Source organism: Oncorhynchus keta, chromosome 26 (genome assembly GCF_023373465.1).
Source record: "Oncorhynchus keta strain PuntledgeMale-10-30-2019 chromosome 26, Oket_V2, whole genome shotgun sequence".
Taxonomy (NCBI): Eukaryota; Metazoa; Chordata; class Actinopteri; order Salmoniformes; family Salmonidae; genus Oncorhynchus; species Oncorhynchus keta.
This window is the reverse complement of record NC_068446.1, coordinates 34,962,618-35,034,706: the sequence shown is the minus strand read 5'-3', so window position 1 is coordinate 35,034,706 and position 72,089 is coordinate 34,962,618. Positions and strand designations below refer to the sequence as shown.

The window sequence follows — 72,089 nt, the reverse complement described above, 5'->3', positions numbered from 1 at the left end:
GATTTTTGAATGACTACCTCATCTCTATACCCCACACATACAGATAATTGTAAGGTCCTTCAGTTGAGCAGTGAATTTCAAACACAGATTCAATGACAAAGACCAAGGATATTTTCCAATGCCTCGCAAAGAAGGACACCTATTGGTAGATGGGTAAACTGAAATAAACAGCAGACACTGAATATCCCTTTGAGCATGGTGAAGTTATTCATTACACTTTGGATGGTGTATCAATACACCCAGTCACTATAAAAATACAGGTGTCCTTCCAAACTCAGTTTCTGGACAGAAAGGAAACCGCTCAGGGATTTCACCATGAGACCAATGGTGACTTTACAACCTCTAAAGGATCCGCCCCCTTTTTTAAATTTTCGCCTAAAATGACATACCCAATTGGGTAACTGGCTGTAGCTCAGTACCTGAAGCAAGGAGATGCATATTCTTGATACCATTTGAAAGGAAACACTGAAGTTTGTGTAAATGTTAAATTAATGCAGGGGAATATAACACATTAGATCTGGTAAAAGGTAATACAAAGAAAAAAACATGCGTTTTTTTTGTTCAAATATTTGTACCATCATGTTTTAAATGCAAGAGAAAGTTCATAATGTATTATTCCAGCCTGGGCGCAATTTAGATTTTGGCCACAAGATGGCTGGACTGTATGTGCAAAGTTTTAGACTGATCCAATGTACCATTGCATTTTGGTTCAAAATGTTGTATCAAGACTGCCCAAACGTGCCAAATTGGTATATTAATACATTTTCAAGTTGATAACTGTGCACTTTCCTCAAACAATATCATGGTATTATTTCACTGTAATAGCTACTGTAAATTGGACAGTGCAGTTAGATTAACAAGAATTTAAGCTTTCTGCAAATATGTCCTGGGAAGTTTTCTTGTTACTTAACAACCTCATGCTAATCATTAACCTACATTAGCTCAACTGTCTTCTGGGGGACCCATCGATCCTGTAGAGGTTTTAAAAAATTGCAGCGTTTAATGACTCTGTTATGAGAAAACTGAGGATGGATCAACAACATTGTAGTTACTCCACAATAATAGCCTAAATGACACAGTGAAAAGGAAGCCTGTACAGAATAATAATATTCCAAAACATTCCTCCTGTTTGCAACAAGCCACTAAAGAAAAGTGATGCAATACAAAGTGTTATGTTTGGGCAAATCCAATACAACACCTCACTGAGTACCATGCTCCATTTTCAAGCCTAGTGGTGGCTGCATCATGTTATGGGTATGCTTGTCATTGGCAAGACATAGTGTTTTATTTTTCATAATTATTTTCACACGTTAGAATTTTTCTTCAACAATGAAAGAGTATTTTGAGTAGATCGTTGACCAGAAAATTACAATGACATCCATTTTAATACCACTTTGTAACACAACAAAAAGTGTAAAAGGTCAAGGGGTTTGAATACTTTCTCAAGGCACTGTACCTCTTCAGTGTAATTCAGTTTATTTTTTCATCCCTTACTGAATGGTCTTCCCTTCTCTCATTTCCTTGCCTGCTCTCTCAAGGACCTCAAGTGGGCTAGACAGCTGCTTGTATACACAGGGCATGAGGATGTCTGCTCTGTAACAAAAATGCACAATGTTGAGTTCATATGCATGACACATTGTAAAAATACTTTGCATACAACAGACAAAATGTAATCATCATTTGTATGGGTTACGGTGACCATTGGCTCAACTCACCCCAATGCAAACATTTTGACCATATTAGCCCACACAGCTTCAAGAATGCCCTTTACATTTACATTTAAGTCATTTAGCAGACGCTCTTATCCAGAGCGACTTACAAATATTGTAGCTCACAGAGTTTTATAAATCTGTTGGGGTCTATCTACTTTGGTTGAGATACAAGCATCATGAAACCTATAACAATGGAAATGTGTTTTTTGGACCTAACTTGTTTGCCACTTTTCCATGTGGTTTCTTCCTTCACAGACTCCATGAAATAATGACCTCTTCTTAAATATTTGGCCACATTATTCATTTTGTGTATGGTTTCCTAGAAACAAGGGGTGGCTCAACTAACCCCTCTCTCCCCTACAGTTTACGTCTGTTTGTGTGGAGAAGCCCCATGCTTCAGCAGAGTCTTCACATTCTCCGCCAGACCGGCTTTGGCTGCCAGAGTCAGTACTTAATGTCCGACAAACCGTTATGCTGCATGGGTGCCGTCCTGACCTGCAAATGTCTACTGACATCAGATTGATATAGAGCCAGACAGAGGAGCATGTCAAATCTGGATGGCATCCAGTATATCCAGGCTACCAAGCAGAACAGTTATTTTAAAGTATGTAACAAACTGCAAATGGCACAAACCAACATGAAATAACAAAAATATAGTAACTTGTTGATACTACAAGGTCTCCTGAGTGGTGCAGCGGTCTAAGGCACTGCATCTCAGTGCTAGAGGTGTCACTACAGACCCTGGTTCAATTCCAGGCTGTATCACAACCAGCCATGATTCCCATAGGACTCCCAAGCACAATTGGCCCAATGTTGTCCGGATTAGGGTTTGGCAATTGTAAGCAGTCATTGTAAATAAGAATTTGTTCTTAACCGACTTGCTTAGTTAAATAAAAGGTGAAATAGAAAGAGTTTTTGTACTTACTGCATTTAAATCCATTGGAGCGACCTGGTGCCAGTGTGTAACCATGAGACAACCATCATGAAATTCAATTTCAAGATAAATACCAAGAAAACATACTGAATAAAAATATATAAAACGCCACATGCAATATTTTCTAAGATTTTACTGAGTTACAGTTAATTTAAGGAAATCAGTCAATGGAAGTAAAATCATTAGGCCCTAATGTATGGATTTCAAATGACTGGGAATACAGATATGCATCTGTCGGTCACAGATATGTTTCCTATTTTGTTGCCTTACAACATGGAATTAAAATATATTTTTGGGGGAGTTTGCATCATTTGATTTATACAACATGCCTACCACTTTGAAGATGCTAAATATTTTTTTATTGTGAAACAAGCAAGAAATATAATTTTAAAAAATGAAAACTTGAGCATGCATAACTATTCACCCCCCCCCAAAGTCAATACTTTGTAGAGCAAGGTGTTCCATATAGGGGTGAATACATATGTATCCACCACTTTTCCAGTTTCAGATCTTTTTTTTTTAAACAAGTTATTTTTTTCACTTCACCAATTTGGACTATTTTGTATATGTCCATTACATGAAATCCAAATAAAAATCTATTTAAATTACAGGTTGTAATTCAGCAAAATAGGAAAAATGTCAAGGTGGATGAATACTTTTGTAAGGCACTGTACCTTAAAAATAAAAGGTAAGGGTGTGGATCAGAAACCAGTCAGTATCTTGTGTGATCTCATGCAGCGCTACACATCTCCTTCACATGGAGTTGATCAGGCTGGTGCTTGTGGCCTGTGGAATGTTGTCCCGCTCCTCTTCAATGGCTGTGCGAAGTTTCTGGATATTGGAACACGCTGTCATACACATCAATCCAGAGCATCCCAAACATGCTCAATGAATATATATAAACATTGACAATGTAAACATACACACAGAGGAACCAGTTATTTTGAAGGATTTTCTTTTGAGGTTTTAAAATACAGAAGTGCCCAGTTTCTCCAGCAGATGTAACTAAGTAAACATCACTGATATTAACAACTATATATAGATAGAATTAGAGTAGCAGAGAGAGAATAATTCTCGGCTACATTATGTAATGGATTTTAATACCACTAGCTAGATGGGAAAGTCTAAAGTATCAACCCCCGTTGACTAAGGACAGGCCTATGGAGTGGTGTTCATTCGGAATGTGAAACAAACTTACGCTGACAAAGAAATACTTCTCCCAGATCTCCGTCAAAGCTAAATACCTCCAGGATGTGGACTTGCAGCCGGCCGCCCACGGCAACCTGCTGGTCGCCACGGCGATGACCAGGTCCCTGACCATCCCACAAGCCCTTATCCTCCCCCTGCCTCTCTCCCCTCTTCCTCCCTCTGCCTGTCTATCCCTCACTCTCCGGTATGTCAAATAAAAATAGTAGTTTTTGATCATTATTGAACTGGTTTGGCTTATCCAACTTCGAAATGGATGTTCAATGTAATTTTAGAATTGATTATATCAAATCATAAAGATACTATAAACTACAATCTGAATGGATGTTTGTGTGCAAAAATAAATGATACTATAAGATCTTGACTCATGATCATAGGAACCTGGTACAAGGATCCTGCACGCTACAAACCCACTAAGGTCGATGCCTGCACGGAAATCTAATTAGCAAAATACAAAAATCAGTTTAAGCTACAGTACCAGTCAAATGTTTGGACACCTACTCATTCCAAGGTTTTTCTTCATTTTGACATTGTAGAATAATAATGAAGACATCAAAACTATGAAATAACACATATGGAATCATGTAGTAACCAAAAAAAGTGTTAAAATCAAAATATATTTTATATTTGAGATTCTTCAAAGTTGCCAACCTATGCCTTGATGACAGCGTTGCACACTCTCAACCAGCTTCATGAGGTAGTCACCTGGAATGCATTTCAATTAACAGGTGTGCCTTGATAAAAGTTGTGCAATTTCTTTTAGCCAATCAGTTGTGTTGTGACAAGGTAGGGGTGGTATACAGAAGATAGCCCTATTTGGTAAAAGACCAAGTCCATATTATGGCAAGAACAGCTCAAATAAGCAAATAGAAACGACAGTCCATCATTACTTTCAGACATATAGGTAAGTCAATGCAGAACATTAAGACCTTTGAAAGTTTCTTCAAGTGCAGACGCAAAAATCATCAAGAGCTATGATGAAGCTGGCTCTCATGAGAACAGCTAAAGGAAAGGAAGACCCAGAGTTACCTCTGCTGCAGAGGATAATTTCATTCGAATTTACAGCCTCAGAAATTGCAGCCCAAATTAATAAACTCTGCAACAAAAAAAGAAATGTCCTCTCACTGTCGACTGCGTGCATTTTCAGCAAACAACATGTAAATATTTGTATTAACATAACAAGATTCAACAACTGAGACAAACTGAACAAGTTCCACAGACATGTGCAATTGAATGTGTCCCTGAACAAAGGGGGGTCAAAATCAAAAGTAACAGTCAATATCTGGTGTGGCCACCAGCTGCATTAAGTACTGCAGTGCATCTCCTCCTCGTGGACTGCACCAGATTTGCCAGTTCTTGCTGTGAGATGTTACCCCAAACTCCACCAAGGCACCTACAAGTTCCCAGACATTTCTGGGGGGGTGGCCCTAGCCCTCACCCTCCGAGCCAACAGGTCCCAGACATGCTCAATGGGATTGAGATCCGGGCTCATCGCTGGCCATGGCAGAACTCTGACATTCCTGTCTTGCAGGAAATCACGCACAGAACGAGCAGTATGGCTGGTGGCATTGTCATGCTGGAGGGTCAAGTCAAGATGAGCCTGCAAGAAGGGAACCACATGAGGGAGGGGGATGTCTTCCCTGTAACCCACAGTGTTGAGATTGCCTGCAATGACAACAAGCGCAGTCCGATGATGCTTTGACACACCGCCCCAGACCATGACGGACCCTCCACCTCAATCCCGCTCCAGAGTACAGGCCTCAGTGTAACATTCATTCCTTCGACAATAAACGCAAATCCGACCAGCACCCCTGGTGAGACAAAACCGAGACTCATCAGTGAAGAGCAGTTTTTGGCAGTCCTGTCCGGTCTAGCGATGGTGGGTTTGTGCCCATAGGCGACGTTGTTGCCGGTGATGTCTGGTGAGGACCTACCTTACAACAGGCCTACAAGCCCTCAGTCCAGCCTCTCTCAGCCTATTGTGGACAGTCTGAGCACTGACGGAGGGATTGTGCGTTCCTGGTGTAACTCGGCAGTTGTTGTTGCCATCCTGTACCTGTCCCACAGGTGTGATGTTTGGATGCACCGATCCTGTGCAGATGTTACACTTGGTCTGCCACTGCAAGGACGATCAGCTGTCTGTCCTGTAGTGCTGTCTTAGGCGTCTCAGTACGGACATTGCAATTTATTGCCCTGGCCACAAATACAGTCCTCATGTCTTCTTGCAGCATGCCGAAGGTACGTTCACGCAGATGAGCAGGGAGCCTGGGCATCTATCTTTGTGTTTTTCAGTCAGTAGAAAGGCCTCTTTAGTGTCCTAAGTTTTCATAACTGTGACCTTGATTGCCTACTGTCTGTAAGCTGTTCGTGTCTTAACGATGTTCCACAGGTGCATGTTCATTAATTGTTTATGGTTAATTGAACAAGCATGGGAAACAGTATTTAAAACCTTTACAAAAATATTTAATATATTTGATTTAATTTGTTTAACACTTTTTTGGTACTACATGATTCCCTATGTGTTACGTGAGCAGACCAAGTAATTTGGTGTTACTCTAAAGCAGAAAGGTAGAATAAACGAGTCAGGAGTAGGTTTGCTTAATTGAACAAAGTTCTCTATTGAGGGATTTCTTTCAACTCAAACACTCCAACACAATCAATGATGATCTCCCAGGAAAACAAATCTTTACACAAAAAATGAACACAGAACGAGTATCTTTAAACTATAACATAAATCACAGATTTGTCACCGTCTTAATGGTTCGTTCGTGGATAGCTCCTCTCTCGTGGTGGCCATCCCTCCAGAGGTAGTTTGTCTTCTTCTTCTTCACCTTCCAAAATTCCCCTTTGGAGGAGCAGACACTATTTTCTTTCTTTTTCACCCCTCACTGCCGGTTCCCTCCTCTCTCACCCCTCACTGCCGGTTCCCTCCTCTCTCACCTCTCACCCCTCACCTCTCACCCCTCACCCCTCACTGGCAGTTCCCTCCTCTCTCTTGTAGGGGAAAGAGAATAGGTAATTAGTGCCGTCAGCTGTGCTTTATTGCCTCTGATCACCTTGACTCACATGCCTGGCTGGGCTACTATCCGTGGGCACAGCCTGCCCTCTGGTGGTCCTTCCACAGTTATTTCATAGTTTTGATCTATTCATTATTATTCTACAATGAAGAAAATAGTCAAAATAAAGAAAAACCCTTAAAAATGATTAGGTGTGTCCAAACTTTTGACTGGCACTATATATACGGAGACTGTTAAGTGTAAAAAATAAGGGGTTATTTATACAGTGGGGAGAACAAGTATTTGATACACTGCCGATTTTGCAGGTTTTCCTACTTACAAAGCATGTAGAGGTCTGTAATTCTTTTTTTTCAACTGTGAGAGACAGAATCTAAAACAAAAATCCAGAAAATCACATTGTATGATTTTTAAGTAATTCCTTTGCATTTTATTGCATGACATAAGTATTTGATCACCTACCAACCAGTAAGAATTCCGGCTCTCACAGACCTCTTTGTTTTTCTTTAAGAATCCCTCCTGTTCTCCACTCATTACCTGTATTAACTGCACCTGTTTGAACTCGTTACCAATTATTAGAAAATGGAAGAAGTTCAAGATGACGGTCAATCACCCTCGGTCTGGGGCTCCATGCAAGATCTCACCTCGTGGGGCATCGATGATCATGAGGAAGGTGAGGGATCACCCAGAACTACTCGGCAGGACCTGGTCAATGACCTGAAGAGAGCTGGGACCACAGTCTCAAAGAAAACCATTATTAACACACTATGCCGTCATGGATTAAAATCCTGCAGCGCACGCAAGGTCCCCCTGCTCAAGCCAGCGCATGTCCAGGCCCGTCTGAAGTTTGCCAATGACCATCTGGATGATCCAGAGGAGGAATGGGAGGTCATGTGGTCTGTTGAGACAGAAATATAGTTTTTTGGTCTGAACTCCACTCGCCGTGTTAGGAGGAAGAAGAAGAATGAGTACAACCCCAAGAACTTATCACAACTGTGAAGCATGGAGGTGGAAACATCATTCTTTGGGGATGCTTTTCTGTAAAGGGGACAGGACGACTGCACCGTATTGAGGGGAGGATGGATGGGGCCATGTATCGTGAGATCTTGACCAACCTCCTTCCCTCAGTAAGAGCATTGAAGATGGGTTGTGGCTGGGTCTTCCAGCATGACAATGACCCGAATCACACAGCCAGGGCAATTAAGGAGTGGCTCCGTAAGAAGCATCTGAAGGTCCTGGAGTGGCCTAGCCAGTCTCCAGACTTGAACCCAATAAAAAATCTTTGGAGGGAGCTGAAAGTCTTTATTGCCCAGCGACAGCCCCGAAACCTGAAGGATCTGGAGAAGGTCTGTATGGAGGAGTGGGCCAAAATCCCTGCTGCAGTGTGTGCAAACCTGGTCAAGAACTACAGGAAACATATGATCTCTGTAATTGTAAACCAAGGTTTCTGTACCAAATATTAAGTTCTGCTTTTCTGATGTATCAAATACGTATGTCATGCAATAAAATGAAAATGAATGACTTAAAAAATCATACAATGTGATTTTCTGGATTTTTTTGATTCCGTCTCTCACAGTTGAAGTGTACCAATGATAAAAAATTACAGACCTCTACATGCTTTGTAAGTAGGAAAACCTGCAAAATCAGCAGTGTATCAAATTCTCACCACTGTATGTTTAAAAAAAGAAAAGGGGGATTCTGATCTTTCTTAGAGACACTTCAAAACAAACTTACTTTTGATATTTTTTGTGGATTATCTCTTGTTTTATTTAGTTAATCTGTTATTCAATATGTTTTATATGGACTAATAGCAGTAATGTTTTATACTTCAAGGTCTTACAATTGAAAATGAAATAGCTAAATGATCTTTGGTATGACCTTCTTAAAACAAGTCTATATAGTAGAATCCATGAATACACAAATATTTAAAGGAGCATTCATGCTACTAGCACTGACAGTGTCCCCTGACTCCACCCCCTGTATCTATACTGCAATAGGCTATGTGCCAGGGGGCTAGGGTCAGTCTTTACGTATTTGTAGGCATATGTCCTATCTGGTGTAATTCTCATGTCTTATCTAGTGTCCTGTGTGATCTTAGGTATGCTCCCTCGAATTCCCCATCTCTCTCTCTCTCCGCACCCAGAGGACCTGAGCCCTTTGTCATGTCTTTGGCATCATTAAACTGAAGACTTATTTTTATCAAATAAATGATCTGTTATTATTATTATTACGTGATTAAACTAACTTAATCATGTAAATGTAATTAACTAGGGAGTCAGGGCACCAAGGAAAATATTCAGATTACAAAGTTATAATTTTCCTAATATATTATAATTTTAATATCTGATCAATTCGTCTTCTAATTAATGAATTATTCTTTACCTCACGTTAGTCTAATTCCAAACGTCGTAAATTGTTGGTTATCTGCATGAGTCATATGGTTACAAGGAAATGATAGGGGAATGTGCCCTAGTGGGCTAAACCGGCATGGCGGCTTGTTAGACAAAGGGACTGAGAAGGGCGAGAAAGACAAAAGAGTCACTACACAGTTGATAATTATAACAATTGAAATGCTACTCCTTTGCACCCAAAATGCTCACATATTCAGGAATAATTGCAATCAATATATATATATATATATATTCACACTCAGTGTGTCGTCGTGATCTCTGTTGGATAGTTTGTTTCTGTTGGAGAGTTTGTCCACCCCCTCTCTCTCTTCAGTAGTTAGAATGGATAGTTCAGAGTCCCATTCAGAAATGCGGTTGTTGGTCCTCGCATTCACGGGTACATAATTTCTAGCTGCAGACTAGTAATTAGTATCGAAGATTTGTTCTTATTCTGTCAGTATTGATAGTCTCAGAGTGGAATGGTGGTATGGTTAAAATATTCAGCAATCTACTCAAACCTTAACTCCCTCTGTGATGAGGTACTGGTCTCCTCTCAAACCTTAGCCCTCTCGTAATTGAGGTAAGCTTGGTCTGAAGATGATTCTCCAGGTGGGGGTTATATTTGGAAGAGCAGAAAAAGGCTGTCCCATGACGCCAGATCAATGTCTGTGCTCATGGGGCGGGCCAATGATTTAGCTAACTTTAAAGGGAATTGGGTTCCCTTTCATTAACCTCTTCAACCTATGGGGGCGCTATGTCATTATTGGATAAAAAAACGTGCCCGTTTTAAGCGCAATATTTTGTCACGAAAAGATGCTCGACTATGCATATAATGGGCAGCTTTGGAAAGAAAACACTCTGACGTTTTCAAAACTGCAAAGATATTATCTGTGAGTGCCCCAGAACTGATGCTACAGGCGAAACCAAGATGAAAACTCAAACAGGAAATTAGCTGAATTTCTGAAGCTCTGTTTTACTATCGTCTCCTTATATGGCTGTGAATGTGCCGTGAACGAGCTTATGCTCTCTGCCGTTCGTCCAAGATGTCTGCGGAATTGTGACGTATTTGTAGGCATATCATTGGAAGATTGGCCATAAGAGACTACATTTGCCAGGTGTCTGCCCGGTGTCCTTTGTCTAAATTGGTGCGCAATTCTCAGTGGCACTCATTTTACCATGCGATACAGAGGGAGAAGCACACTTCCAGGAACGATACATCATTGAAGAGATATGTAGAAAAACACCTTGAGGATTGATTCTAAACAACATTTGCCATGTTTCAGTCGATATTATGGAGTTATTTTGGAAAAAGTTCGGCGTTTTTATAACTGAATTTTCGTTTTTTTTTGGTAGCCAAACATGACGCAGAAAACGGACCGATTTCTCCTGCACAAATAATCTTTCAGGAAAACTGAACATTTGCTATCTAACTGAGAGTCTCCTCATTGAAAACATCTGAAGTACTTCAAAGGTAAATGATTTATTGAATGTTTTTGCTGGTTTTTGTGAAAATGTTGCCTGGTGATGCTAACGCTAAATACTAATGCTAAATGCTAACGCTAAATGCTAACGCTAAATGCTAAATGCTAGTTTTGCTATGGTAGAGAAGCATATTTTTTTAAATCTGAGATGACAGTGTTGTTAACAAAAGGCTAAGCATGAGAGCTAGCATATTGATTTCATTTCATTTGCGATTTTCATGAATAGTTAACGTTGCGTTATGGTAATGGTCTTGAGGCTGTAGTCATGATCCCGGATCCGGGTTGGCTCGACGCAAGAAGTTAAACAGCTTAAAATCACATTACATAATTTCACAAATAGTTTCATCTTTACTCATTCATTTTATACAACAATTAGATGCAAGCCTCATAACTGAGACTCTTGTATAAGCAGAGTTATGGTAATGTGGCTGTATTGTCTCTCATGAGTTTCACAAACACTAAACGAAATGGACCGGTCATAGCTGGTTTCTTCCCCAACCGTGTACACCTTCTCCAAAACATGTACATTGTTCAGTTCTCAAGTTCTATGCTAGAGAAGAGGTTATTTTGTTCTCCTGTGAAACATTTTCCCTCTATATACCGTCTGGACATGAGGAAGAAAGTCTCCTCCAGGAATTTACGACCTGAGATAACAGCAGCCTGGGTGTAGGCGAGAGAGAGAGAGAGAGAGGGGAAAGGCACGCTATACCCAAAGAGGGCCATGTCATGACACCTTTTATTTATTGATTGATTTGCTGACACCTACTTTATTGAGGGAAAATGTACTTGCTAAGACTGTGATATGAAGTTGTCTCACCCAGCTACACTACATGACCAAAAGTATGTGGACATCTGCTAGTTGAACATCTCATTCCAAAATCATGGGCAATAATACAGAGTTGGTCCCCCCTTTGCAGCTATAACAGCCTCTGCTCTTCTGGGAAGGCTTTCCACTAGATGTTGGAAAATTGCTGCATTGCTTCCATTCAGCCACAAGAGCATTAGTGAGGTCGGGCACTGATGTTGGCGTTACAATTCATCCCAAAATTGTTTGATGGAGTTGAGGTCAGGGCTCTGTGAAGGCCAGTCAAGCTCTACCACACATTTACATTTACATTTAAGTCATTTAGCAGACGCTCTTATCCAGACCAATCCCGACAAACCATTTCTGTATGGACCTCACTTTGTGCACGGGGGCATTGTCATGCTGAAACAGGAAAGGGCCTTCCCCAAACTGTTGCCACAAAGTTAGAGGCACAGAATCGCCTAGAATGTCATTGTAAGTTCTAGAGTTAAAATGTCCCTTCACTGGAACTAAGGGGCCTAGCCCGAACCATGTAAAACAGCCCCAGGCCATTATTCATCCTCCACCAAACTTTACAGTTGGCACTATGCAATGGGGCATGTTGTGTTCTCCTGGGATCCATCAGACAGCCAAATGGTGAAGTGGGATTCATCACTCCAGTGAATGCATTTCCACTGCTCCAGAGTCAACAATATTTACGCTCTACACGCTTCAGCACTCGGCAGTCCCGTTCTTCGAGCTTGTGTGGCCTACCACTTCGCGGCTGAGCCGTTATTGCTCCTAGACGTTTCCATTTCAAATTAACAGCACTTACAGTTGACCAGGATACCTTTAGCAGGTCAGAAATTTGACTAACTGACTTGTTGGAATCCTATGACGGTGCCACGTTGAAAGTCACTGAGATGTTCAGTAAGGCCATTCTACTGCCAATGTTTGTCTATGGGGATTGCATGGCTGTGTGCACGATTTTATACACCTGTCAGCAACGGGTGTGGCTGAAATAACTGAATCCACTCATTTGAATGGGTGTTAACATACTGTTGTGTATATATAGTGTCTAAAGATAAATGCAATAATTGTAATTCGCTCTGGATAAGAGCGCCTGCTAAATGACTAAAATGTTATTTATTTCATCATATTGAACTTCCACACCTTTCTGTTCTTGTTGGTCTGTTCATATAGTCAGCCATAAATCAATTATCTAAGTTATTAACTGTCAGGAGGCATAGATAGGGTCATTCTCTGTTCTTTGTACTTTGTATGGTCAATGCCTACTAGGCTAGTCTGATCCTATGCTTGCGAGATCAGGATTGGCTTGCGAGATCAGGATTGGCTTGCGAGATCAGGTTTGGCTTATGCAACTTCAAAATGGATGTACAATTTCATGATTTAATTTATTATATTAAATCATATGAAAGATACTGTAAAATAGAATCTGAATGGATATTTGTGTAAAGATTCCCCCCTCCCCCCGGGTGTGTCCACCTCTGAATGCTTGGCTATGAAAAGCCAACTGACATTTAGTCCTGAGGTGCTAACCTGTTGCACTCTCTCGAACCACTGTGATATTCTTTTGACCCTACTGGTCATCTACTGTATGAACAGATGAACATCTTGAAGAACGAGTTGCCCTTAAAAGGCCATGTACTCTAATAATCTCCACCCGGCAGAGCCAGAAGACCATTTGCCACCCCTCAGAGCACGGTTCCTCTCTAGGTTCTTTCCTAGGTTCCTGCCTTTCTAAGGAGTTTTCCTAGCTTCTGCATCTGCATTGCTCTCTGGGGTTTAAGGCTGGTTCTGTATAAGCACTTTGTGACAACTGCTGATGTAAAAAGGACTTTAGAAATCTATTAGATTGATTTATTTGCTAATAACTACTTTATTGAGGGAAAATGTACTTGCTATGATTGTGATATGTGGTTGTCTTACCCAGCTATCTTAAGATAAATGCAATATTTGTATTTCGCTCTGGATAAGAACGCCCGTAAAATGACTAAAATGTTAATTATTACATCACACCTTTACGGTCTTGTCTGTCTTATAAATTATTGAGCCATAATTCTTATCAATTATCTAAGTTATTAACTGTCAGGTGGCATAGGGTCATTCTCTGTGCTTTGTACTGTATGATCAAAGACTATTATGTTAGCCTGATCCACATGTAAGTTTGAGAGACCAGGTGGTTCGTACGGAGTTTAAGGACTACAATAGCTATAAGCAATATACTATTTTAAAATGCTACATTTGGCTCTTTTTTCATTACAGTGATGTGCAATTGTATTAATCCTCCCAGCTTGGTTGGCTTGACTTCCACTTCTGCATAAAATCACATCTCCTTCCAACAGTTCATGTTACCTTGAAAGCCTTGTGCAAAATACAAGTCAATTTACTCAGCTATGGTCAGTTTTTAAACATATTAACCACTATATCCTTGAATGTTGATCCCCATTTCACCACATGTAAATAGGTGATTGGTCATTGAGTTACTGATGTACAAGACTCACTCACTCAGTTACTTAGGTATACCCCTCTTTGTCCTTCGCAGGTCATGAGTCACAGCATAAACACATTACCTTAACACATGGTGACACACCTTTAACTCTGTTGGGCGAGGGAACATCACCTCCAAAGCCAAATTTGTCATTGAGGTGTGATGAAAGATGAACAAGAGGTGAAGAAAGTGTCATTTCCTGCTAGACCTGTTTGTTGACCTATCAAGGCTGCACATATTTAATACAAAGATGAACTCTTGAATAATAATTTCAGGATTATTTCAACCCTAAATGGAAATTTAAAAGGATTCCAATTAGTGTGGAATGGACAGAAAAATACCCCTAGGATGAAAGATGAACATGTCAGAGATGTAGTAACTAAGAGAAAGTGGTCGTTCCCTCTCTTCAGATCCTTTTGAGAGTTTTCCAAATATGCATTGAAACAAAATTATTTGAGAAAAAGTGAATTATGTTGGTTTCCAGGGTTATCCTTTAATTCAAGGACACCGCAAAAGCCAAACACGGATACAAACGACAACCCTTCCCACACAATAACACAAACCGACTCATTTCTCAAAAGTAGATCGGTATCTAATGCTATGCATCATTAGCCAGTGTACAAGCCTGGGGATTAAAGGTTATAAATGTGGAGTGAGGTTACTATTTAACAGCCCACTAAGGAACTAGCTACAGATGAAGCTGGTGTTAAAGAGATAGGAATGTTTTATCGTGTCTGTTTCTGTGACAACAGCACAGGGAAAGGAGTCAAGAGTTCAAAAGAACCCAAGCTGCTTCCTCAGGCCTCTTCAAAGGTGAAATTTAACAGGTGATAATTATCAGTAAAAAAAAATGTGTTTTGTTATGCAGAGACATGCACATCAAGTCAGCAGACACCTGGAAAACATTGAAATGACATCAGGTCTATACATATACACAGAGGTCTCAATGAGAATGCTCATTATCTCAAGAAAGGAAAAAGATTATGCCCTCAGCACGGTCTAGAATCTAGATGCTGCTTCAAGCTATTATTTGCTTCAGATCAGTGTGTCTTAATATTGACTATTTTGAACACAAGGACCTCAAATGGGAATATCTATAACAGTCCATTCCCTATAATTTCCTGAATGTTCATCCGAATCAATATGTGTTTAATATTTTCTAAAGCTTCCAACAATAATTTCACAGGGCCAAATCCTTAATTGATATACACAACTTAGACTTCTGAGTAAAGCATATGAGGATGTGATTTATTGACATTTGAACGAAAAGTTACACGTAGAGGAGGTAGCATTTCACCCACAGTAATAAATGGTTCATCAGTGGAGCAGGCACAGTATGGTGTTTACAATCACACATATATAAATATCACCGTTTTCAGAGATAACACATACAATGCCTTCAGAAAGTATTCACACCCCTGGACTTTTTCCACATTTTGCTCTTACAATGTGGGATTAAAATGGATTTGTCCTTTTTGTCAACAATCTATGTATAAGAAATACTCTAATGTCAAAGTGGAAGACAAATTCTAACATTAGTAAAAAATGTATTTATATTTTTTTGTTGTTGTACTTTTACCCCCACTTTCTTGATATTCAAATTGGTAGTTACAGTCTTGTCCCGTCGCTGCAATTCCCCTACGGCGTCAGGAGAGGTGAAGGTCGAGAGCCATGCGTCCTCTGAAACATTGCTTCTTGACACACGGCTCACTTAACCCCGAAACCAACCGCACCAATGTATCGGAGGAAACACCCTCCAGCTGGTAACCAAAGTCAGGTTGCAGGCGCCTGGCCCACCACAAGGAGTCACTAGAGCACGATGGGACAAGGAAATCCCAGCCGGCCAAACCCTCCCCTAACCCAGACGACTTTGGGCCAATATTGTACCACCTCAAAGGTCTCCCAATCACAGCCGGCTGTGACACAGCCTGGGATCAAACCCGGGTCTGTAGTTAGGCCTCAAGTACTGCAATGTAGCACCTTAGACCACTGTGCCACTCAGGAAGCCGCACTAATAGCTCTTGATTAGATAGTATTCAACCCCCTGAGTAAATACATGTTAGAATCCCCTTTAGCAGTGATTACAGCTGTGAGTCTTTCTGGGTCCGTCTCTAAGCACTTTACACACCTGTAATAAGGCAGCCTCCCGCACATTTCAGTTGAAGGCATTCAGTTGTACAACTGACTAGGTATCCCCCTTTCCCTATTGTGAAACATTTGCCCATTTATTATTTTAAAAATTATTCAAAATCTGTCAAATTGGTTGTCAGTCAATGCTAGATTGCCATAGATTTTCAAGCAGATTTAAGTCAAAACTGTAATTGCGGACACTGCGGAACATTCACCATCTTCTTGTGTAGATTTCACTTTGTGTTTTAGGATTATTGTCTTGCTTAAATGTGAAATCCTCTCCCAATGTTTGGGGGATAGCAGATTGAACCAGGTTTTCATCTAGGATTTAGCCTGTGCTTAGCTCCATTTAGTTTATTTTTTTAACCTGAAAATCTCCCCAGTCCTTAACGTTTACAAGCATACACATAACATGATGCAGCCACTGCTATGCTTGAAAATATGGAGAGTGGTACTCAGTAATGTGTTGTATTGGATTTGCCCCAAACATAACACTTTGTATTTGGAACAAAAGGTTATTGCTTTGTCACATATTTTGCAATATTACTTTAGTACCTTGTTGCAAACAGGATACATGTATTTTTATTCTGTACAGGCTTCCTTCTTTTCACACGGTCAATTAGGTTAGTAGTGTGGAGTTAAAAATTCAAATTTAACCAGGCAAGTCAATTAAGAACAAATTCTTATTTACAATGATGGCCTACAGGGGAACAGTGTGTTAACTGCCTTGTTCAGGGGCAGAACAATAGATTTTTACCTTGTCAGCTCAGGGTTTCAATCCAGCAACCTTTCAGTTACCGGCCCAATGCTCTAGCCACTAGGCTACCTGCCACCGCTGAGTAACTACAATGTTGTTGATCACAGCCGTTAAACTCTGTAACTGTTTTAAAGTCACCATTGGCCTCATGATGAAATACCTGAGTGGTTTCCTTCCTCTCCGGCAACTGAGAGGTAGGACACAGATAGTCATATGTGTGAGGTACAGAGATGAGGTAGTCATTCAAAAATGATGTTAAACAATATTATGCAACTAATTATGTGCAAATTTGCAATAACAAAGGGGCTGAATAATTATTGACTCAATACATTTCAGCTTGACTTTTTAAAATTAATTAGTAAATGATTATGTTTTGTGAAATCGAAAAACAATTCAATGTTGTCCTTTTGGGATATTGTGTGTAGGCCAGTGACAAAACATCTAAATGTAATCCATTTTCACTGCAGGCTATAGCACAGAGAAATGTGGAAAAAGTCAGGGGGTATGAATACTTTCTGAAGGCACTGTTTATTTTACCTTTATTTAACCAGGCAAGTCAGTTAAGAACAAATTCTTATTTTCAATGACGGCCTAGGAACAGTGGGTTAACTGCCTGTTCAGGGGCAGAACGACAGATTTGTACCTTGTCAGCTCGGGGGTTTGAACTTGCAACCTTCCGGTTACTAGTCCAACGCTCTAACCACTAGGCTACCCTGCCGCCCACTGTACATTACTACACACAGGTCTCACATTCTCTCTCAAGGCCTCACTCTGGGCATGCCCAGTGGCAGACCGTTAAACAATAAAGATTTATGGCTGGCCAAGTAGACAGGATAAGAGAGCGGTGAGCGCCTGAAGAAATGCCTTTAGTCAATTCAACACTCACCAGAGATTACTAAGATGTTCGACATGATGAAGAGGTTTCTGAGAGCTGTCTGGAACTACCACAATCTCCTCATCATCATACTCACCCCTGTGCTACTGCTGCCTCTCCCACTGGTCATCCAAGGAAAGGTGAGGGGGAGCATACCCTACTCACACACACACACACACACACACACACACACACACACACACACACACACACACACACACACACACACACACACACACACACACACACACACACACACACACACACACACACACACACACACACACACATTTAACATTTACATTTTAGTCATTTAGCAGATGCTCTTATCCAGAGTGCCTTACAGTTAGTGCATTCATCTTAAGATAGCTAGGTGAGACAACACATCACAATCGTATCAAGTACAATTTCTCTCAACAAAGTATTTATCAGCAAAGTCAGTGCTAGTAGGCAAAGACAAATTAATTGTTTTATCTTTTTTTTTTTGGGGGGTCTGTGAGAGTTGTCTAAGATACTCTTCAAAAAGGTAGGATTTCAGGCACAACACATACCCAGAACCGGACACTTAGGACAGGACTGACCATTGATACACCCACACAAAAAAAACTTTTAGGTACAAATGTTGTTACATACTGTAGTCACCACACATTATCATACTGTAACACTGACACATCCACAAACAAATTAATGAATACATGCAGTGGTACAGAACATGTGAAGTTCATCACAATTTATTGGCTTATCTTTGTTTGTACTTGTATACGCAATCCAGGTTTTAGCTGCCATGTATAAAATATAAAAAATAAACATGGAAAACCAGGCATGCATCGAAAACCAACCCCACAAACATAATCATTTAATTTGAATGCATCTATTAAAAGTCTGTATTTTACAACGATTTGAACAAAAAAACAGATTGAGTTTTCAAGTTATGTCTCGTTAGAAACAGCAGCCCAGAGAAATGCGATATCATTCATTTTAGACATTTAATGAGGTATTTAAAAAAGAAAATCTGGATTGTACAGTAGCAACCAAAAACACAGTCCAGGACATTTGTCTCAGGGGCACTGAATGGTATTGACAGATCTGCATTTCAAAATGAACAATTTCCAGGATATGGCTTGACCTGAACTGCTATATCCTCAGCCTCTCTCTCCCACTTATCACATGATATGTCAGGGCATTTCTTGATTCATATAGCCTAGCCTACAGTATATACACACTGAGTATAGCAAACATAGCTTTCAGCTGGATTCACCAGGTCTGTCTATCATCCCTTATTGATGTCACCTGTTAACTACAATCAGTGTAGATGAAGGGGAGGAGACAGGTTAAAGATTGAGATATGAATTGCGTATGTGTGCCATTCAGATGGTGAATGGGCAAGACAAAATATTTGTGCCTTTGAATTGGGTATGGTAGTTTGAGTGTGTCAAGAACTGCTACGCTGCTGGGTTTTTCACGCTCAACAGATTCCTGTGTCTATTAAGAAGGGTCCACCACCCAAAGGACATCCAGGCCAACTTGACAACTGTGGGAAGCATTGGAGTCAACATGGGCCAGCATTCCCGTGGAACGCTTTCGACACCTTGTAGAGTCCATGCCCTGATGAATTGAGGCTGTTGAGGGCAAAAGGGGGTGCAACTAATATTAAGTTTCCTAATGTTTTGTACAGTCAGTGATGAAGATGAAGCCTAGGCTACTCACAGGTGATGGCCAATGTGCTCATGCCAATAGCCTATCTCAATATAAGCTACTTTGTAAAACATTGCTGTTCACTCAGAAGAGCAAAAACAATGTTGAGGATGTTTTGGAGGGGCTTCTACAAAGACATTAGTCTTCTCTTTTCATCAGTAGGCATTTGCTTTCCAAATGGTATGCCTATGTTTTTCTTGGAATTGTATTTTGAAATTTGCGAAAGGCAAATTGACAGCCGCAACCAACCATATCAATATAATCCATAGATGGCAGTTCCTATTCAAGTCAGCACTGGCAGCCATTGCTATGAATTTTACAGTGCTTGGGTTAGAGGTTCAAAATTCCTTCTATGGATTATATGTCTATGGCCACAATTTGTTCTTATTTGGCATGCTCGCTGCCCAAATTGCGGCCTTCATGATTAAGTGCATGTAATACAACTTAATCTACAGCACATTTTTTGAATCTATTGATTCTCTGTGACTAAATTATGCTCCCTGGTGTAGGATGTCATAAGGTGAATGCACCAATTTGTAAGTCGCTCTGGATAAGAGCGTCTGCTAAATGACTTAAATGTAAAATGTTAAATGTAGTATTTTGAATTACGTCTGTTCAGACATGAGTAATATAATTTTGGGAATTTAAATTAATAATAATGTCGGTATAATAAACCTTTAAAATGTGTTTAATTCTTTCTATTTATCAGGGGCTGCTGCAGCACACCTACTTTACTATTATTTATTTTTTAACCTCCCAATTATCCAATTCCGTTCTGGTCTCATCCCTGCAATTCCCCAACGGGCTCGTGAGAGGCGAAGGTCGAGTCATGTGTCCTCAGAAATATGACCAGCCAAATCACGCTCCTGAACGACCGCCAGAAAGTCAACCGCACTAATGTGTCGGAGGTAACACTGTTCAACTGACGACCGAAGTCAGCCTGTCGGCGCCCGGCTCACTACAAGGAGTCGCTAGAGCGCAATGAGCCAAGTAAAGCCCCCCACTGGCCAAACCCTCCCGTAAACTGGACCACACTGGGCCAATTATGCGCCGACCTATGCAAATCAAATCAAATTGTATTTGTCACATACACATGGTTAGCAGATGTTAATGCGAGTGTAGCGAAATGCTTGTGCTTCTAGTTCCGACAATGCAGTAATAACCAATGAGTAATCTAACTAACAATTCCAAAACTACTACCTTATACACACAAGTGTAAAGCATAAAGAATCTGTACATAAAGATATATGAATGAGTGATGGTACCGAGCGGCATAGGCAAGATGCAGCAGATGGTATCGAGTACAGTATATACATATGAGATGAGTATGTAAACAAAGTGGCATAGTTTAAAGTGGCCAGTGATACATGTATTACATAAAGATGCAGTAGATGATATAGAGTACAGTATATACGTAGACATATGAGATGAATAATGTAGGGTATGTAAACATTATATTAAGTAGCATTGTTTAAAGTGGCTAGTGATATATTTTACATAAATTCCCATTATTAAAGTGGCTGGAGTTGAGTCAGTGTGTAGGCAGCAGCCACTCAATGTTAGTGGTGGCTGTTTAACAGTCTGATGGCCTTGAGATAGAAGCTGTTTTTCAGTCTCTCAGTCCCAGCTTTGATGCCCAGCTTTGATGCACCTGTACTGACCTCGCCTTCTGGATGATAGCGGGGTGAACAGGCAGTGGCTCGGGTGGTTGTTCTCCTTGATGATCTTTATGGCCTTCCTGTGACATCGGGTGGTGTAGGTGTCCTGGAGGGCAGGTAGTTTGCCCCCGGTGATGTGTTGTGCAGACCTCACTACTCTCTGGAGAGCCTTACGGTTGTGGGCGGAGCAGTTGCCGTACCAGGCGGTGATACAGCCCGACAGGATGCTCTCGATTGTGCATCTGTAGAAGTTTGTGAGTGCTTTTGGTGACAAGCCAAATTTCTTCAGCCTCCTGAGGTTGAAGAGGCACTGCTGCGCCTTCTTCACGATGCTGTCTGTGTGGGTGGATCAATTCAGTTTGTCTGTGATGTGTACGCCGAGGAACTTAAAACTTACTACCCTCTCCACTACTGTTCCGGCAATGTGGATAGAGGGGTGTTCCCTCTGCTGTTTCCTGAAGTCCACAATCATCTCCTTAGTTTTGTTGACATTGAGTGTGAGGTTATTTTCCTGACACCACACTCCGAGGGCCCTCACCTCCTCCCTGTAGGCCGTCTCGTCATTGTTGGTAATCAAGCCTACCACTGTTGTGTCGTCCGCAAACTTGATGATTGAGTTGGAGGCGTGCGTGGCCACGCAGTCGTGGGTGAACAGGGAGTACAGGAGAGGGCTCAGAACGCACCCTTGTTGGGCCCCAGTGTTGAGGATCAGCGGGGTGGAGATGTTGTTGCCTACCCTCACCACCTGGGGGTGGCCCGTCAGGAAGTCCAGTACCCAGTTGCACAGGGCGGGGTCAAGACCCAGGGTCTCGAGCTTGATGACGAGTTTGGAGGGTACCATGGTGTTAAATGCTGAGCTGTAGTCGATGAACAGCATTCTCACATAGGTATTCCTCTTGTCCAGATGGGTTAGGGCAGTGTGCAGTGTGGTTGAGATTGCATCGTCTGTGGACCTATTTGGGCGGTAAGCAAATTGGAGTGGGTCTAGGGTGTCAGGTAGGGTGGAGGTGATATGGTCCTTGACTAGTCTCTTCAAGCACTTCATGATAACGGAAGTGAGTGCTACGGGGCGATAGTCGTTTAGCTCAGTTACCTTAGCTTTCTTGGGAACAGGAACAATAGTGGCCCTCTTGAAGCATGTGGGAACAGCAGACTGGCATAGGGATTGATTGAATATGTCCGTAAACACACCAGCCAGCTGGTCTGCGCATGCTCTGAGGGCGCGGCTGGGGATGCCGTCTGGGCCTGCAGCCTTGAGAGGGTTAATACGTTTAAATGTTTTACTCACCTCGGCTGCAGTGAAGGAGAGTCTGCATGTTTTGGTTGCGGGCCATGCCAGTGGCACTGTATTGTCCTCAAAGCGGGCAAAAAAGTTATTTAGTCTGCCTGGGAGCAAGACATCCTGGTCCGTGACTGGACTGGTTTTCTTTTTGTAATCCGTGATTGACTGTAGACCCTGCCACATACCTCTTGTGTCTGAGCCGTTGAATTGCGTTTCTACTTTGTCTCTATATTGACGCTTAGCTTGTTTGATTGCCTTGCAGAGTGAATAGCTACACTGTTTGTATTCGGTCATGTTTCCGGTCACCTTGCCCTGAGAATGAACCAGTGGTCTGTAGTGACACCTCAAGCACTGCAATGCAGTGCCTTAGACCGCTGTGCCACTTGGGAGGCCAGTACACCTACTTTTTAAGCTATGAATTCTACTCATTTTGCCATAGGTCGGAGAGACATTTTTGCAGTTTTGAAGGCAATTTCCTGCAATTCTACAAATCTTGCCATGACTTAATAGGACATCTGAGTGGCAAAATCAAAATGGGGGCCTCCTGGAGGTCAGGGCTCCTGGGCATGTGCCCTGCATGCCCGGTCAGTAATTCATCCATGACTACAAATTTAGATAGCTGACTAGACTAATTTACCAATATATATATATATATTTATCAACAATAACTAAAACAATACTTGTCAACAACCATATTATTCCTGACAAAATGTATGGCTTGTATCCCAATCGACAAGGACGCAGCCTTTTGAGGCAACAGTTCTAGGCAGGACATCAAAATTGGCATGTCCCAATCCCAAGGTACACTCAAATAGTGCAGTGTAGTTAGCTTTACATTAAAGATTCTGACTTTTCATGTTAATACCTCTTAAACGTAACGTGCAAGAATGATATACATACACCAAATTTGCTGATGATAGCGAGCAAGTGACACCCCTTGTTTTTGCAATTAGGTGTCATATTTTCTTTTTGGAGTCGAAATGTAGCTAAAACGTTGCTCTCTTCTTCTGAGGGTTAAGGGACCATCTTAAAACTGCAACACTTCGCAACCACATGACATATCGCTCATTGTTTTGAGACCGCTTTTTGCAAATCCACAGCAAGTAGTTTAGCTTTTTTTTTTTTTACTTTATCAATTAATTTATATTTCACTTTACAGATAAATACTTCCTTAAAATGTCAATAGCTTGCACCCCAAAAGATTTAAAATAATACAACCAACTGTTACTAGTTCAGGGACATCACCTGTCCAATCAACGGTAATTACTTTAGAATGTTTTTACTTTGGCTATTTCTTTTAATTTAATTATATGTCAAAAATACTTGCTTAAATCTTCAATAACTTCGACCCCCTAAGGACTTTCATGAATAAAACCAACTTATTAGTTCAGGGACCTTGTCTGTACAATCTTCAGCAAATACTTTAGTATTTTTTCATACCACCTTTAATTATTAGTTATCAACGAATACAAAACTATGTTATCCGGAAAATGCAGGTGTGATAGTTATATTATGCCAGCAGCATACCACCCTGCATACCACTGCTGGCTTGTTTCTGAAGCTAAACATGGTTGGTCCTGGTCAGTTCCTGGATGGGAGACCAGATGCTGCTGGAAGTGGTGTTGGAGGGCCAGTAGGAGGACCTCTTTTCTCTGGTCTAAAAAAAAAATGTCCCAATGTCCCATGGCACTGCCATGTGTGGGGTGCCGTCTTTCGGGGGGGATGTTAAATGGGTGTCCTGACTCTCTGAGGTCATTAAAGAGCCCATGGCACTTATCGTAAGAGTAGGGGTGTTAACCCTGGTGTCCTGGATAAATTCCCAATCTGGCCCTCAAACCATCACGGTCACCTAATAATCCCCAGTTTACAATTGGCTCATTCATCCTCCTCCTCTGCCCTGTAACTATTTCCCCAGGTCGTTGCTGCAAATGAGAACGTGTTCTCAGTCAACTTAACTGGTAAAATAACGGAAAATAAATTAATAAATATTAATTAATCACAATGTAAGCCTACTCATACAAAAAACATTGGCACCTCTAATGCAAGATTAGCTTCACAGTGAAACACCACTATTCTGGCTATTAATCATTCTTAAAAAGTCAGTAAAATTGCTTATTTAGCCATCTCAAAAAACATATCTTGTATCATGCATGCAAGTCTGTCCACAACGATGGAGCAGCAGACCGAGCAATATGCTTCGAGGAGGACCCTATACCGTAGAATAACTATTCTGGTCGGTGTCAACTTAATTCATGAATAGGTCCTGAGATCGATTCTGTTACTTGTTATTCGTGTCAGATATTTCCATTTTGGGATAGTTGTTCACTAAATTGCTAGCACTAGTTGCTCAAGCTGCTACAGTGGCTACAATGTAAACAAACGTCTTGTGATCAGTGTAACTAACGCGAGTGTCTTCTCACGTGATGCTGCCTTCGAATCCCGTCCCAAATTGCAGTTGCCAACTGGAGTGCTACCGAGTAAGGTAGTTGCCTTCGGAAGCAGGTAGGCAGCTGAATTTGGATTGGGGGACACACACACACAGCCTATGATGATAACGAGATGCCCTTATGCCAAAATTATGCCCTGATGCCAAAATTATGACTATTACAAATTTATTTTCATTTCAGCTGACGAAAATGGGAAAAGACAATAATTCCACGTGAGACTAATGGACGTTTGACTTGACATGAAGCTCATTTTCATATTTTTTCCCAATCTGAAGCATGTTGTTTCTTTCCTTTTGGCCTCTTCTAGGTGTCAGAATGTGCGTTCGTACTGTGTGTCATGGCAGTGTACTGGCTGACAGAAGCCCTGCCACTGGCAGCCACAGCTCTGTTCCCAGCCTTGCTCTTCCCTTTCTTTGGCATCATGAAGTCCTCTCAGGTGAACATTGCACAATTTTATTGCATTCAATTGTGTGTGTGTGTGTGTGTGTGTGCAACTATTTTAAATTATAATAAAAATCTGCAGAAATGTTGATGAATGTATTTTCCAGGAAGCCGACGTTACGTAACCTGGCTGCTCTCTATCTCACTTTCATATTTGATAGAACATATGACAAAACTCCTCTGGTTTGATTAATTCATCCATAAATCTATAAATGCAGGAGCATTTATTACATTATTATCATATCACTATCAGCTTCTAACTCCTTATGCCCCGCTCACGTTATGTAGGAAACTCTCAAAATGTCCAACTTGCTAACTTAGTTGGATCCTGAGTTTTCCACTTGGGAGGTACCAGAATCAACCAATAGGAAGCTCTACGCAAATAACTTCCATTCATTTTAATTTGGAGCACCTGAGTTTCAGACATGATGTGAATAATATAATAATAATATATGCCATTTAGCAGACGCTTTTATCCAAAGCGACTTACAGTCATGTGTGCATACATTCTACGTATGGGTGGCCCCGGGGATCGAACCCACTACCCTGGCGTTACAAGCGCCATGCTCTACCAACTGAGCTACAGAAGGACCACGTAGCATTAGTCTGTAATAATCTGTTTATGATCTATTTTTTTACTAACAATCTCAGTGCCCGGCCCTGTATGGTTTTATTGGCTTGGCAAAATGACATAGAAGATGTAATGTTCTTTCCATCCTTACTAGACTAATTACAAGTCAGTATTATTTTTGAAATGTCCTCTTAACATTTTGATAGGTGTCAAAATGGACTGCTTATCATGAAATGTCAAATCTGACCAGCATATTGTTCGACATGTCTAAGATCTTCCACCGCTCTTTTTTGCTGCTGTTCTCCCTCCTGCCCTCTCTCATGTCCAGGTGGCTGGGGAGTACTTCAAAGACTTCCACCTGCTGTTGATCGGAGTCATCTGTCTGGCAACGTCTATAGAGAAGTGGGGTCTCCACCGGAGGATTGCACTTAGTCTGGTCACTCTGGTCGGTGTCAATCCTGGATGGTGAGAACTTTCTCTCTGCCGGCTACTCTCTCATCGTCTGTTCCAGACCTCAGTTGCAGACGTGTGGCTACATTGACAGGCGATACGCACAGAACGCATCAGGAGGGAGAGATCGGTTTGTTGTTTTTAAAGTCTCTGAAAAAGTGTTCTATTGAAAAAGTTATTAGCTACCTATTGAATTTGGATCCAGCAAAATGGTTAGCCTCAGTTGCGGGGACTGCTACTATCCATCCAGTAATCCTGCCAACCAAAAGTCTGAAGAGCTGCTTGGGGTAGCAGCTACCTTAGCTGCTAACTAGCCATCAAGCCAGGAAGGTTTCCAGGAAGGTTGAACCCAGCCTGCGATGCGATTAGTTCTTTTGGCAGGGACCACGATTTGTCCCGGGTTGTGGCTGTCTAAATCCCTACTGTTTGTTGCTGTTTCCATCTGCCCTGCAACCTGCCCTGTTTGGAACTGCGTGGAGTGCTAGCATTAGCCTACACTGCCACCATGACATCCAAAACTAAAGCCAGTGGGAGTAATGGAGAAGACAGTGTTTCTCTATCACAGGTGAAGGATCTTTTTAAAAGGGTTCAACAAGCAGTTGTTATAACAAAATGAAAATACCTTCAAGAGCTTTGTCCAAATACTAATGGATTTAACTAATAAAAGAATACACAATCTGACCAGAGAGGTCCAGGATCTTAAGAACAGAGGTGGATGTCCTGAAAGAGACTTACAGTTTGTTGTTATATTGCTGCAAGTCACGCAAGATGACATCAGCACAGTCAGTGAATCATTATTAACCTCTCTGCGCACCAAACCCATACGGTGATCACTACATAAATAGTAATATTAAACATTCATGAAAATACAAGTGTCTCACATGTTTCGAAAGCCTAGAATCTTGCTAATCCAACTGCATTGTCAGATTTATAAAAGGATTTACTGCGAAAGAACACGATGCGATTATCTGAGGATAGAGCCCCATAAAAAACAACTTTCAACCAGCACAGGCGTAACAAAATCACAAACTGCAATAAAATAAATCCTTTACCTTTGACGATCTTCCTCTCTTTGCAATCCCAATGCTCACTGTTACACAATGAATGGTATTTTGTTTGATAAAATCTATTTTTAATAGCCTAACAAGAAACATTATGTGAACCGCTTGTGTCGTGAATTCCGTCTCATTCCATTTTCAACGACACATTCGATGTAAATACACACACTAAACGTGACTTTTCCAGTCATGTTTGGTTTCATTGCAATCAACTGCTTTGTTTGTAACACAACCAAACCTGATGGGTCATTTTGCGGGATGTATTGACTGAAAGAAACCGATTTGAAGACAACAAGTAATGACATCATTGTGCACCAATGATATGACCGCTGTTTCGTTGATTGACTGTATTTTAACCAAATGACCACTGATCGTCTTGAAATCTAGCTGGGTAGATAGCCAATGAGCTGAGGTAAACGGCAATATGTAATGTTTATGCGTTGGAAGACCAATCCATGTAGTAAACTCCGTCGTAGAGGTTCATTCGCCATTGAAGATTCATACTGGAAGGACCCACGCATGTTACGCACAGCGGTGTTTTGGTAAAGCGCATCTTCAGCTGTTTATATATCAATCAGTATGGCGACTAAGTCAGGTAAAGCTAAATCTAAAGCTAAAGTCTAGATATACAGATGTACACACAATTTTAGAAATTGATCGGGAAAGTGAGACAGAGATTGTTGGAGGACGATTCATTTAGCGATTCCCAAATGGAGGAATATTTTTGGAACGGAGAGGACATCGTTTTTGGACTGGTAAGTTTTTCTCATGCCAATGCCGTTGTTTGAAATTAATAATATAAAATATTATTTGTGAAATGAAATAGCTATTTGAGGCTGTTGAGGGGAGGGCAGGCCCACAACAATGGCCAAAGTGAAATGGAGACAGCAGATACAGCTGGTCTGTTGTAATATAATAAAGACAGTAGATCTAGCTGGTCTGTCATAATATAAATGAGACAGTAGATCAAGCAGGTCTATAATAATATATTCAACCTTATGTTCCCTGTACTCTATATATATCTGTTTATTATACCTCTTGATACAGGGCTCATATGTGAAACTATTCTAACGGAACATTTTCTTTCACAGTGACACTGACTCCAAATGGGAGCCCCCAGTGCGAAGGTGTCCATCCCCCACTGAAGCTGGTTCATCCAGCTCCTGCCACAAGTGGTGTTCATCTGCCCAAATGTATTTCTGTAGGCATGGATGTGCCTCAGGGCCAAAAGGGCACAGCATGGAGACATCGCTGTGTTCTTTGCAAAATGAAGTCCCCCATCACCTGCACCACATGCTTGGTGACCCTCTGCTTTACAGCAGAAAGAGAGTGCTATGGCACCTGGCATCAGCAGCACAATATTGTGTAGAGGACTGAGGGTCTTCCAAATATTGAAAGTGTTATTTTGTAAATGTATATATTTTTTTCATGTTTTTTCTCCATTTTTTGGATGGGTGTGTTAGAATACCATTTTGGTATTTTGTATACAGTTATTCCATTCACCAATTTGGCCACTTGGGTACATTTGGGCTACTTGTTTGGGACACCTGGGTGACTTCATGATAAATGTCATGTAGCACATTCATTTTGGAAGTTATCATTCTGAAACTTTGCACAAGTACTGTTGCCCTCTTATATTTTTCACTGAAATTGTCCCCATCATCCTATCTGAATGTTTGTTTTGTCTTGTTCATTTTAAAGATGATGATGCAACAATAAAAAAATGTATGGTGTTTTCATTGTATTATCTAAACCAGATCCATTGTGTTATATTCTCCTACATTCAATTCACATTTACACAAACTTCAGAGTGTTGTCTTTCAAATGAAACCAAGAATATGCATATCCTTGGTCCTGGGCCTGAGCTACAGGCAGTTAGATTTGGGTATGTCTTCAGGTGGAAATTGAAAAAAAGTAGGGGGGTAGCTGTAAGAGGTTTAACCTCTCAACACTGTCATCTCAGATTTTCAAAATATGCTTTTCAACCATAGCAAAACAAGCATTTGTGTAAGAGTATTGATAGCTAGCATAGCATTAAGCCTAGCATTCAGCAGGCAACATTTTCACAAAAACAAGAAAAGCATTCAAATAAAATCATTTACCTTTGAAGAACTTTGGATGCTTTCAATGAGGAGACTCTCAGTTAGATAGCAAATGTTCAGTTTTTCCAAAAATATTATTTGTGTAGGAGAAATCGCTCCGTTTTGTTCATCACGTTTGGCTAAGAAAAAAACAAACAATTCAGTCATCAAAACGCCAAACCTTTTCCAAATTAACTCCATAATATCGACAGAAACATGGCAAACGTTGTTTAGAATCAATCCTCAAGGTGTTTTTCACATATCTATTCGGTGATAAAATTACGCACCAATTTCGACGGAGGACACCAGGCGGACACCTGGTAAATGTAGTCTTTTATGGACAATCTTCCAATGATATGCCTACAAATACGTCACAATGCTGCAGACACCTTGGGGAAACGACAGAAAGTGTAGGCTCGTTCCTGGCGCATTCACAGCCATATAAGGAGACATTGGAACACAGCGCCTCAAAAATCTGTCTCACTTCCTGTTTGAAGTTTCATCTTGGTTTCGCCTGTGGGATTAGTTCTGTGACACTCACAGACAATATCTTTGCAGTTTTGGAAACGTCAGAGTGTTTTCTTTCCAAAGCTGTCAATTATATGCATAGTCGAGCATCTTTTCGTGACAAAATATCTTCTTTAAAACGGGAACGTTTTTCATCCAAAAATGAAATACTGCCCCCAGAGGTTCAAGAGGTTAATGACATCCTCTTCAACAAGGACGACTCGGAAGCTGTGTGCCAGATGCAGAATGAAAGCTGCCAGAGAGCATGGGGACATTGCTTACATCCACTATGAAAGGCTCACTGGCCGTGTCCGAATACCCACACTAAGTGTGCTACATACTTAAACTGCAAACTATTTACTCATCACTATGCCACAGCTGCAATGCAGTAGCGGCTCCTGATCGGCTGAGTAGGTGGCGAGGGGGCCGAGTGCGTGTAGATTTGCATCACATTAACCAGTCTGATAATAGCAAATTTACAATTTGATTCATTTCTTTAAACGCTAAATAGAATAGGAATTGAGTTACAGGCATACTCAGGCTAGTTATAGGCAGACTATCACATTCAACCTATACTGAGTGCTTAATTTGAGCCGGATTCTGCCGGAACAGAATCTGGCGCCTCTCCGTTTAGGACTGTTTCATCCGGAACCTAAACTTAGCAAAAAAAGAAACGTCCCTTTTTCAGGACCCTGTCTTTCAAAGATTATTTATTTATTTATAATCCAAATAACTTCAGATCTTCATTGTAAATGGCTTGAACACTGTTTCCCATGCTTGTTCAATGAACCGTAAACAATGAATGAACATGCACCTGTGGAAGAGTCTTTAAGACACTAACAGCTTACCGAGGGTAGGCAATTAAGGTCACAGTTATGAAAACTTAGGACACCAAAGAAGCCTTTCTACTGACTCTGAAAAACACCAAAAGAAAGATGCCCAGGGTCCCTGCTCATCTGTGTGAACGTGTCTTAGGCATGCTGCATGGAGGCATGAGGCCTGCAGATGTGGCCAGGGCAATAAATTGCAATGTCCGTACTGTGAGACGCCTAAGACAGCGCTACAGGGAGACAGGACGGACAGCTGATCGTCCTCGCAGTGGCAGACCATGTGTAACACCTGCACAGGATCGGTACATCCGAACATCACACCTGCGGGACAGGTACAGGATGGCAACAACAACTGCCCGAGTTACACCAGGAACGTACAATCCCTCCGTCAGTGCTCAGACTGTCCACAATAGGCTAAGAGAGTCTGGACTGAAGGCTTGTAGGCCTGTTGTAAGGCAGGTCCTCACCAGACAACACCGGCAACAACGTCGCCTATGGGCACAAACCCACCATCGCTGGACCGGACAGGATTGGAAAAAAGTGCTCTTCACTGACGAGTCGCAGTATTGTCTCACCAGGGGTGATGGTCGGATTCGCGTTTATCATCGACGGAATGAGCGTTACACCGAGGCCTACACTCTGGAGCGGGATAGAATTGAAGGTGGAGTGTCCATCATGGTCTGGGGCAGTGTAACAAAACAAATGGCACTGTGATAGATATTTGGATGCAGTCTGAGGAGAGTGTTGGAGGCTATATTGTAAATGACATCGCCGAAGCCAAGGATCGGTAGGATAGTCAGTTTTATGAGGGTATGTTTGGCAGCATGATTTTTGGATTGGAGTTGCTTAATGTGAGTCTGGAAGGAGAGTTTACAGTCTACAATACTTATTTTCCACCATAATTTGCAAATAAATTCATTAAAAATCCTACAATGTGATTGTCTGGATTTTTGTTTTCTCATTTTGTCAGTCATAGTTGAAGTGTACCTATGATGAAAATTACAGGCCTCTCTCAACACATCTTATCCATTGATTTACTATCAATACACACCCTCATATACATTTATATTCCAGACTCTGCCATTGCTCATCGTAATATTTCTAAATTCCTTTGTTTTTATTGGATTTTTGTGTGTGTGTGTGGGGGGTTGCCTGTATTGTTAGGTATTACTGTACTGACGGTGATAGGAACATAAGCGTTCCACTAGACCCGTGATAGCATCTGTAAAATGTGTACGTGACCAATACAATTTTATTTGAATTTGATCATGTCTAAACTGTCAGTCAAAACATATTGATTCAATGGTTGTAAAGATGCGGGGAGGTCCGTCTGTGATAAAGAGATCCTTTGCATTTAAACCACACTCTACAAAGCAATTACTGCAGGCTCTAGTTTTATCTTATCTTAAGTATCGCCCAGTCATATGGTCAGGTGCTGCAAAGGACCTAGAAAAACTGCAGCTGGCCCAGAACAGAGAATCCCGTCTTGCTCTTCACTGTAATCAGAGGGCTAATATCAATACTATGCAGGCCAGACTCTCTTGGCTAAATGTAGAATAAAGACTGACTGCATCACTTCTTCATTTATAAGAAAATTGCAAATTGTTTGCATAGTCAGCTTACACACAGCTCTTACACACATTTTACCCACCAGACATGCCACCAAGGGTATTTTCACAGTCCCCAAATACAGAACAAATTCAAAGAAAGGTACAGTATTTTATAGAGCCATGATTGTATGGAACTCTTCCATCTCAGATTTCTCAACAGCCAACCTGGTTTAAAAAAAACAGATAAAGCAACACCTCACGGCACAACGCCCCAATTTGATCTAGATATTTTGTGTGTATGTAGGCTATGTGTGACTTTGTGATTTTAAATTTACGTACTTCTGCCCTTGAGCTTTTCTTGTCTGTTAATGTTCTGCATTATGTCATATTTCACATTGTGTTTGGACCCCAGAAAGAGTAGCTGCTGCTTTCGCAACAGCTAATTGGGATCCTAATAAAATACCAAAAATACCAACTGTGTCACCATCTTGGAGGACCATGTGTTTTAAAAGGTATTAACACTAACACAGCAGAAGAGCTATATCTCAAGGTCTAATAGAATGCTCTGAATCACCAATTAGGAGAAGAAGAAAAAATCTGAATTAGGCGGCCTGTGTAAACACAGCCTAAGGGTAATTTGGCGAACCATCCATTTTCATTGCTTAGCGCCCCTGTGGATGTCTCTTTGCAGGCTGATGTTGGGCTTTATGAACAGCTGTGCCTTCCTATCCATGTGGGTCCAAAACACATCCGCCGTTGCCATGGTGATGCCCATCGTTGAGGCGATCATTCAGCAAATCTTGAATGCAGAGGGAGAAGGTGAGCAGAGGCAACGATCAATGACAGGCACCAGCAACCTTGGCCTAGAACTGGAAGGTGAGAAAGCACAATAATCATCCATACATTGTTTACCCACAGAACTTAGTTATTGGTAGGAATTTAAGATTTGGAAGATTCAGAATGCGACATTATTCCTACAGAGACTGAGGGACCGTGTGACAAAAATGAAGAGCCAATAAGGTAATTTGGAGTTCCTCTGCATATATTTAATATTCTTAAAAGGATCCCCCAAATCACTTCAAAATGTCTTTACCTTTAAAAGCAGTCAAAGGAGAAGGAGACAACAATCCAAGATGTGGATTTGTTTACACTGTCAACAACGTAAACATTTTCATTCGCATTGTATCAATTGTCCTCATACCTGGTCTTGCTTTAATTTCACGTAAGTCATTATTTATTTATTTTTAATCTCTGGTAGAACAAATAAGGAACCAGATGAAATGGAGTACACTATTCCAGAGGAAGCACCCTCTCAGACCAATGTAAGTTGTACAGGTACAGTGGCTTGCGAAAGTATTCACCCCACTTGGCATTTTTCCTATTTTGTTGCCTAACAACCTGGAATTAAAATTAATTTTGGGTGGGTTTATATAATTTGATTTACACAACATGCCTACCACTTTGAATACGCAAAATAGTTTTATTGTGAAACAAACAAGAAAGACCAAAAACTCGAGAACTCGAGCATGCATAACTATTCACCCCCCCAAGTCAATACTTTGTAGAGCCACCTTCTGCAGCAATTACAGCTGCAAGTCTCTTGCAGTATGTTGCTATATACTTGGCACATCCAGCCACTGGAGTTTTTGCCCATTCTTCGAGGCAAAACTGCTTCAAGTTGGATGGGTTCCACTGGTGTACAGCACTCTTTAAGTCATACCCCAGATTCTCAATTGGATTGAGGTCTGGGCTTTGACTATACCATTCCAAGACATTTAAATGTTTCCCCTTAAACCACTCGAGTGTTGCTTTAGCAGTATGCTTAGGGTCATTGTCCTGCTGGAAGGTGAACCTCTTTCAGAGATTTGAGACTGGGACAGACTGAAACAGGTTTCCTTCAAGAATTTCCCTGTATTTAGCGCCATCTATCATTCCTTCAATTCTGACAGGTTTCCCAGTCCCTGCCAATGAAAAACATGGGGGGTTTTCAGGGTGATGAGAGGTGTTGGGTTTGTACCAGACATAGAGTTTTCTTTGATGGCCAAAAAGCTACATTTTAGTTTCATCTGACCAGAGTCTTCCATATGTTTAGGGAGTCTCCCACATGCTTTTTGGCAAACACCACATGTGTTCGCTTATTTTTTTCTTTAAGCAATGGCTTTTTTATGGCCACTCTTCCGTAAAGCCCAGCTCTGTGGAGTGTACGGCTTAAAGTGATCCTATGGACAGATACCCCAATCTCCGCTGTGGAGCTTTGCAGCTCCTTCAGGGTTATTTTTGGTCTCTTTGTTGCCCCTCTGATTAATGCTGTTCTTGCCTGGTCGGTGAGTTTTGGTGGCCAGGCCTCTCTTGGCAGGTTTGTTGTGGTGATATATTCTTTCCATTTTTTTATTTAAAAATTTATTTATTTTTTATTTGGTGTTCTGTGGGATGTTCAAAATAAGAGGCTGTAATGCAACAAACTAGGACAAATGCCAAGGGGGATGAATACTTTTGCAAGGCACTGTAACTGCCAAAATAAAGGCACCATGAGCCACCAGAACAGCGTCAATGTGCCTTGGCATAGAATCTACGAGTGTCTGGAACTCTATTGGATGGATGCAACACCATTCTTCTAGAAGAAATTCCAGAATTTGTTGATGGTGATGGAAAATTCCGTCTCAGGCGTCACTCCAGATTCTCCCATAAGTGTTCAATTGGATTGAGATCTTGTGATTGACACCCACTCACTCTCTTTAAACCCCCAATGCTATTTTGAGACCTCCCTTTCAAAAGTCACAGATCTCTTCTTCTAGCCATGGTAGCCAAGAATAATGGGGAACTGGGCATTTTTATACATGACCCTAAGCATGATGGGGTGTTAGTTATATCTTTTCTTTTAAGCAACAGCTTTCAACATACTTTGTAAGTGTTTCCTTTATTTTGGAAGTTACCTGTAGATAGCTCACAAATCAAAAGCTTATAACACTGCCATATCACAATGGGCTTCTAACATGGTCAAAACAGTTCATGACACACTACCATCTCTTTTTCTTCTTAAAGGTGATTGGGCAAAAGATAGAGGGCCGCTACCGGAGTAAGAGAGAGCACATGATGTGCAAGGGGCTGTGCCTAAGCATCACATACTCTTCCTCTATAGGAGGGATTGCCACCCTTCCTGGGACCTCCCCCAACCTCATCTTTTCAGAGTACATCCATCAGTGAGTTCTCCATCAGCTATATCTAGTGGAGGCCAGACTTTATATGCAGTGCATATCACAGGAGGCAGCTGAGGCTCATAATGTCTGGAACGGAGCAAATGGAATGGCATCAAACACCTGGAAACGATGTGTTTGATGTATTGATACCATTCCACTTTTTACGCTATAGTCATTACCACAAGACCGGTCTTCCCAATTAAGGTGCCACCTACCTCCTGCGACATATCCCTACACTGTATGCAATAGAAATCTTTAGAATGCATCGTAACAGAGGAATACAAGTGGCTTGGTCAATGATACATAGAGTATGATAGAAAGGGCTGCACTCTGTATGGCGCAATACTACTGTATACTTGAACATGCTAAAATGTTTTTTCTATTCTACTGAGCTGTTTACTTCATATTCATATTATATTATATCTTATTGTTGTAGCATTGTCGAGAAGGAACCTGCAAGTAAGCATTTTGTTGGACGGTGTATACCATGTATCCCGTACAGACTACTAATAAAACTTGAAACATCTCCATTCAACCCTATTTATTGATAGGTTTTACCCAGAATGCACCTCTGTAAACTTTGGAAACTGGATCGTCTTGTGTCTGCCAATCAGCATCATTGCTTTGCTGTTGTCATGGATATGGCTGCACTGGATGTTCATCGGCTCAGAGTGAGTAAACACCATTTCAAGGCGTTAATGAGCATTTCACCTTTTATTGACTCAACACTCCAGTTTCTCGCTTGTTTCTTCAGATCACGATTGTCGTTAACCTAAATTGGCCTCATCCTTGACCCTAAGTATCACCTTATCCGTTCAGTGTTCTTTCCTCACCGTTCCTCCCTCCCATCACTCACTCTTTTATGTCTTAACTTCTCACTCAAACACCCTTTTACACCAGGGCTCTCTGCCTGTCACTGTAAATGTAACCACCAGTACCACAGCGCAGACTGGCCTGCATGAGTCATTTATTAACTGAAAGGCTTACTCATTATACAACAAGCGAGGATGGGTTAATCATCCATACAATATGTGTCAAACTCAAGAGCCCATTTAATCCTGGGCTTGAGTAAAGAAAAGGTTTTGATTCATTGTTTTTTTTATGTATTTAAAAAAACTACCTCAAATCACCATTGAAATGACTAAAAACCAAATTTAAACCGTGCAGAAATCATAATGGACGTAGATTTATAGTTTCTTCACTCTGTGTAGCTTGCCAACAGTCATCGAAGCAAAGGCTAGAAATGTCAGGAAACATCGGAAATTGGTAACCGTCATCTAAACAAAAGCTAGAAAATCAGGGAAAATTCCAAAAAGTGATGCATAATGAACAATGTTTTGCAAATTTTGAGGAAAGATAAAATGAATTAAGTGCGGCCTTCCGGACCTAGCCTGGTACAAACCATCCTCATCTCGCGAGCTCACATTCTGTTTCGCTAGGTCAGGATGAGGCTACTCCGGACCTTGGTCACAACCGAATGTGGCCCGTGTGAAAAATTAGTTTGACACCCCTGGTCTACAGAACTGGGGGAAACCCCATTAACGCTTAGCTGATGGTCATGTTAATTGTTCTGTTTGAAGCAGTTGTATTCCCTGAATGGCACAACTATTTTTGAATGCTTTGAAAAATTGAATTGCATTGCAGGTATGTCTTCCATCAACAATGTCATGTGTTCAATAAACCCATGCAGCTTCAGGGTGCTGTTCCGTCCTAGTGGAGAGCGCTCTGAGAGAGAGACTGCAACAGCCAGAGTCATAGAGGAGGACTACAACACGCTGGGTCCTACAAGGTGACCCTTAAAGCTTCACCACCTTGTTTCCTCCCTTTTTTAAAAAAATATCTGTGCTGATTAGAAAGTTCATGCAAACTTTTGTTTGAGAGTGTCTGTGTATTGCAAGACATCCAATCCGAACGGCCTGTTTCAGTCCCCAGGAGGTTGTGACCGCGTTCATCTTCATCCTGATGGTGGTGCTGTGGGTCTTCAGAGACCCTGGATTTATGCCAGGGTGGGCCTCAATCTTCCTCCCTGAGTGAGTTCAATACCCTCTTCTAAAATAACTTTTTACAGAGCAGCGTCACTCCCAAGCAACACATGCACTTCAAAAGGTTTTGTGATATTGTGACACAATAGGCACATGTCCTCATTCTCTTCATGTAGATATGCGGGCTACATCAGTGATGCCACCGTGGCCCTACTGCTGGGGCTCATGTTCTTCATCATGCCAGCACACAAGCCTTCTGCAGATAAACACGGTATCAAATATGGTACGGTACCCCGAATAGCATTACACCTGGGCATACTCACAGAGACGGTATCCCATAAGAAAGACGCATGATAACAGTGAAACATTTCCCCAGCGCACCCACTATTTTCTTCTCGTCGTCGTATAAATTCTTGCACAGTTTGTGTTTTTGTGGCAGCGTAACAGGCTTCATGAGGGTTCAACTTTCGGTTTCTCTGTTTCTAGAGGCCATGATCTCATGGAAAGAGTTCCAGGCCTGTATGCCATGGGAAGTCGCCCTACTTGTTGGTGGGGGCTTTGCACTTGCTGAGGGCACCCAGGTACCATCTTGTCTAAAACCTTTACACTCCAGCCATATCATAATCAATGTGTCAAGGACATTAGTCACCCCTGTGTTAAAAGTATTCCATGCTAAGGCTATTTATTTAACCCTTATTTACCAGGTAAGTTGACTGAGAACACATTTATAACAACGACCTGGGGAATAGTTACAGTGGAGAGGAGAGGAGATGAATAAGCCAATTGTAAACTGGGGATTATTAGGTGACCGTGATGGTATGAGGACCAGATTGGGATTTTAGCCAGGACACCGTGGTTAACACTCCGACTCTTACGATAAGTGCCATGGGATCTTTAGTGACCACAGAGAGTCAGGGCACCCGTTTAACGTCCCATCCGAAAGACGGCATCCTACACAGGGCAATGTCCCTAATCACTGCCCTGGAGCATTGGGATATTATATATATATATATATTTATTTATTTTTGACAGGAAGCCCAATTCTGATATTTTTTAACCTAATTGGTCTTTTGACCTCTGAAAAAGATCTGATGTGATTGGTTAAAAGACCAATTATTATAAAAAAATATCAGAATTGGGCTGCCTGTCTAAACACAGCCATATAGACCATGCCCTTCTTATACAGCCAAAAGTTTGTAGCTATCGCACTGATGTCTGATGCTACGGTCACATTTTATTGTGTAATTTGTATGAATATAGAATGAATGTATATTAGGAAGGATAGACACCCACATGTTCCTAAAAAGGACATTTCCCATGATGCTTGCTAACAATAAAACATGTCTACAGCATTCCTACAGTCTGTCTGTCTTTCTGTAGGTGTCTGGTCTGTCCTCCTGGGTGGCAAACTTGCTATCTCCTCTGGGGAGCCTCCCCATCATAGCAACAGTCACCATTGCCTGTGTCCTTGTCACCTCAGTCACAGAGCTGGCCAGCAATGCAGCCACCATCACCATCTTCCTCCCTATCCTTGCCCCTCTGGTGCGTTCATAGACCTTTCCCGCTGACTTCTGAATTAATTGTTTGCAATAATGATTTTTTCCCCCTATTTATCACACTGTAAATTGTCTGCTAAATGACAAAATGTTATGCAATATAATTTCTCAGTGGCTAACAAACGTTAATGGAATGAATACGGCAGTAGGGGGGGGATCATTAGCTACAATATGAACATGATACAGAATAACTACATCTGCTACTTTAATAGACATACAGAAATGGAGCGGTCATAAAAAAATAGAAACTCTTCTTTTGACGTGCATCTGAATGCCTCTTCCTTCCCATTCTCCATGAATGGCAGGCCGAAGCTATCCATGTGAACCCACTCTACATATTGATACCCACAACCCTCTGCACATGCTTCGCCTTCCTGCTTCCTTCATCCAACCCTTCCAATGCCATTGTGTTTGGCTACGGCCACCTCACCACCACGGACATGGTGAGTGCACATCGCCTCAAAGTAAATGCACTACACATAGGCCAGTTTCAAAATACCCATGTTGAATGAATCCAGAAGGGCTAGTTCTGGTTTAGCTGACCCGGTATACGAAAATAACCTTCATTAGTTCACAGGTCAAAGCCTGTTGATGTACCACTAGGTCTGGTTCCCAGCCTAATGAATGCTAAAAATTGATTTTTGCTTGTCTAATGCTGCTTGAGTTTTGTCATTTCAGGTGAAGGCGGGGATTGGTGTGAATGTAATCAGTGTCCTTGCAGTATTATTGGCTGTGACAACATGGGGGATTCCACTGTTTGACCTGGATACCTACCCTGATTGGGCACCTACTCCATCCACGTCAAACGTCACTGGATGGTGAAATCAGTCAGGACAACACTAAATACGGGGCCACTGTACTATCTGACTAGAAAAGTAAAAGGTACAACCATATTACCACAATGTTCCCCAATTGAATTTCCAAAATGGAAGTTGATAAGTAATGTAGTTTTGAGTTCAGGAGCTTTCTAGGAGAAATCACTCCATCTCCAATAACTGATGATAACAGCATCACTGTCAGGAAAATAATTAAATGAACAATAGCAGAATGTATCCTTCAGTTGCACTTCTAACCCTCACCTCAAGCTTAGAACCCAGGAGGACTGGTGGGGCTATGTTAGGAACCATTCTAATAGGGAGTTAGGGCTAAAAGGTGAGGATTCGCCATGTGCCAAAGTGTTTAATTTATTGGACATGTCACTGATCATTTAACACAATGTCAGGGGAGACCATTTACAAAGAAATCAACTTTGTCAGGAAATACTTACAATAAATGTAATTAATCAACATGTATCATTGTTTTTGTTCTGCAAATGGATTTTTGTATTATAAATACAGGACATTGTTGCTCCAAGGACAAATTTATTTTGGTTAATTTGTGCACAATGTCTTATTTTCAATGCTGAAGCGTGACAGAGATCGTGAGCTCCTGATTACCAACGACAGAGCAAGGCAGTGAAATACTATTTTTGACAACAATAACTAGGATTTCCAAGGCTCTGAATCAATGTTTGTTTAGTATTTTATTAGGATCCTCAATTAGCCGCTTCCAAAACTCTTCCAGGGGTCCAAACAAGAAACAAAACAAATAAAATACATAGTTATATAACAAGACTTAAGAAATCCCGCTATGCCCTCCGATGTACCATCAAACAGGCAAAGTGTCAATACAGGACAAAGATGGAATCGTACTACACCGGCTCTGAAGTTCATCAGATGTGGCAGGGCTTGCAAACCATTACAGACTACAAAAGGGAAGCACAGCCGAGAGCTGCCCAGTGACACGAGCCTACCAGACGAGCTAAACTACTTCTATGCTTGCTTCGAGGCAAATAACACATGCATACACATGAAATACACATGAGAGCACCAGCTGTTCCGAAAGACTATGATCACGCTCTCAACAGCCGATGGAAGACCTTTAAACAGGTCAACATTCACAAGGCCAGATGGATTATCAGGATGTGTACTGAGAGCATGCGCTGACCAACTGGAAAGTGTTTTCACTGACATTTTCAACCTCTCCCTGTCCGAGTCTGTAATACCAACATGTTTCAAGCAGACCACCATAGTACCTGTGAACAAGAACACTAAGGTAACTTGCCTAACTGACCCATAGCACTCATGTCTGTAGCCATGAAGTGCTTTGAAAGGCTGGTCATGGCTCACAGCAACACCATCATCCCAGAAACCCTTGACCCACTCCAATTTGCATACAGTTCCAACAGATCCACAGATGATGCAATCTCTACTGCACTCCACACTGCCCTTTCACACCTGGACAAAAGGAACACCTATGTGAGAATGCTATTCATAGACTATAGATCAGCATTCAACAACATAGTGCCCTCAAAGCTCATCAATAAGCTAAGGACCCTGGGACTAAACACCTCGCTCTGCAACTGGATCCTGGACTTCCTGATGGGCCGCCCCTAGGTAGTAAGGGTAGGTAACAACACATCCGCCACACTGATCCTCAACACAGGGGCCCCTCAGGGGTGTCTGCTCAGTCCCCTCCTGTACTCCCCGTTTACTCATGACTGCACGGCCAGGCATGACTCCAACACCATCAATACATTTGCAGATGACACAACAGTGGTAGGCCTGATCACCAACAAGACAGCCTATAGGGAGGAGGTCAGATGACTACAGGAAAAAGAGGAATCCTCAGATCCTCAGAAAGTTCTACAGCTGCACCGTCGAGAGCATCCTGACTGGTTGCATCACTGCCCGGTATGGCAACTGCTCTGCCTCCGACTGCAAGGCACTACAGAGGGTAGTGCGTACCTCCCAGTACATCACCAGGGCCAAGCTTCCTGCCATCCAGGAACTCTATACCAGGCAGTGTCAGAGGAAGGCCCTAAAAATTGTCAAAGACTCCAGCCACCCTAGTCAGACTGCTCTCTGCTACCGCTTGGCAAGTGGTACCGGAGTGTCAAGTCTAGGTCCAAGAGGCTTCAAAACAACTTCTACCCCCAAGCCATAAGACTCCTGAATATCTAGTCAAATGGCTACCCAGATTACTTGCATTGCCCTCCTGTTTACGCCACTGCTACTCTCTATTGTCGTCTATGCATAGCCACTTTAGTAACTACCATCATGTACATACTACCTCAACTAACCGGCATCCCCGCACATCGACTCTGTATCGGTACCCTCTGTATATAGTCTCGCTATTGTTATTTTACTGCTGCTCTTTAAATACTTGTTACTTTTATCTCCAGAAACACGACCAATGGACATTAGACTGGTGTAAATCTGTCCTTTGGTCTGATGAGACCAAATTTGAGATTTTTGGTCCCAACCGCTGTGTCTTGGTGAGTCGCAGATTAGGTGAACGGATGATCTCCGCATGTGTGGTTTACACTGTGAAGCATGGAGGAGGAGGCGTGATGGTGCTTTGCTGGTGAAACTGTCAGTGATTTATTTAGAATTCAAGGCACACTTAACCAGCATGGCTGCCTCAGCATTCTGCAGCGGTACGCCATCCCATCTGGTTTGTGCTTCGTGGGACTATCATTTGTTTTTCAACAGGACAATTACCCAACAGACCTCCAGGCTGTATAGGGGCAATTTGACCAAGGAGAGTGATGGAGTGCTGCATCAGATTTTTTTTATTTAACTAGGCAAGTCAGTTAAGACAAATTCTTATTTTCAACGATGGCCTAGGAACAGTGGGTTAACTGCCTTGTCCAGGGGAAGAACAACATATTTTTACCTTGTCAGCTTGGGGATTCGATCTTGCAACCTTTCGGTTACTGGCCCAATGCTCTAACCACTTGGCTCCTGTCGCCCCATGACCTGTCCTCCTCAGTCACCCGGCCTCAACCCAATTGAGATGGTTTGGGATGATTTGGCTACTTTGAAGAATCTCAAATATAAAATATATTTAGAATTGTTTAACAGTTTTTTGGTTACATGATTCCATATGTGTTATTTCAGAGTTGTGAAGTCCCTATTATTCTACAATCTAGATAATAGTAAAAATAAAGAAAAAACATAGAATGAGTAGGTGTGTCCAAACTTTTGACCGGTACTGTATATAGTGTGACTATTTTTATAGCCAACAATGTTTGTTTACCTGAAACAATAGATAGGCGTTGCATATAGGATAGGTTGGGGCGTGGGCTGCTATGTCTTTGAAATGAAACAGCTTGCAAAAAGCATATTTTGTAAGTTGTTTGTGCATTTACTTTAGCTTCCTCAACGAAGGCCAGAATTAATTGGATTTAATAAACAAAACATATTGGTTCATAATTTGACTGAGGTAACGCACAATTATTCTTCCAGCCCACACTCATGGTCACAGAGGTAGAACCCCATCTAGTGGCTGCAGTGTCACAATGGAATTTGGTGCAGTACAACAAAGGCTGTTTCCATGAAGCAAAGATGTTATTTCACTCAAAACTTGTCATTTAATAATCAGATTCTGTGCATGGCTCCTGCGCTATGGGTTATAAATATATTCAAACGTTTGAGAATTCTAATAGTAATACCTAATGATCCTCGTGTCCCAATACCACAAAATGTTTCATCAAAACATTAGAGCCATCTGATCATCTCTGACATTGCAGAGTACCCACCCAAACAAATAAATAGGTGCACGCAGACAGGCAGGCACACCATTTAGCTATAGAGGTAGCCTACTATTTAATTTGTGTTAGCATGTCCTTATTTGACGTAACCTAGCATTACGTGTTTTTACAAATGTCAGCCTTAATGTTGTAGACTACTATCAGTACCAAAAGGAGAAGAGACAAGCCTAATCAACATTAAGATAATGAAGTTAGCAAGGTCAGAGAACTGGCAGAGGAGGGCAGAGAACTGGCAGTGTGATGCCAGGACAACAACCTCTTCCTAACTGCGAGCAAGACAAAGGAGCGGATTGTGAACTACAGGAACAGGCGGGCCCCATTAACATCAATGGGGCTGTAGTGGAGCGAGTCCAGAGTTAATTTCCTTGGTGTCCACATCACCAACAATCTATCATGGTCCAAACACACCAAGACAATCGTGAAGAGGGCACGACAAAACATTTTCCCCCTCAAGAGAGACTGAAAAGATGTGGCATGGGTCCCCAGATCCTCAAAAAGATCTACACCTGCACCATCGAGAGCATACTGACCGGTTGCATCACCTCCCGATATGGTAACTGCTCGGCATCTGACCATAAGGTGCTACAGAGGGTAGTGCGTACGGCCCAGTACGCCACTGGGGCCTAGCTTCCTGCCATCCAGGAACTATATAATAGGCGTGTCAGAGGAAAGCCCATAAAATTTTCAGAGACTCCAGTCACCCAAGTCAGACTGTTTTCTTTGCTAACACACCGCATGCGGTAACAGAGCGCCAAGTCTAGGACCAAAAAGCTCCTCAACAGCTTCTACCCCCAAGCCATTAGACTGCTGAACAATTAATCCAATGGTCACCGGACTACTACATTGACCCCCCCACCTCCATTTGTTTTGTATACTGCTGCTACTTGCTGTTTATTATCTATGCATAGTCACTTCAACTCTACCTACAAATTAACTCTAACCTGTACCCCCGCATACTGACTCTGTACCAGTACCCCCTGTGTATAGCCCCGTTATTGTGTTATGTTTTATTATTTTTTCCTTTAGTTTATTTGCTAAATATTTTCTTAACTCTTCTTGAACTGCACTGTTGGTTAAGGGCTTGTACGGTAAGGTCTACACTTGTTGTATTCGGCGCATGTGACAAAGTGTGATTCAATTCACACAGCCCGCATGTCGTGACAGCACTAACGCTATCAGTGATGTTGGTATGGATGTTGACACGACACTGAAAAAAAGCGCTGTATTTCTTACTCAGCTCCTGTGTTCCAAGTGTACTAGATACTATTCCACAGTTTACACAAACATGCTGCAAAACTAGCCATAGGGAATCTCAGCTAGTGCTGCATATCTGAAGGGCCTCACTATCACAAGCGCTCAGCGAGGTTGGACATGCAGTGCTCAGCTTGTGACACTGATGTAACCGTGGCAACAGCAGGGCAGACTTCGTTAGGAATGTATCGAGTTATTTCTTATGCATGGCCACCTCTTTCCACTCCAGGCCCCATTACAGTATGAACTGTTTTAACTGCATTGTCAGGCTACAACATGCAGAACTATGCAATACCAAAACGATTGTTAAAAGCTACAATATTTCACTTTTGGGGTGACCCAACCAAATTCACATAGAAATGTGAGTTAAATGTATTTTATTCCCATTGAAAGCAAGTCTAAGAAGCAGTAGATCTGTTCTATTTCTATGCTTCCCGTTCGAAGTTTTGTTCTTGCATCTTCTACTTTTGTACACCAGCTTCAAACAGCTGAATATAAAATATTTTTGGTCATGGAAAATAGATTATACAGCAGTTTAGATGGTACAATGGTTATCTACAAAATGACTGCTTGGGATAACAAACTCAAGTTAGGCAAACTATTAGAATTTTAGCAACCAGGAAATGGTAGAGAGCGATTTCTGCGTAGTGCATCTTTAATTCACTCAATATTAGCCTGTCCTTGATAATGGTTTTCGTAAGACAGCTTCAAATAGAGGGTTGACATGGCATTAAAGTTCAGTAGCATAATGGCATCATTGTAACAGTGTTGATAATTGTGCTGAAATTAAACTTGAGGATCTAGGGTAGCCTACTACTTGTTAAAGGAGATCCTTACTGCCCTACATTTCTCCATAAATTAAGGATAAGAGATTGTCTCGAAGAAACTGAATGTTGGTCGTGGGGGAGGCAGAAAAAGTGGACTGATATAAATTGCTGGAGATTCAACTCGTTTCATGTTCTAATCGGCAGCTATTGGCTATAGTTGAAGCGGTCCCCTACTAATTAGAGTAGAACTAATTTGATAAAGTGGTGCTCATGAATTTACATAAGATTTTATACGAGACTCCTCGAAGACAATATCACTTAATTGTCAATCTTTCACGGCTCTCAGTTACACTGACCCATGTTTCATGAGCTGAAATAAAAGATCCCAGAAATGTACCATATGCAGAAAAAGCTTATTTCGCTCAAATTGTGCACACATTTGTTACATTCCTGTTTGTGAGCATTTATCCTTTGCCAAGATAATACATCCACCTAACAGGTGTGGCATATCAAGAAGCTGATTAAACAACATAAGAATTACACAGGTGCACCTTGTGCTGGGGACAATAAAAAGCCACTAAAATATGCAGTTGTCACGCAACAATGCCACGTCTCAAGTTGAGAGAGTGTGCAATTGGCATGCTGACTGCAGGACTGTCCACCAGAGCTGTTGTTATTTAATGTTCATTTATCTACCATAAGCCCCCTCCAACGTCCTTTTAGATAATTTGACAGTATGTCCAACTGGCCTCACAACCGCAGACCACGTAAAACAAGCTTATACGTCGAGTTTACAAAACATTAGAAGCCCCTTCCTAACATTGAGTTGCACTCATTTTTGCCCTCAGAACAGCCTCAATTCACCGGGGCATGAACTCTACAAGGGTTCCACAGGGATGCTGGACCATGTTCATGCCAATGCTTCCCACAGTTGTCTCAAGTTGGCTGGATGTCCTTTGGGTGGTGGAACATTCTTGATACACACAGGAAACCCAGCAGCATTGCAGTTCTTGACACACTCAAACTACCATACCCAATTCAAAGGCACAAATCTGTTGTCTTGCCCATTCAACCTCTGAAGGGCACACATACACAATCCATATCTCAATTGTCTCAAGGCTTAAAAACTAGAGTTCAACCGATTAATCGGCATGGCCGATTTCAAGTTTGGAAATCAGCATTTTTGGACGCCGATTATGTCCGATTACAATGCAATCCACAAGGAGACTGCATGGCAGGCTGACCTCCTGTTACGCGAGTGCAGCAAGGAGCCAAGGTATGTTGCTAGCCAGCATTAAACTTATCTTATAAAAAATAATCAATCAATCTTCACTAGTTAACTGGACATGGTTGATGAATATACTAGTTTAACTAGCTGTCCTGCGTTGCATATAATCAATGCAGTGCCTGTTAATTTATCATCGAATCACAGCCTACTTCGCCAAACGGGTGATGATTTATCAAAAGCGCATTTGCGAAAAAAAGCACAATCATTGCACCAATGTACCCAACCATAAACATCAATGCCTTTCTTAAAATCAATACACAAGTATATGTTTTTAAACCTGCATATTTAGTTAAGAAATTCATGTTAGCAGGCAATATTACCTAGGGAAATTGTGTCACTTCTCTTGCGTTCAGTGAAAGCAGAGTCAGGGTATATGCAGCAGTTTGGGCCGCCTGGCTCGTTGCGAACTGTGTGAAGACCATTTCTTAATAACTAAGACCGTAATTCATTTGCAAGAATTTTACATAATTATGACATAACATTGAAGGTGGTGCAATGTAACAGCAATATTTAGACTTAGGGTTGCCACCCATTCGATAAAATACGTAACGGTTCCGTATTTCACTGAAAGAATAAACATTTGTTTTCCAAATTATAGTTTACAGATTTGACCATATTCATGACCTAAGGCTCGTATTTCTATGTGTTTATTATAATTAAGTCTATGATTTGATAGAGCAGTCTGACTGTGTGGTGGTAGGCAGCAGCAGGCTCGTTCAAACAGCACTTTCCTGTGTTTGCCAGCAGCGCTTCAAAATGCTTGAAGCACAGGGCTGTCTATGACTTCAAGCCTATCAACTTCCGAGATTAGGCTGGCAATACTAGTGCCTATAAGAACATCTAATAGTCAAAGGTATATGAAATACCAATAGTACAGAGATAAATAGTCCTATAATTCCTACAATCTAAAACTTCTTAATTGGGAATATTGAAGACTCATGTTAAAAGGAACCACCAGCTTTCATATGTTCTCATGTTCTGAGCAAGGAACTTAAACGTTAGCTTTTTTACATGGCACATACTGCACTTTTACTTTCTTCTCCAACATTGTATTTGCATTAATTAAACATATTTCATTATTTATTTGAGACTAAATTGATTTTATTTATGGATTATATTAAGTTAAAATAAAAGTATTAATTCAGTACTGTTGTAATTGTCATTATTACACACACATGTATACATATTAAAACATTTATTTTTATTTTTTTAAAGTCAGATTAATCGGTATTGAAAACGTATAATCGGTCGACCTCTATTAAAAACCCTTCTTTAACTTGTCTCCTTCCCGTCATCTACACTGACTGAAGTGGATTTAATAGGTGACATCAATAAGGGATCACAGGATTCACCTGGTCAGTCTGTCATGGAGAGAGAAGGTGCTCCTCATGTTTTGTACACTGTACATTTTGGGTTCTGACAGTTGAACTAATCTCATGGAAGCAGTTATATTCTTCAAGAATCAATATATCATTAAAGGAATAGTTCACTATTTTACGACTTGATGTTACATGGTTTCTCACCATGATAGTAGTCTACTGGCCAGGATAAACTAATCCATGGTTCAGTTATTTAAACAGCTACTACAAACTTCAGCTACTGTAACTAGCCACCCCATTACTGTAACTAGCCATCCCGGAACAGGGCTCCGGGCAGCCGAGCGGAAATGGAGGAAAACTCGCCTCCCTGCGGACCTGGCATCCTTTCACTCCCTCCTCTCTACATTTTCCTCCTCTGTCTCTGCTGCTAAAGCCACTTTCTACCACTCTAAATTCCAAGCATCTGCCTCTAACCCTAGGAAGCTCTTTGCCACCTTCTCCTCCCTCCTGAATCCTCCTCCTCCCCCCCCTCCTCCCTCTCTGCAGATGACTTCGTCAACCATTTTGAAAAGAAGGTCGACGACATCCGATCCTCGTTTGCTAAGTCAAACGACACCGCTGGTTCTGCTCACACTGCCCTACCCTATGCTCTGACGTCTTTCTCCCTCTCTCTCCAGATGAAATCTCGCGTCTTGTGACGGCCGGCCGCCCAACAACCTGCCCGCTTGACCCTATCCCCTCCTCTCTTCTCCAGACCATTTCCGGAGACCTTCTCCAGACCATTTCCGGAGACCTTCTCCCTTACCTCACCTCGCTCATCAACTCATCCCTGACCGCTGGCTAAGTCCCTTCCGTCTTCAAGAGAGCGAGAGTTGCACCCCTTCTGAAAAAACCTACACTCGATCCCTCCGATGTCAACAACTACAGACCAGTATCCCTTCTTTCCTTTCTCTCCAAAACTCTTGAACGTGCCGTCCTTGGCCAGCTCTCCCGCTATCTCTCTCAGAATGACCTTCTTGATCCAAATCAGTCAGGTTTCAAGACTAGTCATTCAACTGAGACTGCTCTTTTCTGTATCACGGAGGCGCTCCGCTCTACTAAAGCTAACTCTCTCTCCTCTGCTCTCATCCTTCTAGACCTATCGGCTGCCTTCGATACTGTGAACCATCAGATCCTCCTCTCCACCCTCTCCGAGTTGGGCATCTCCGGCGCGGCCCACGCTTGGATTGCGTCCTACCTGACAGGTCGCTCCTACCAGGTGGCGTGGCGAGAATCTGTCTCCTCACCACGCGCTCTCACCACTGGTGTCCCCCAGGGCTCTGTTCTAGGCCCTCTCCTATTCTCGCTATACACCAAGTCACTTGGCTCTGTCATAACCTCACATGGTCTCTCCTATCATTGCTATGCAGACGACACACAATTAATCTTCTCCTTTCCCCCTTCTGATGACCAGGTGGCGAATCGCATCTCTGCATGTCTGGCAGACATATCAGTGTGGATGACGGATCACCACCTCAAGCTGAACCTCGGCAAGACGGAGCTGCTCTTCCTCCCGGGGAAGGACTGCCCGTTCCATGATCTCGCCATCACGGTTGACAACTCCATTGTGTCCTCCTCCCAGAGCGCTAAGAACATTGGCGTGATCCTGGACAACACCCTGTCTTTCTCAACTAACATCAAGGCGGTGGCCCGTTCCTGTAGGTTCATGCTTTACAACATCCGCAGAGTACGACCCTGCCTCACACAGGAAGCGGCGCAGGTCCTAATCCAGGCACTTGTCATCTCCCGTCTGGATTACTGCAACTCGCTGTTGGCTGGGCTCCCTGCCTGTGCCATTAAACCCCTACAACTCATCCAGAACGCCGCAGCCCGTCTGGTGTTCAACCTTCCCAAGTTCTCTCACGTCACCCCGCTCCTCCGCTCTCTCCACTGGCTTCCAGTTGAAGCTCGCATCCGCTACAAGATCATGGTGCTTGCCTACGGAGCTGTGAGGGGAACGGCACCTCAGTACCTCCAGGCTCTGATCAGGCTCTACACCCAAACAAGGGCACTGCGTTCATCCACCTCTGGCCTGCTCGCCTCCCTACCACTGAGGAAGTACAGTTCCCGCTCAGCCCAGTCAAAACTGTTCGCTGCTCTGGCCCCCCAATGGTGGAACAAACTCCCTCATGACGCCAGGACAGCGGAGTCAATCACCACCTTCCGGAGACACCCGAAACCCCACCTCTTTACGGAATACCTAGGATAGGATAAAGTAATCCTTCTCACCCCCCCCCCCCTTAAAAGATTTAGATGCACTATTGTAAAGTGGCTGTTCCACTGGATGTCATAAGGTGAATGCATCAATTTGTAAGTCGCTCTGGATAAGAGCGTCTGCTAAATGACTTAAATGTAAATGTAATTACAATAGAAGTGATGGGGGCATATGAGCATATTTTTATTTATTTATGGCCAAATCAGCTTTAACTAACATCAAACCAAATATGGAGTTGATTTTAAATTGGTTTCAGGTGATTTGGACATCTTTTTTTAAAACATGCTCAAATCTCTTCCATTGATTGTTAGCTAGCTTGTGGTGGGTAAGGTTAGCTGAATTTTGTAGTGGCCTTCAAAGAAAACCGAACTATGATTACAGTCGTGGCCAAAGGTTTTGAGAATAACACAAATATTAATTTTCAAAGTCTGATGGCAATTTGCATATACTCCAGAATGTTATGAAGAGTGATCAGATGAATTGCAATTAATTGCAAAGTCCCTCTTTGCCATGCAAATGAACTGAATCGCCAAAAAACATTTCCACTGCATTTCAGCTGTGCCACAAAAGGACCAGCTGACATCATGTCTGTGATTCTCTCGTTAACACAGGCATGAGTGTTGACGAGGACAAGGCTGGAGATCCCTCTGTCATGCTGATTGAGTTTGAATAACATACTGGAAGCTTCAAAAGGAGGGTGGTGTTTGGAATCATTGTTCTTCCTCCGTCAAACATGGTTACCTGCAAGGAAACACGTGCCGTCATCATTGCTTTGCACAAAAAGGGCTTCACAGGCAAGGATATTGCTGCCGGTAAGATTTCACCTAAATCAACTATTTATTGGATCATCAAGAACGTCAAGGAGAGCGGTTCAATTGTTGTGAAGAAGGCTTTAGGGCGCCCAAGAAAGTCCAGCAAGCACCAGGACCATCTCCTAAAGTTGATTCAGCTGTGGGATCGGGGCACCACCAGTACAGAGCTTGCTCAGGAATGGCAGCAGGCAGGTGTGAGTGCATCTGCACGCACAGTGAGGCAAAGACTTTTGGAGGATGGCCTGGTGTCAAGAAGGGCAGCAAAGAAGCCACTTCTCTCCAGGAAAAACATCAGGGACAGACTGATATTCTGCAAAAGGAACGGAGATTAGACTGCTGAGGACTGGGGTAAAGTCATTTATTCTGATGAATCCCCTTTCCGATTGTTTGGGGCATCCGGAAAAAAGGTTGTCAGGAGAAGACAAGGTGAGCACTACCATCAGTCCTGTGTCATGCCAACAGTAAAGCATCCTGAGACCATTCATGTGTGGGGTTGCTTCTCAGCCAAGGGAGTGGGTTCACTCACAATTTAAAAAAAAAAGAATGGTACCAACACATCCTCCGAGAGCAACTTCTCCCAACCATCCAGGAACAGTTTGGTGACGAACAATGCCTTTTCCAGCATGATGGAGCACCTTGCCATTAGGCAAAAGTGATAACTAAGTGGCTCGGGGAACAAAACATCAATATTTTGGGTTTATGGCCAGGAAACTCCCCAGACCTTAATCCCATTGAGAATTTGTGGTCAATCCTCAAGAGGCGGGTGGCCAAACAAAAAAAAAAAAAAACATTCTGACAAACTCCAAGCATTGATTACGCAAGAATGGGCTGCCATCAGTCAGGATGTGGCCCAGAAGTTAATTGACAGCATGCCAGGGAAGATTGCAGAGGTCTTGAAAAAGAAAGGTCAACACTGCAAAAATTTACTCATTGCATCAACGTCATTATTGTCAATAAAAGCCCTCGACACTTATGAAATGCTTGTAATTATAGTTCAATATTCCATAGTAACATCTGACATATCTGAAGACACTGAGGCAGCAGACTTTGTGAAAATTAATATTTCTGTCATTCTCACCTTTTGGCCACGACTGTACATTCTCTTGGCCCATCACAGGAGGTTTGTGGCACCTTAATTGGGGGGGCTCATGGTAATGGCTGGAGTGGAGTATTATCAAATACATGGTTTCCATGTGTTTGATGCCATTCCATTTAGGCAGTTCCAGACATTTATGAGCTGTTCTCCCATAGACTACCCAGACCCATAGACTACTTTCAAGGTGACGAACCATCTAACAAAGTTGTAAAATACCGCTTTAAGTTAACAAAATGAATGTAACAACTAAGGAGTCTAGCTTTAAATTCATCAATGGCTAACCTAATGCAAAAACGGTCTTAAGCAGATATATAGCCTTTCCTGGAAACCAGATTTTGAATTACATTGAATTTTAAGTAGGGCAACATTTGCATTTGAGTCAGGAAAGTTTCCTCACAACCTCTACAAGCCAGAATGTTGAATACAATTATTTAATGTACTTTATCGATTGTCCGTGCAGTTGAAAGTATAATTCCATCCAACTTTTCAAAGTACTGGTAATGCAGTCATTTATATCACCTTATGCATACGTTTACATGGTTCTGCACATGCTTTAGGTGATATAAATTGTAACACAGCGCTTTGAAAAGTTTGTTATTATTCTTTCCTGTGAATGTTGAGTCACATTCCTACCGACAAAATTACCAACCGCATGGACAACCCGTAAAGTACATTTCAATATAATTTTATTCAACATCCTGGCATGTTGAGGTTATGAGGAAAGTTTCCTGACTCAAAACACTAATTTCTGCCAGACATAAAATTCACTGGAATTCAACGTAGGGTTTCCAGTAAATCGTTCAACAGCCTGTAGTACTATCTGATGTAATTCCATCAACTGTTATTTGAAAATGTTATGGGATACGCAATTGTTTAAAGTTTTGGTGGCGACCCTTTGAGTGTGGCTTTAAGAGAAAGAAAGGCACCTCCCACATGTTGCTTTTCGTCCATGCTACAGGTTGTCCACCTGTACTTCTTGCTCTGACTGTATCGGCAGCCACACTGCTCGCACAGTCTTTTCAAAGGAGCAGAATAAACGAAAACCTCCGAGTTGCCTCGACTCACGTGCCCAAAAACTCCGCCCTCGCATTTATGTCAAGAAACATTTAACTCGAGACGTCGTCACAGCTCGAAAAAACACCGGGGAATATAGGCTATTCAAGTGAAGCGGCGACCGCCACGTAGGCTACAGTGTGGGGGAAAGGAGTTTACCTGTGTTGTTGTAAAACATGTTAGACCCGTCCTCCAGCGAAGACTCGGGAGGAGAAATTGACGAGGACACTGAAGTTCCAAAAGACTCCCCCCAAAAGCCTTTGACTTCCTCCGGGCAAGGAGGTAAACATAAACGACCACCTGCGGACCAACCACAAGCCGAAAGTCATTCTGTCGGAGACGAGCAGAAAAATGAGAAAGAACGACTTCAGAAAGAGGAAGCTGAGCGGAAAAGTAAACTACAGATTTATGTATTTGTGTTGCGATGTATAGCATACCCTTTCAATGCCAAACAACCCACGGATATGGCACGCAGGCAACAGAAGGTGAGTGATCGCAAATAAACGCACGGTCACAGCGAACACCTTTCAAAGTAGCCAATTGAATCACAAGTACCTGCTTTCCTTTCAAGTTTAGCGCTCCACTGCCAGCCAGGCGAGGTGAAACAGTTTCACCCAACTTGATGCAAATTTAAAGCGTCAATTGGTAGTTGAAACATGTAATCCTCGACATTGTAATGTTAAAAAGCTGAGTGGGGGCTGGAGAAATGGAACCACTCAAATGCATAGACAGTTATGGATGCAAGGACTGACATATAAACATTATACATTTAATATTGTTTTAAGGCTATACAATGTTTGTTTACATTCCTTTATTTTACAAACATTTGCGTAAAACAAGTTTATATTTTGTGTTCTGATGGGGTTCGACAGTGAGCTGAGACAAATGATTCTTGAAGTATTTCATTTATAAATAAGTCCCGAAATGGGTGTAGCTACACAAATTGCCCATTTTAACCCATGTATGCAAATAACATATCAGAAGATCTGCAACTCATAGCTTTTTCCATAATTATTGAATACACGTAAGCCTAAAAGTTGAGGGAGCGTTGTACTTTTTTTTATTTTTTATCTTCAAATGCCTTCATTTGTTGTGACAGGGATGAGTGCAGGTGTCATCAACATCCTTTGCTCCCGAACATAAAATGAATGAATGATGGATGCTTAATATGGTAAATATTAGAGCCCTACATTGGCTATTGAACATTTCTTGAGTGCTTAAAAACAGATTAAATCTATTTGCAGACAAATTTATTATTTTAGATATGGCCATTGACTCCTAAACTTTGGTTTGACGCCATGCCCAAGCGCTCAACAAAGCTCACAATCTATTTTTAAAGAATTCACTCACCGGCTCTGCGATATTCTTCTTGGAGCCAGGCCAGCAACTGTTTATTTTCTACGCAAGTAATTCTGATATGCACCTGCCATCACATTAGTGGAAATGTCCATTAGGGCATGTATTTCACACCTTGGTCACATCCAGAGAGCGAGAGAGGTGTCTGCTTGACTTAGAAGGGGGAAAAAAATAGGTCTTATTTGCGCTCAAACAAAGGCAAAAAAATACTGCTTCTCACAGCGCTCATGCATAAACCCCCCAGGATCGTAATTCATTGAGCGAAGTGGAACCGCTGGAGCGCTTGTATTGATTTTGGTGTTGTATTATGAAAACACCTAAAATCCCATGAGCCCAATGGAAAGAGGCAACTGGTGGAGACATTGTGTTATAGGGAAGGGCCAGTGTTGGGATTGAGTCCAAATTAGCACATGGAGGAATCCTCAGAGAGATTAGAGAAGTAGGTTCACTTGGTTTGCATAGTCTTCTGCTGCTGCTGCATTCCTGTTCTATGTCCATCTTCCTTACAGTAAACACATTTCACCCTGGCTCACTTGATGGACAGAATTATTTTAAGTCACTGACCATGACAAACGGATGTCTTACTGTGTGTGTGTGTGTGTGTGCTTCCACTTGCAGGGCCACGACACTACTTGTATCCAACTCCTTTTTTCACTGCCATCCCAGCTGACCACAGCGAATTGGTGCTCTCTTTGCCGCAGTGGGGCGGCAGGTAGCTTAGTGGTTAGAGTGTTGGACTAGTGACCGAAAGTTTGCAAGATTGAATCCCTGAGTTGACAAGGTAAAAATCTGTCGTTCTGCCCCTGAACAAGGGAGTTAGCCCACTGTTCCTAGGTCGCCATAGAAAATAAGAATTTGTTGCCTAGTTAAATAAAGGTAAAATAAAAAAGTTGTCTAGCTTCCATGGTTTAATGATAATTGAGCCATCAAACCCACAGGGCCATTTGATTACATGTTCAGGAGTCTTATGGCTTTGGGGTAAAAATTGTTGAGAAGCCTTTTTGTCCTTGATTTGGCTCTCCGGTACCGCTTGCCATGCGGTAGTAGAGAGAACAGTATATGACTGGGGTGGCTGGGGTCTTTGACAATTTTTAGGACCTTCCTCTGACACTGCCTGGTGTAGAGGTCCTGGATGGCAGGTAGCTTCACCCCAGTGATGTACTGGGCTGTACGCACTACCCTCTAGTGCCTTGCGGTCAGAGGTAGAGAAATTGCCGTACCAGGCAATGATGCAAACAGTCAGGATGCTCTCGATGTTGCAGCTGTAGAACCTTTTGAGGATCTCAGGACCCAAGCCAAATCTTTTTAGTTTCCTGAGGGGGAATAGGCTTTGTCGTGCCCTCTTCATGACTGTCTTGGTGTGTTTGGACCATTGTAGTTTTGTTGTTGATGTGGACACCGAAGAACTTTAACCTCTCAACCTGCTCCACTACAGCCCCATCGGGGGCGTGCTCGGTCCTCCTTTTCCTGATCAGGCCTACCACTGTTGTGTCATCTGCAAATTTAATGATGGTGTTGGAGTCGTGAGATTGAGATTTATAACTTTGTGGCTGTGGTAACTAGTGACGATCCTATTGCTGTCCCTCACTAGCCCCCATGTCTTGTCTCCAGAGAGATTTTAGACACAATCAAACCCTGGTCTTGGCAATGGAGATAAACTGACTCTCCTACATCGTTGTTGTTCAAAGAAAACGTCATGTCCAATGATATCAATCAAAAGCCTTCCGTGGATCATCTTTTTTTCTGGAACCATTGTATAATTCCTGGGGATATTGCAGGTTTGATAAGTTTACCGTAACTGGAGAAACCAGCTCTACTGCATCAGTCTCCTCCTTATTTGCGTAGTTGACTCGTTGTAGTGGGACTGAAGTAGTCACGTGCTGACTAGCCATCTCAGTATCTCTATCTGACTCTTGTCTCAGGTACTGTAACTGTCTTATGACGACCCATAGGATCAAACAGAACATTCATTGTCAATACAGTGTATAACCACAAACTGGCTCCGTCAATGTATTGGCAACTGCTTCAGAAAGGCTTAGGATGCTTTTATACAGGCAGCTCAATTCTGCTCTTTTGACACCAATTGGTCTTTTGACCAATCACATAAGATCTTTTCACATGAAATATTTTTCAGAGCTGGTCTAATTGGTCAAATTTAGAGGGGGGATCCGAATTTGGCTTCCTGTGTGAACGCAGCCTTATTTGCTTTCCCTCCTCCAGACTAGAGGTCGACCGATTATGATTTTTCAACGCCGATACCGATTATTGGAGGACCAAAAAAGTCGATACTGATTAATCGGCAGATTTTTTAAGATGTTTTTTTATTATTATTTATTTTTTAACTTGTAATAATGACAATTACAACAATACTGAATTAACACTTATTTTAACTTAATATAAAACATCAATAAAATAAATTAAGCCTCAAATAAATAATGAACCCTGTTCAATTTGGTTTAAATAATGCAAAAACAAAGTGTTGGAGAAGAAAGTAATATGTGCCATGTAAAAAAAGCTAACGTTTAAGTTCCTTTCTCAGAACATGAGAACATATGAAAGTCGGTGGTTCCTTTTAACATGAGACTTCAATATTCCAAGGTAAGAGGTTTTAGGTTGTAGTTAATTTAGTATTTATAGGACTATTTCTCTCTATACCATTTGTATTTCATATGCCTTTGACTATTGGATGTTCTTATAGGCACTATAGTATTGCCAGTGTAACAGTATAGCTTCCGTCCCCCTCCTCTCCCCTACCTGGGCTCGAACCAGGAACACATCGACAACACCCACACTCGAAGCATCGTTACCCATCGCTCAGATTTAATTATAACATAACACACAGAACTATGAGCCTTTGGTCATTAATATGATCGAAAACAAAACGTTTATTATTTCAGTGAAATATGGAACCGTTTGGTATTTTATCTAACGAGTGGCATCCCTAAGTCTAAATATTCTTGTTACATTGCACAACCTTCAATGTTATGTCATAATTACGTAAAATTCTGGCAAATTAGTTCGCACTGAGCCAGGCAGCCCAAACTGTTGCATATACCCTGACTCTGCGTGCAATGAACGCAAGAGAAATGACACAATTTCACCTGGTTAAATATTGCCTGCTAAACTGGATTAGTAGTTATAACTAGTGATTGATTGTTTTTGTTTTTGATAAGATAAGTTTAATACTAGCTTAATGCTGGCTTCTACTGCATTCGCGTAACGGGCAGCCTACTCTTGGAGTGCAATGGTTAGATCGTTGGACTAGTTAACTGTGCGGTTGCAAGATTGGAACCCCTGAGCTGACAAGGTGAAAATCTGTCGTTCTGCCCTGAACAAGGCAGTTAACCCACAGTTCCTAGGCAGTCATTGAAAATATGAATGTGTTCTTAACTGACTTGCCTAGTTAAATAAAAGGTATAAGAAAAATAATTATAATAATCGGAAATCGACGCCCAAAAATACTGATTTCCGATTGTTATGAAACTTGAAATTGGCCCTAATTAATCGGAATGGCCGATTAATCGGTCGACCTATACTCCAGACCTCTGATTGTAAGATCCCAGAGGACCATAGATCAGGGCCATAGACCACTAACGGATTAGTCCATCAGTACAAAAAGTAAAATTGACTGAAGCTAGATGATGGCTAATGCAACAGTGTGCCTAGCAGATTTATTGAAGAATGGATTGAGAGGACACACAGTTTATTTTTCACTGAACCCACATTTTTTATTTTTAACTCAAAGAATACATTTACATTTTAACGAGTTTACTAGAAATCACGCTTTTTCCTAACACTTTGGTGCCAAAGTGATTCTGCTTGTCAATGACTTCTTTCTGTTGCCTTACTTGTGACCGCTTCTACTGCACTGTCAAATTCCTTCTTTGCATTGGACTGCAAATCGGGCCACAGCATTGGTCCGTTTTTTTATAAAGGAGGAGAGAGTAGGTACTGTCCACGAGGAGCTGAATCAAACTTTCTCTCCCATAAGGCTTGCCTTCTCCTCTTTCCACAAAATGTTGGCTCTTTAAGTGCAAGTCCATGAGGGTTGTCTGCCTTGAGGGTTGTCTCGCTTTCTTATTTTCTGTCTTTAATCTCAATGTTAATTTATTAAATTGTTTTTGTACTTTTTATTCCTTTTTTCCCCAATTGGTAGTTAGTCTGGTCCCATTGCTGAAATTCCCGTACAGACTCGGGAAAGGCGAAGGTCGAGAGCCATGTGTCCTCTGAAACACAACCCTGCCAAGCCACACTGCTCGCTTACCCTGGAAGCTAGTCACACCAATGTGTCGGAGGAAACACTGTACTACTGGAGACCGAAGTCGGCGTGCATGTGCCCGGCACACCACAAGGAGTCGCTAGATCGTGATGGGTTAAGAACATCCCGGCCGGCCAAACCCTCCTGTAACCTGGACGACCCAGGGCCAATTGTGCACCGACTCATGGGTCTCCCGATCGCGGCTGGCTGCAACGCAGCCGGGGATCAAACCTGCGATGCAGTGCCTTAGACCGCTGCGCCACTCGGGTGGCTCCCTTTCTTTATTTAACTCAATGGAAACATGTAATTTAGCTGCCATGATTAGTGTGTAATAATATTGAGGATTTCAATTAACTTACATGAGAATGGCAGTAACGGTAAAAATACATTTGATAATATTCTCTCCGGTCTCTCTTGACAATCCTCATAGTAACCGGAGAGAAACCATAAGCTGTTAGTCTCCCCTACTCACTTTTTGTCTCCAAGCATGCATGACAGCCAAGGACTGCCTCAGGAACACCTCTCCCATGCATCCTTCCTTCCACATGTCAAATCATCTGGCTATTTTTTTTTGTGCTTCACAATTTGATGTTAAAGGATAAGTCTCCCTGTGTAGCTCTGTGGACTGGTGGGTGAAATTGGTGGCCCATAATGTTTCTTCAGGCATACTTCCGTCCTGTTTGTCCCTTGACAATTTCCCTCTGTGGATCTTCCCAGGGGCTTATGTAACTCACTTCCTCCTCACCCTCCACTGCCAACAAGTGACTGGACAGTTCAGTGGGGCTTTCTGAGTAGAGATGTAGAGATCTGAGTTCCAGATGAAATCTTGCGTCTTGTGACGGCCGGCCGCCCAACAACCTGCCCGCTCGACCCTATCCCCTCTTCTCCAGACCATTTCCGGAGACCTTCTCCCTTACCTCACCTCGCTCATCAACTCATCCCTGACCGCTGGCTACGTCCCTTCCGTCTTCAAGAGAGCGAGAGTTGCACCCCTTCTGAAAAAACCTACACTCGATCCCTCCGATGTCAACAACTACAGACCAGTATCCCTTTCTTTTCTCTCCAAAACTCTTGAACGTGCCGTCCTTGGCCAGCTCTCCCGCTATCTCTCTGAATGACCTTCTTGATCCAAATCAGTCAGGTTTCAAGACTAGTCATTCAACTGAGACTGCTCTTCTCTGTATCACGGAGGTGCTCCGCACTGCTAAAGCTAACTCTCTCTCCTCTGCTCTCATCCTTCTAGACCTATCGGCTGCCTTTCGATACTGTGAACCATCAGATCCTCCTCTCCACCCTCTCCGAGTTGGGCATCTCCGGCGCGGCCCACGCTTGGATTGCGTCCTACCTGACAGGTCGCTCATACCAGGTGGCGTGACGAGAATCTGTCTCCTCACCACGCGCTCTCACCACTGGTGTCCCCCAGGGCTCTGTTCTAGGCCCTCTCCTATTCTCGCTATACACCAAGTCACTTGGCTCTGTCATAACCTCACATGGTCTCTCCTATCATTGCTATGCAGACGACACACAATTAATCTTCTCCTTTCCCCCTTCTGATGACCAGGTGGCGAATCGCATCTCTGCATGTCTGGCAGACATATCAGTGTGGAAGACGGATCACCTCCGCAAGACGGAGCTGCTCTTCCTTCCGGGGAAGGACTGCCCGTTCCATGATCTCGCCATCACGGTTGACAACTCCATTGTGTCCTCCTCCCAGAGCGCTAAGAACCTTGGCGTGATCCTGGACAACACCCTGTCGTTCTCAACTAACATCAAGGCGGTGGCCCGTTCCTGTAGGTTCATGCTCTACAACATCCGCAGAGTACGACCCTGCCTCACACAGGAAGCGGCGCAGGTCCTAATCCAGGCACTTGTCATCTCCCGTCTGGATTACTGCAACTCGCTGTTGGCTGGGCTCCCTGCCTGTGCCATTAAACCCCTACAACTCATCCAGAACGCCGCAGCCCGTCTGGTGTTCAACCTTCCCAAGTTCTCTCAGGTCACCCCGCTCCTCCGCTCTCTCCACTGGCTTCCAGTTGAAGCTCGCATCCGCTACAAGACCATGGTGCTTGCCTACGGAGCTGTGAGGGGAACGGCACCTCAGTACCTCCAGGCTCTGATCAGGCCCTACACCCAAACAAGGGCACTGCGTTCATCCACCTCTGGCCTGTTCGCCTCCCTACCACTGAGGAAGTACAGTTCCCGCTCAGCCCAGTCAAAACTGTTCGCTGCTCTGGCTCCCCAATGGTGGAACAAACTCCCTCACGACGCCAGGACAGCGGAGTCAATCACCACCTTCCGGAGACACCTGAAACCCCACCTCTTTAAGGAATACCTAGGATAGGATAAAGTAATCCTTCTCATCCCCCCTTAAAAGATTTAGATGCACTATTGTAAAGTGTCTGTTCCACTGGATGTCATAAGGTGAATGCACCAATTTGTAAGTCGCTCTGGATAAGAGCGTCTGCTAAATGACTTAAATGTAATGTAAATGTAGATGCTGCGTGGAGAGTTGTAGACTCGGAGAAACCCTGAGGGCAGAGCTAGCCCTATAACCCCATTGTGTGTCTTGTTGCTACCCTGGTTTAGAGTCCAGATCTGGAGGGGATACCATGGTACTTGGGTTCTTCACTCTGTAAATGTCCTTAGGTATCTTGAAAGGTGCAAATAAAATGTGTTATTATTCTAGCCCATAGATTTTTGGCGGTCAATGTAGCAGGACAAGATGATGCCAATATAGCTCTTGGTTGCTTAAATGAGGTCGATGACAGCTAATAGTTGTTGCAAAAGTTGACATGCTTGGCATTGCCTGGAGAGACAGGCTTCGGAATAGATTGTGTTAGGATGTCTCTCAGGTAGGCCTACAATATTATTGATCATCTTTGGAGAAGAGACTAATGTTTGATGCTACAGAACAGTGTAAGGAAATAAGAATCCAAGGCTTTGTATTGTTTCATGAACAAAAATGTTGGAAAACACCCAATTGTCTTGCACACAATTGTTTTGGAAACTGCAATTTGATACGTTCCAATTTGCAGTAACGGGCAGTAACATTTTAAAGCAATAAAGGCCTTTCTAATGATGTTTTTTTCCCATGTGTTGTTGTAGGCTTGTTTGGTCAGCGACTTTGCTGTTGAATTTCTTCTGCCACACGGTCATGCTCATGCCAATGGAAATCATGATATTGTGGCCACCTCAGAGGACACTTTGGCCTATAACCTACATTTCAATGGGCTTTTTCCCCAAATGACCTTTTGTGTCCCTCATTGAGAAACGGCACAATGTTTTCTTTGTCCCCTCGAGCAGTGTATCTTCTCACATTTTTATCTCTTGTTTTGTTTACAGAGAGTACCGTGATGCTATCTCAAGAATTGACTGTTGGCTTAATTTGTAACACCCTTGAGGACACTGGTGTCGTTGTTTTTCTGTATGTTTGTAAATGCTTTTGGACATATTAAATATCTGGGGTCATCTCTCTAAATAGTGCCAGTAGGGGCCTATGCCAGCAGATCCGGTCTGTGGGTCTGCTTGCTAATGAAGTCCCTGGGGACTGATCCAGTACTACTCAATATGTTGCGCATGTGTGTTCAGGAGATAATTTGTGCTCCCAGAAGCTCTGGGGAGGTTCTCTGAGGCACTCATTTGGCCATTTGCACATTTTATGTTTTTGTCAGACTATAGACAAAATGGAACACATGCTATGACGTTTTGGAGCGGGCTTGTACTTGTAGTAACATTTTGGGTTCAATTTCCAGAAATCCTCCACTGCAGCAAAGTTTAACCTTTTTATTTGGAATGCCAATGTTTTTTTCTCTATTGACCTTCATCCATCCTTTTGAATCACTATTTATTTCAAACGAACTGGCTTTTTTTTAATGCGATGACATTTAATTTGCTATTTCTGAGTTCAAACATCAGGGGCAAATCCTTTTCAGTTCTGCCTCTAGCAAACACTGACAAGTTGGTAACTTCCCGAAGATGCAACTACCTCACAAAATATTGGTCACAGGTTTGATCCTCTCTCCCCTCTTAATGCCTTAACAGCCATGGTTTGATAGTGAGCATTTTATGATACAGTAGCAACAGATTTGAATGAATATGTGCTAGTACATATCATGTAAAAAAAAAACATGTCCCTTGGTAACCTAGTATATTACAATGATTGGCTACTTTTATGCCACAAGCAACTTAAATTTTCCATAGTTCTTGAACTGGTTGACAATGACACCTGGAGAAAAATGATGAAAAGCAATACCATTTGTGTATTCATACCAAAGTTAGCCAAATATATCTCAACTCCACCATACCACATCCTCGGAGTTGAGTGCAGACGAGAGTTTTTGAAGGGAACTTCTGACTCCTTCAAGTCGCTGTGCAATCAATCATTTTTTAAAAAGTATATTCTTACACCCTTACCGTGTACCGATGTTTGTCCTCTGTTGCGTGCCTTTCTTTGTTTACTGAAATCCATAATTTTAATTAAAACAATAAGTACAACTGCCGACCTGTTGCTGTGCCGATTTGAATCTCAACAAGGAAACGGTCTGTGGTTGTATTTGATTAATGTTTTATTAAAAAGTATGGATTTCAACAAACAAAGGCACGCAACAACAGAGGACAAACGTAGGTAAACGGTAAGGAGGTAACCTTTTTGAAGTATCGATTTCACATTGAGTCAGAGGTTCACTCAAACTCTTGTCTGCATTAACTCCAGATGTGGTATCGTGGAGTTGAGATGTACTGGCTGGCTCTACCAAAGTAGGCCTAATAGTCTTAAAATGAGAATTAGCACACCACTCAATTATCTGACTCATTGAATTGGTTCCTTCTGATGAGGTGTGTGTGTGTGTGTGTGTGTGTGTTTGAGCACAGTTTGTTTCCTCACAGGGTATTGATTGAGCAAACACAATGCGCAATGCTTTTGGAGGTTTGCGTCTGTGAAATTGAAAATGACACGTTGTATAAGCAATCAGTCTGTCTTTCATGCCCTGTCCTTCAGGCTAAAGTCACTTCTGATAGAATCTTATCTGAGGGCCGTGGTGACAGATTGGCAACCGAGACTGATCCATCATACACCTTTTAATTACGTCTCTCTCCGTCAGTCATGAGAAGATCTTCCATTGTTCTCAACATCTGTTATTTTCTTCACTCAATGACTATGGGAGAATCTCAATTGCATACTCGCGTCCTCTCGCCTCATTGTCAAAACCCGTTGGAGGAGAAGGTCAGAGGGGAGGTTCTCCCTATGTTACAACATTTCTCAAGAGTCTAATTACATCTTTTGTGTTCGTTTCCTGCTTTTAGATGCGTCGTTTTCCTCCTGCGTATAATTTCCTGGTTTTTACTATGCTCTGTGAGCTGAATAAAGCTCATTTCAACTGATTTGGTAGAAATTATAATTCTGCTCCCAACTCCGTATTTTCAACTGCTTTGTGATTCCCAAAAAAATAAATTCCTGGCCTGCATGCATTTGCATTGAATGCCCTGTGGCATTTTCTCTGGTCTTAAAACCAGCTTTTGGCTGAATCATAATTCCACCCCTCCTAAACACTGTTTTTTTTTCTCCAGTAAAAATACGTTTGGAAAATTTAAACCTGCTCAGATGACATTTTTGGAGCAATTAATGTACTTTTTTAATCAAAAGGATTCTGAAGTTAAACTTGGTCAAACTGGAAAAAATCTGTAGAATAAGGAAAATATCACCAGCCCATATCTGAAGAATGACTTTTCCATCATAACACCGACGTTGCCTTTGGCAGCCTTGTTATCGGATCATATTCCTTCCACTTGTGGAAACTGGAAGGCTCTGTCTTCAAAAAAGACGCAGTTGGCAGAATGTCGGCATGACAGAAGAGGCGGCACTAGAGAGGGGGAGATGGAATATGAAAACGAAGGCTTACTGGGACTTGAGTGAAGCTGCCCCCAGGTTTGTCACGACTCATTCCGCCCCTCAGCGCCTAGCTGTTCTCAGCTGATAAAGACACACTCGCAGACTGCACACTGGTCTAGCCCCTTGTCTTCTCGTGTGATGAGAGGACCAGAGTCTTGTTACAGTAGGTGTGTATTAATAACTCAGTGGATGGTGATGCTGTCAATCACAGCTAACTCGCTGTGTGACAACATCCTGTTCTCTATAATACTTAATATCCCTGTTGCTGTGTTGGTTTCTCCATTTGAGTTGGTGTTATGATGGTACACAACTGTAAGTAAGTGGATGTCCTTTCTGGTGAACAGGCATGTTTCCAACTCCCTTCTGAGGTAATTCCAGAGACACACTCGGGTGCCATTCTCTGTGATTATGTATACAGTTACATATTAAATGCATGTACGTATAGGATACAGCAACTCATTTGAGGTCATGGTGGTCTGACGAAGGAGCTTTCTCAGACTATTGCGAGACTGTTGAAGGGATGCTATCCCACTGTTTTGAGGAGTTTAGTTTGCCTCTCATCTTCATCTAGCATTAGATCCTCACGTTGCTTGAGTAATTTTCCCTCCTTGAACGTGGACAGAGTTGTAGGCACTTTCTCCAACTTTCACTACTCGGAAATTATGCATTTGACACTGGCACACTAAGTACCCCACCCCCCAGCTTTATTTTAGCTTCTTCTTTCTCTCCCTCACTCATTTCCAAGTCCCTTTCTTCTCTCGTCCTCCAGCCGGAAATGGGAGACCGGACAAGACAGGTGCTGTAATCTCTCGTTTGATCTCCTCAATGCCTCTGTCAACCTCAAGCTCTCTGTGTTGTCAACCCCAATGTTGTTGTTTTTCTGACTGTTCTCCATGTTATTTGGTTAGTTCTCTTAGGCATCCTCATAGATAATTATGTTATCATGGGACTGCCCATATTTCCCTCTGTCCAACGCCAATTGGCGGCCAAACGTTTGCCTTAGGACGCAAAGGTGCGTCATGAGTCAGGGAAATGGTCTTAGTGGGGGAATGTTTTAGTGGGTGGAATATTAGGACAATTGACAAAGTTGCAGCTAAACAATGTAAATTATTATGGTACAGATGTATGGACACTTAATCGTCATGGTGCTTTTAATGGGAATTTTTCAAACATTGGTTGTGGTAAGTATAATTAAAACTTGGGTTTCATTATGGTAAGCGGGGAAATAAGTATAGCAAGTTTATAATTGTAATGGCTTAGCAGATTTTTTTTTGTTCTTTTACATGGCTAAAAGAGATCTATTGTTTACAGGAAACTCATTCTACAAATATAGATGAGGTTGGGTGGAAAAAGGACTGGGAGGGAGATATATTTTTGTCATGGTCAAAGATGCTCAAAAGGGGTGATTATACTAATTAATACAAATTTTGATCAGATTGTGTAAACTGTGCAAACAGATCCGCAAGGAAGATGGATTATTTTAAATGTATGCTGTAGGACTAAAAACAGATCTGGCTATTTAATCAATAAAATAATGGCCAACACTTTTTTTGAATATAGATAGATAAATAATAGAGATATGAGCTCATAAGCAACAAAATAATATTTTATTATGGTGATAGATTATATTACTGTTTTAAGTACCTCAATGGATCGGAAAGGAAATCATTCCACAAACTTATCATCCTCAAGCTCTTTAGGAGATTACAAAGATCATGTATACATTAGAACTAGTGGATATATGGAGGTTGAAAACCCTGACCTACTGAGATATACATGGAGGCTTAATCAAGCCTGATTAGTTCCTAGTCTCGTTCTTGCTGGCATCAAAAGTTACAAATAAAATTTTTAAAAGTATTAATAGTAGACCGAATGCGATCAGACCGTCTAATTGGCCTCCATATAACTCTTACATAATTTCCACGTGGACGGGGATATTGGAAATTTAATCAAAGCCTAATGGATAACAATTTGTTCTTAACTAAGAAAAAATAAATCAGTTTAGGTTAAAATAGATTGGACTAATAAAGAAATAGAGGAAGTAAAAGCACCGGTAGATGGTAATGGAAACTGCACTGTAGAGGCCTAAAATAGGTTAGAGGAAAAAGAAATGGAGGTACTTATTCAAGAATGATAGTGTAATGTTTACAAAAAGAAAAGCAAATTGGATGAAAAATGCACAGCATTGTTCTTGAATCGTCAACATAGAAATTCTACCAAAAACAATTTACAGAAACTCGTTACAAATGGAGTTATCCATGATTCACCAAATTATATTTTGAAAAGGGAAGCAAAATATTTTAAGCACATGTTTTCTTTTGTCTCCTCCATTTCCACTGAATGATGTTAACTATAAGGATTTCTTTCCTAATAATAATGTAACATTTTGAAATTTACCGAAATACTGGTGTGAAGGCGAACTTACAGACTGAAATCTTTTCATTCTGGAAAAACACCAGGGCTTGACGATATACCAGTAGAGGTATATCAGACCTTTTTTTATGTAATCAAAGATCCATTATTAGCATGTTTGAATTACTCTTATATAAATGGTAGACTTCCAGGTACTCAACAAGGTCTGGTAAGTATAAAGATCCAGTCCATTTAAAAACTGTGGGCCTCTAACATTTCATTGTTGTGATGTTATAATCATGGCGAAATGCATAGTATATAGAATTAAAAGGATATACCAGATATTGTTCATTCTGATCAGACAGGTTTTTTACATGGACGATATATTGGAGATAATATAAGACAATTACTTGAAACAGTTGAACATTATGAAACATTGAAGATGTTCTTCATAGCACATTTTAAAAAGGCATTTTGATAAAGTACAATTAGAATTTATATATAAATGCCTAGAATAGTTACATTTTGGTGAATCTCTTATACAATGGGTTAAAGTTATGTACAGCAACCCCAGATGTAAAATAGTAAACAGTGATTACTTCTTAAAGTATTGAGCTTTTAAGAGGAGTAAAACAAGGCTGTCCATTGTCTCCATATTTATTATGGCCATTGAAATGCTAGATATTAAAATTAAATCCAACAAGAACATCAAGGTGTTAGAAATCCAGGGGATAAAAACAAAAGTGTGAATGTATGCTGATGACCTTAGTTTTTTTCTTAAGTGTGCAATCTGGAACCCTGCACAGTCTCATTGAAGATCTTGATCACTTTTCTAGCCTCTATGGATTAAAACCTAATTATGACAAGTGTACCATATTATGTATTGGATTGCAAAAAAATAGTGTTTACACTACCTTGCAGTTTACCAATAAAATGGGCAGATGGGTGATGTAGACATTGGTATTCGCATCTTAAAAAATATAAATTAATTTACCACAATTAATTTCAATAGAAAGTTAGCAAAACTAGATAAGATTCTGCAACCATGGAGAAATAAATACTTGTCTATTTATGGAAAAATCACATTGATTAACTCTTTGTTCCTGTCACAGTTTACTTACTTACTAATGGCACTGCCTACTCCAGATTATATATATTTTTTAAATCAGATGAGCAAAAAATATTTCATTTGATTTGGAATGCTAAGCCAGACAAAATTAAACGTGCCTATTTATATAATGAATATGAGTTTGGGGGGCTACAAAAAAACCACAAGGGGTAACATTAAAGTATTAGAACATGAATGACAAACAATACAGCATCAAGACACTATCAAACATGTATCAGACTTTCCGCAACAGAGCCATCCTTGTGTGAGGGTGCGTGTGGATGATGGTGATATAAAATACATGCCATAGTTTCCATTTTCATGACCACAATCTTGTGAAACTCGAACCCTCCAAGATCACTCCCCCACAGTTCCCCAATAGCTGTCCCTCAACCATTCAAGACCCCTTCCACAGTCCCCCACCCCCAAGAACCCCCCAATGCACCAACAACCAAGAGAATGAACTAAAGAGAAAAGGGAAAGACAGAAGAAAACGGCAAACAACAATGCACATTTGTATTTATTTTAAATAATACTTTTAAAACAAAGGACATCAAGGACAACGGAAATCATAACAGCAATGCCTTTATGTCTCTGGATGTCTGGCACTATTACATGTATCTATGTGTGTGTTCTCGTATGTGTTTATTTGATTGAAAGTGTGTGTATATGCATGTGTACAAACACCTGCACGGCGTCAGCCTCGGGAAAACCGGCATTAGTTGTAAAAACACTGCCACTTAGTGTCATTCAAATGTACTTTTATGTTTTATTTGGACTTTTCCCACCTTTTTTATCTTTTGACCATCATTCTCTCTCACACAGCAACTCCACTCCCAATTGTCTCCAATTCCACATACCAACCCTCAGCTTCCCACAGCCCATCCCATCTATCTCTGCTGGCCACCCGCTTCGTGTTTCTACTCAACACATATCTTTCAACTATGCTATGATGTTTAACGTACAATTTCAATCTATCTAATCAAATCAAATTTTATTTGTCACATACACATGGTTAGCAGATGTTAATGCGAGTGGAGCTAAATGCTTGTGCTTCTAGTTCCGAAAATGCAGTAATAACCAACAAGTAATCTAACTAACAATTCCAAAACTGTCTTATACACAGTGTAAGGGGATAAAGAATATGTACATAAAGATATATGAATGAGTGATGGTACAGAGCAGCATAGGCAAGATACAGTAGATGGTATCGAGTACAGTATAAACATATGAGATGAGTATGTAAACAGTGGCATAGTTAAAGTGGCTAGTGATACATGTATTACATAAAGATGCAGTAGATGATAGAGTACAGTATATACGTATACATATGAGATGAATAATGTAGGGTATGTAAACATTATATTAGGTAGCATTGTTTAAAGTGGCTAGTGATATATTTTACATTTCCCATCAATTCCCTTTATTAAAGTGGCTGGAGTTGAGTCAGTGTGTTTGCAGCAGCCACTCAATGTTAGTGTTGGCTGTTTAACAGTCTGATGGCCTTGAGATAGAAGCTGTTTTTCAGTCTCTCGGTCCCAGCTTTGATGCACCTGTACTGACCTCGCCTTCTGGATGATAGCGGGGTGAACAGGCAGTGGCTCGGGTGGTTGTTGTCCTTGATGATCTTTATGGCCTTCCTGTAACATCGGGTGGTGTAGGTGTCCTGGAGGGCAGGTAGTTTGCCCCCGGTGATGCGTTGTGCAGACCTCACTACCCTCTGGAGAGCCTTACGGGTGTGGGCGGAGCAGTTTCCGTACCAGGCGGTGATACAGCCCGACAGGATGCTCTCGATTGTGCATCTGTAGAAGTTTGAGTGCTTTTGGTGACAAGCCTCCTGAGGTTGAAGAGGCGCTGCTGCGCCTTCTTCACGATGCTGTCTGTGTGAGTAGACCAATTCAGTTTGTCTGTGATGTGTATGCCGAGGAACTTAAAACTTACTACCCTCTCCGCTACTGTTCCATCGATGTGGAGACGGGGGTGTTCCCTCTGCTGTTTCCTGAAGTCCACAATCATCTCCTTAGTTTTGTTGACGTTGAGTGTGAGGTTATTTTCCTGACACCACACTCCGAGGGGCCTCACCTCCTCCCTGTAGGCCGTCTCGTTGTTGGTAATCAAGCCTACCACTGTTGTGTCGTCCGCAAACTTGATGATTGAGTTGGAGGTGTGCGTGGCCACGCAGTCGTGGGTGAACAGGGAGTACAGGAGAGGGCTCAGAACGCACCCTTGTGGGGCCCCAGTGTTGAGGATCAGCGGGGTGGAGATGTTGTTGCCTACCCTCACCACCTGGTGGCGGCCCGTCAGGAAGTCCAGTACCCAGTTGCACAGGGCGGGGTCGAAACCCAGGGTCTCTAGCTTGATGACGAGCTTGGAGGGTACTATAGTGTTGAATGCCGAGCTGTAGTCGATGAACAGCATTCTCACATAGGTATTCCTCTTGTCCAGATGTGTTAGGGCAGTGTGGTTGAGATTGCATCGTCTGTGGACCTATTTGGGTGGTAAGCAAATTGGAGTGGGTCTAGGGTGTCAGGTAGGGTGGAGGTGATATGGTCCTTGACTAGTCTCTCAAAGCACTTCATAATGACGGAAGTGAGTGCTACGGGGCGGTAGTCGTTTAGCTCAGTTACCTTAGCTTTCTTGGGAACAGGAACAATGGTGGCCCTCTTGAAGCATGTGGGAACAGCAGACTGGTATAGGGATTGATTGAATATGTCCGTAAACACACCGGCCAGCTGGTCTGCGCATGCTCTGAGGGCGCGGCTGGGGATGCCGTCTGGGCCTGCAGCCCTGCGAGGGTTAACACGTTTAAATGTTTTACTCACCTCGGCTGCAGTGAAGGTGAGTCCGCATGTTTTCATTGCAGGCCGTGTCAGTGGCACTGTATTGTCCTCAAAGCGGGCAAAAAAGTTATTTAGTCTGCCTGGGAGCAAGACAACCAGCCCAGTCACGGACCAGGATTTCTTCTTGTAGTCCGTGATTTACTGTAGACCCTGCCACATACCTCTTGTGTCTGAGCCGTTGAATTGAGATTCTACTTTGTCTCTATACTGACACTTAGCTTGTTTGATAGCCTTGCGGAGGGAATAGCTGCACTGTTTGTATTCGGTCATGTTACCAGTCACCTTGCCCTGATTAAAAGCAGTGGTTCGCGCTTTCAGTTTCACACGAATGCTGCCATCAATCCATGGTTTCTGGTTAGGGAATGTTTTAATCGTTGCTATGGGAACGACCTCTTCAATGCACGTTCTAATGAACTCGCACACCGAATCAGCGTATTCGTTAATGTTGTTATCTGACGCAATACGAAACATATCCCAGTCCACGTGATGGAAGCAGTCTTGGAGTGTGGAATCGGCTTGGTCGGACCAGCGTTGGACAGACCTCAGCGTGGGAGCTTCTTGTTTTAGTTTCTGTCTGTAGGCAGGGATCAGCAAAATGCAGTCGTGGTCAGCTTTTCCCGAAAGGAGGGCGGGGCAGGGCCTTATATGCGTCGCGGAAGTTAGAATAACAATGATCCAAGGTTTTTCCAGCCCTGGTTGCACAATCGATATGCTGATACAATTTAGGGAGTCTTGTTTTCAGATTAGCCTTGTTA

General features: G+C 42.0%; 2 protein-coding genes across 8 annotated transcripts in view; both read left to right on the top strand.

Moving 5' to 3' along the window:
- The first annotated feature begins 17,765 nt into the window (after positions 1 to 17,765).
- slc13a1 (solute carrier family 13 member 1) lies at positions 17,766 to 39,948 on the top strand. The gene is made up of 15 exons (XM_035737790.2): positions 17,766 to 17,934; positions 25,184 to 25,312; positions 26,217 to 26,353; positions 33,056 to 33,240; positions 33,345 to 33,384; positions 33,623 to 33,686; positions 35,407 to 35,564; positions 36,113 to 36,232; positions 37,252 to 37,350; positions 37,487 to 37,591; positions 37,720 to 37,826; positions 38,030 to 38,124; positions 38,924 to 39,085; positions 39,405 to 39,542; positions 39,778 to 39,948. The coding sequence occupies exons 1-15, from the start codon at positions 17,821 to 17,823 to the stop codon at positions 39,919 to 39,921; spliced, it is 1,797 nt and encodes a 598-aa protein (XP_035593683.1). The 5' UTR covers positions 17,766 to 17,820; the 3' UTR covers positions 39,922 to 39,948.
- Positions 39,949 to 53,440: 13,492 nt separating this feature from the next.
- LOC118358779 (calcium-dependent secretion activator 2) overlaps positions 53,441 to 72,089 on the top strand; it is a 274,241-nt gene continuing 255,592 nt past the window's right edge. For 2 of the 7 annotated variants that reach the window (XM_052480603.1, XM_052480605.1), the window contains exon 1: positions 53,442 to 54,018. In XM_052480603.1, the coding sequence (XP_052336563.1) occupies positions 53,710 to 54,018 (309 nt within the window). In that variant the 5' untranslated portion in view covers positions 53,442 to 53,709. Of the gene's footprint in view, positions 54,019 to 72,089 lie in introns of all 7 variants that reach the window. The other 5 variants (XM_052480602.1, XM_052480601.1, XM_052480607.1 and 2 more) reach the window with 4 other exon arrangements.

Coding starts and splice junctions, on each gene's coding strand:
- slc13a1 (XM_035737790.2), top strand. CDS start 17,821: ATGTTCGACATGATGAAGAGGTTTCTGAGAGCTGTCTGGAACTACCAC. Junction 35,565..36,112: donor TTTTCAGAGTACATCCATCA/GTGAGTTCTCCA, acceptor ATTTATTGATAG/GTTTTACCCAGAATGCACCT. Junction 39,086..39,404: donor TCCCTATCCTTGCCCCTCTG/GTGCGTTCATAG, acceptor CATGAATGGCAG/GCCGAAGCTATCCATGTGAA.